Below are 70597 nucleotides of genomic sequence, written 5' to 3' on the forward strand. Positions count from 1 at the left end.
AATAGGATACAGGGTTGCTCTTGGTCACCTGTAAGAAGAGTGCTAGGAAATGGGGGCGGGAGTCAGAGAAACATTTAGGCAGACAGGGTCCAGAGGTAAGTTTCACTCTAGTCCCCAGGATCCACGTGCGCTCATTTACAGGCTACAGATGGGAGATACGAGGGAGGAGACAGGGGACCAAATGCCGACACGCCCGAAAGACCTTGAATGAGACACTAAAGATATTCCCTTAATGATTATAAAGAGGGTATGTACGAGAGATCCATGATCAGAGGGCGGCATCGTCAGGTGTGCATATTAGAAATATAACTGGTAATTATGCAAAGAATACAATAAAGTGAGGACAAACAATAGGCAGCAGCGGACTGGGGGAACCTGCGTGGGCCTGGTGAGCATAGATGGGAACCTGCGCGTACTCACCTCGAGGGATACAGGGAGGTGTGGGAATGCGGAGGTATTGTGTGCAGAACATTGGGAACGACAGCGTCATTGGAGTTTGAGAGGCGTGTGCACTTCAGCAGTCAGGAATGAGCCATAGGCGGGGACTCCACCCTGGAGTGAGGGACTGCACTGTGACCATGAGCAGTGTATCAGAATTAGCATCAATGAGTTAGATCCCCGACTTGAGGACAGAGTCAGTGAGCTACTGAGCTGCAGGAACCAGCTGGGCTCCAAGGCCGTTAGCTAACGTGGAGATGTGTGCCCTGCCAACATGAGGGGGCGCTGTGGGACATCACTGTGGTCTGTACACAGCTGCTCAGTGAGGACCTTTTACTCAAATCCCAGGGCGTGGAGGCTGGGCCCTGAGCTCATTGATGGGGACAGTAGCTGTGTCCTCTGTGGCCTGGCAGAGTTCCCTGAGCAGGAACCCTTGTGTGGTCTCAGCCAGTGTTGCCCCCCAGGGCTCTCCCAAGGGGTGAAGCCAAACTCCATCCTCCTCAGTCTTTGATGTGAGCTGAGCTCCAGCACCGGGGGCGAGGGAGGGGCGGGGCAGCCCCTGGATGGACCGCCATTTGCCTGGACGGCCCCTCCCCTGGCAGCGGCTGGGGAAGAAAAGGAAGCCAGGGGAGCAGAAGAGTTGGTCTGAGGTTAGGGAACCAATGAAGGGGTCACAGGGGAGTCCTCCCATCCCTTCCAGGGTCCTGAGCTGGGGGCTGCTTGAGGCACCCTGTGTCCCCAAGACAAGGCACTTCAGATGCTGGGTTAGGACACAGGTCTGGGAGGGACCCAGGCAAAGAGCTGCCTGGCACTGGGCCGGTACCTGAGCCCCAGCTGTGATGCAGGGAGCAGGGCATCAGCAATTGGGTGTTTGTGTGGATTGAGCATCTGCGGACAAGAAACCTCTTTGTGGGACATGAGAGGATGAAGGAGAGGCTCTGCCGTTGCTGAGAAAACAGCGAGTCTGCTCCGGAGAAGGTGGGTGAAGTAGGTCCATAGATAGGACTTTCCAACAGCTCATACCCCTGAGAATCCATAAGAAGTCATGTGAAGGGCGCTTCCTGAGTCCGCAAGAACTGGAGAGAGTCCTATTCACTCCTCATGCCCCATTGCCGCTTTTAATCAAACCCAAGTTCACAAGGGAGCCTTCATAATTTGGGACTGCAGACTCCCCAGTGTATACAGGAGGTGACTCCACCCACGATGGTCCTGCGAAAGCTCTTTCCAGGGGAGGAGCAGAGTCTCTGTGGGCTTCTCTGAGGCCGGAACAGACTCCCAGGCACAGCCCTTCCCTACGTGTGTGGCCTAGGACGGCCTGGTGGTCCTTCCTGAGCTCCGCCCAGCTCTCCAGAGTCAGGTCAGGCCGCACAGTCTCCTTGATCACGCGGGGCTCAGCCTGAGGGTGAACAAGGCTCCTTGTCACTGTCAGGGGAGCTGAATACAACCCAGTGACACAGGAACACCCAGTCCACGGAAAGTGCTAGAACATCTGTCTTCTATTCCCCCTCCCCCCGTAGAACCTCTCACTGATCTGTCCCTCCTGTGGCCAAGGCCAGCTCAGTTGTGGCTTCTGCTGTCACTGTGCCAGTGATTCTGTAGGAACTGATGGTTCTGAGTCATTCTAACTTCATGAAAGCAACAGAAATCACTCTTGTTCTTCCTGCTCTGCCAATGGAAAAAAAAATGTCTTTTTCACCAGTAGCTAAAACATCTCCTGTCATGCTGACTGGGAATGACACACAGAAGGCCTGCGTGTGTGAGCCAGGAGCTTCAGGTCCTGCTTGCCCAGTCCCCAGCTGGTCCTGTGAACCTGGCCTGGGCTGAGCTCATCATCCTTGAGCTCTGAAACCTTCACACAGCAGAATTCTCTCTCTCTCCTGAGATCAGATCCTTGAGAAATTTCCAGATTCCCAGGCACAGGCACAAACCCCTTCCCATTAAGGCCCTGGGTATTAGTCTCATAACCTTTATACAGCACCCAGTTTATTAACACAGATCTTAATTATTTAAAGTTGGTTTTTAAAGCATTTGAATTTATTGGCCTACAGAGTCTATGACCCAACCCTCAATAGCATCGATTGTCAAAATTACAGGGAAATTTTGAGAAAGCTCTGTTTTTTCTTTAAGGTCAAAATTGGAGGAGTTTTCAAAGACGTTGATTAGGATGCACTGAAGAGTGAGGCCATTATATTGAAAAGGGGAAAATAATATACACTCAAGATGTTTATAATAACAGCTTGGTTATCAAACTTTAGACTGAAAATTATCCTAAGATTAGACTAAACTATCTGAAATGTCTTCAATATACTCACAAAATTTCTGAAAAATCCCCCCTCACGAAGTCTGGGTCACAGGTGGTACCTTCACGATCACCTTCCCCTTCTGTGTCCAGGGATCTGGGATCAGAGGGAGCCTGGCTCAAAAAGTCAGATATCTGACCCTCAATCAATATAAAATAGACAAGTGTGAATTATTTATTCAGGTGATATATTAGTGAGGATTCCTGTTAACAGGTAAAGCTTGATCAAAAAGCGAATGCACAAACTACATGCTTACAGTCTGATGAAAAAGAGGAAAAGACATTGAAAGAATATGACTGTGCATTGCTGAAATAGTGATTAATTTCTAACAAAGGGGTAATCACATAAAAAATGAAACTGTCTCCTGTCAACAGGGGACACGCCTCCAACGGGGCAGTCACTGCTCTGGGCCTGATCCAGCTCCATGACCGATGACAGGAGTGAAAGCAGCTCAGTGCTGACCCCTGAACAGCCAAGGACTCACCCTGAGGAGTCTAAGAACAACATGAAAGTGTCCTGAGTGATGGGGAGGCCCCATAAAGGGGCGCCTGGCCTGTCCCTAAGGCAGAGGGGTCAATGAACAAAGTTGTGAGGAGGCAGGATCTGTTGCTGATGGGCCTCAGCCACCGAGTCACACAATGGTGTGTCTAGGTATGGACACCAGGGGGCGCTCAGGGACTGTCCCAGAAGGTCTAAGGTAATCAGGGCTGGGACCTATTACTTGGCACTGCCTGTGTCCTCTGCTCAGATGGGGACACAGCTGTGACCTTACCACTCCTGGGCCCCACACAGCCCCACTTTACCCCTCCGCCCTTTAAGTCCCCAGGCAGAGGCCCTACACGACTGAGGGCCCAGGGAGGGATCAGAAATCCGGGGACGTCATTTGCATGAGCGGACCCTCCCCCCTGCAGAGTATGAAGAGGGGAAGGGAGAGGCTTGGGGGAAGCTCTGCTTCAGCTGTGGGGCCACAGAAGGCAGGACTCAGCATGGCCTCTAGCATGGCCTGGTCCCCTCTCCTCCTCGCCCTCCTCGCTCACTGCACAGGTGACTGGAATAGGGGATGGGGGGAAGATTTTGGGGAGACCCATGGGGGTCTTCTTTCTGCTCCTGTCTCTAGACCCAGAATTAACCTCCCTGTGTGTCTTCCTCCTCCAGGATCCTGGGCGCAGTCTGTGCTGACTCAGCCGTCCTCAGCGTCTGGGAACCCAGGACAGACGGTCACCATCTCCTGCACTGGAAGCAGCTCCAACATCGGGGATGGTTACAGTGTGGGCTGGTACCAACAGGTCCCAGGAAGACCCCCTAAAACCGTCATCTATGGTACTAACAGCAGACCCTCCGGGGTCCCCGACCGATTCTCTGGCTCCACGTCTGGCAGCTCAGCCACCCTGACCATCTCTGGGCTCCAGGCTGAGGACGAGGCCGATTATTACTGTCAGTCCTATGACAAGAGTCTGAGTGGTCCCACAGTGCTGCAGGCCTGCGGGGAAGTGAGACAAAAACCTGCTGTCCCCTGCAGTGGGTTCCCCGGTGCAGTCCCCTCCCCTCTGCTAAGGCTGCTGCTTCCTTAGCTTGTTGGCCTGAAACTCAGGTCTGAGAAGCAGGTCAGGGAACTGTGAGTGCAACATCTGTCCACACCCTTTGGATTCTGCCCTTCAGATCTGCGTGTGGCAGCAACGCGTTGTGTAATTTTCTCCAACTGGGCAGACGTTCCTGATGTCAGGGGAGGCTGTCCTGGGAACAGAGTCCATGATGGCGCAGGAAGGACCAGGGACGCAGACCCAGCAGGGTCCGAGTCAGTGCACAGCAGGGAGGCCCACTGTGTGTGCTGCCACCAGCAGGCGCCCACACAGCCGCCACTCTCCGCATTGCTTGTGGCAGCTTCACCCTGCGTGGTCCGCGGCCCGTTCCCTGGAGCAGGTCTGGCAGCTCAGGCCCCTTGAGGCTCCCTGGGCTGAGAGCCCAGGACAAGGCTGCTCCTCACAGCCACTCCTGCGATGGCGGCCTCCGCGCTCACTCAGAGCTGCAGGCCTGTGGGGCCTGGACCAAGAGAGGCTGCTTCTCAGCTGTCGGGATGGGGATGTCCAGTCTCTGCCCCTGAGGTTCACCTGCGGCTGCTGCTTCTGCCGCCGCCACCGTGGGCCCGGTTGGCCCAGGGCGGCCCCCGGGGAATGGAGGTGCCTCCTCTGCCTGCTGTCCTCCCAGCACCTCGCAGCAGCCCCCTCCTGCGCAGCAGGTCTTGGACACAACAGAGAGTCCTGCTCCCCATCTGCTGGGGACACAGGGTGGCTTAGGGACACTGTACGGTCATTTTAGGTCTAAACTCTGACTGGGGGGTCCTACTCAGTCATTGATCATTGACGTCTTTCCTGGATGTCCCAGAGCTGCCACCCTCCCATTCGCCCGCACTGTGAGCGCTGTTCCTGCAGCCCAGGGGGAGAGCCTTCTGTCCCTGCTGCACCGGCACCACGGTGCCTTGGATGAGGCCTCCCTTTGGTGCTTAGGGATGAGCACATGTCTGTTCCCATCGATACTGGGGTCCAGCTAATGATGCCTTCTTGTTTAATTGCGTTGCCTAATTCTTGCTGAATTATGTTGCATAATAACGGAGTTTAAGTCACTTTGGCCAGTTCCTGATCTTTGTGGAATGTCCTCCCCTGCCTCAGTAGCTGATGTGCTGACTGTAGGGCTACGTCACATGTGAGAGCAGAGGGTGTGAATTACCAGAGTGTAAGTGTGCTGGTTTCTTTATATTTGTATATGTTTTCATTAGAAATTTATTTTAACATTTGGTTAAAGGCTTTTTCTGAATCTTTGAGGTCATATGATTTTACCCTTTGAACTATTAATATGACATATTATATAAAAGGTTTGGTCAATATGGAACCCAGGATGAATATCTGGAATAAATCACATGTGGTAATGGTGTATCTATGTACTAGCCTGATTTTGGAATCCAATCCCTTTGTTAATAATTTATTTAGATCATTTGGATTAATATTTCATGCTATTATTCGTAATTTTTTCTTTTCTGTATTTTATCAATCAGGTGTAGTTATCGCCATTACATCTGCTTTCTATAAGAATTAGGAAAGTTACCATTTCTTTAATGTTTGCAAAGATATATGTATGTACACAGCAAACACATTTGCAACATCCTGTCTCTGAAGGGTTTGGTGTTGGTTGCAAAGCTACCTGTATCCTATGTCTTTTTAGGTGGAGTAGTTCCATTATGATGTGTTCTATTTTTTCTAAGGAAATTGTTCTTTTTATTCAATTTCTTGACACTATTTTTTACCTTCCTAGGAAAGTATGCATCTAATCTATTTTTAATGGATTTTTTCATTTTCATGTTTTCCTCTTGTCATTTGTAATTTTCTATATTTTTGTTTGCCAGTTATAGTTACTATGCTTGACTGTCTCCTTCATTTATTTCAGCATTTATTATGATGGGGAGATGTTGTTTTTTATATGTCTTTCATTTTTTTTGTACATGGAAGAGAGGATTCTCAATTTCTCTTGATTCTTTTCCTCTTTACATTTGGTAAATAAACCACCATACTTATTTTAACCAATAAGTATGTAGAGATATAAAAAACCCACAAACTAATGAAATCTCAGTGTAGCACAAATCTGAGAGCATCTTCTTCGCTCACCCACATGCCAACCTGAAGGACAATGGCACCCAGAAGGCGTGTATAACGAAGTCTCGTGACTCAGAGGCTCCTCATGGGCCCCAAGGGAGACCCCGCCCACAGAGGGCCCGGGAGCGGCGGCCGCGGGGCAGCCTGGGCAACGCCATTCTGGGACAGGGAATAAAATACCAACATTGGGCCCCAACGATGGAAAATGAGAGGCCAAACATGAAGACACCACGTCTGTGTGGCTAGAAATGGGAAGCTTTTGTCATCCTTTAGTCCCCAGAGTCTACAGTCTCTGTACCTGCAGCAGATCCCATGCATGAGGTTAAAGCTCTGTCGCTGCACAGAGGTGCTTCCCTGCATGAAGGGGCTGACTGACTTCTAAGAAACGGTTGGTCCGTGAGAGATGGGGCATGGTGGCCCTGGACCCCAACAGAGTAACCTTGTTGTCACCACCTCTCTGACCCTGCTTGTCCTTTCCAGCTTCTGGGATGCAGCTGCCACAGGCCCAGTCCTGCCGAGTGCTGAGTCACCGACTCTGAAGCCTCTGCCCTAGAAGCCGGTGGATCCTTCCTCCTGAGCTCACCCTCCTCCACCAGAGCGCTCTGCCCTTGACACCTGCCTGGAGCCTGTATAGTACCCACAAAATGCTCACGGATGTGGCTGCCCTGCAGTCACCAAAGCCACAGAACTACCCCTTCCAGAGCCAACAGCGCTCATTAACCCCGCACACGGTGACTGCGCAGGTGAAGGGCCCCAGAGACCGCGGGCTCTGTCTCCTTGCACACCCCCAACCTGGAATCGTCAGCGCGGGAGCATCAGGACCAAGCTGTGTGGATTCTCTCTTGGAGGTGTTTATTAATGATGGCCTGTTTTACAGGATTTTTGTTTGTTTTGGTTTGTTTGCCTGTTCTATTTTGAAGGCAGCTTTCATCCAAAAGACATCTCAGTTATGGCATGGCTCTCTGAGAGCTGCCAGCCTTGCAGCTCCTCCCTAAAATAAAAATATTCAGAATCAGTCCTCTTTTTAAATTCTGCATCAGAACATGGCCTTCCAGGACTCAGTCTGGGTGATGGGCGAATTTGTGCTTTGCTACCACCCAGTGTCAAGCCTCCGAGGTCCATGCAGCGAAGAGGCAGGAGCACTTCCATCCTAACCTTCCGAGAGTGGAAGCTCCTTTTCCTGCTCAAGGTCCACATGAACCAGACAGACCTGCCACCTTGCTCCCAGCCCAGCCCCTGTGATCCACGTTTGTGTTTGTGGCTCTATGGTCACTTCTATTCCCATTCCCTGAGTTGGGGAGGCTCTTTCTGGTATTTGAAGGCTCAGGAAGTCCCTAACATGCTTCAGGCCAGGTCAACCGCCTCAGGTAACATCACCTGCTTGCAGCAGGGAACCGTCCAGGGGAAGATGATGGAGGGAGAAGGGAGCTGCCTGAGGTTGACAGAGGCCCCGAGGTGAACGTGGCTTAGGGAGTCCGTGGGTCGAGGCCGCAGGCCAGCATGGGAGCTCATCCTGGACAGGCCCAGCCTCCTCTGATCATCTTGCCGGATGAAATTCCTTCTCTTCGTACTGGGTGAGCTCAGACCCAGGGAGGCCCCACTGACCTGAAATCTGAAAGAGACAAATGGCTCTTGAGCTCGAGATGAGGTCTCAACAGCTGCCCCCACCCCCTGGGGCACATGTCTGTGGTTCAACCCAGCAGCTGTGGCCTCTAACACAAAATTCCTGAGCATTTCTTTCACCTAACTGGGCCAAGGGGCTTCTTCATATATCGATTAGGAGTGACATGGTTTCAACCTCTGCTCGTATGGTGATGCAGGAGTAAAGGAGGGGAATGTTGTTATCTCTGTAAATGAGAAAGACACTCTGTGTACTATCAATAGAACTGCAAACATTTAACTGTGAAAACATAATTCCACCAGGAAATGTGCACAAAATGCTCAAGCTGGCAACATGTTCTGAGCTGTATCAGCAAAAGCAAAAGCCATAGACGAAGCCATTGCACTCGATCAAGGTTTAAGTTGTGTGCTCCTGTACGGACGGTGTTAACAGGATGGCGCCTTAAGCCACAGGCAATTTGCAAGTTACATACCTGATTAAAAAATAAAACTTTAACAGAACGCATTTAGTGCTGAAAGATATATTTCAAAAGAAGCTCCACCAAACATCATATGAAGATGGCAAATGAGCACATGGAGAAATGCTCAGGCTCAGAAGGTGTCAGGGAGATGCCGGCAGAAGCCACAGTGAGACAGCGCTACACCCCCACGTGAGTGTCTGCAGTTCCCGTCGGTGACCGTGCGGAGCGCGGGCCAGGACGCGGCACAGTCATCGCTCCCGGGTCCTGCTGGTGGGAGTGAAAAGGATGAAGTCAGCTGAAAAAATGTTTGGTACTTCCTAAAATGTTAAACATATACCTCCTAGCATGTCCCACTACTGTATATCAAAGAGAAAGGTACACATACTGTATGTGCTCACAATGGGTCCACACAAATATTCAAGGCAGCTTTCTTCATAATCACTGCAAATTGAAAATGACCCCGATGTCTCTCAGTAGATGATTGTTTAAATGCAGTGCGCAATATCCACAGAGTGGGTACTGTTAGCAACTAAAAGTCATGGACATATGATGTAGTGTGGATTAAATTTTAAAATGACAAATGAAATATGAAGACAGTACATATTACTTTAATTTTATATAATGCCAAAAGATGAAATAGAATGTTTATGGGGAAAATGCAGATCACTGCTTGCCTGGGAACTGGAGAGAAGGGTAGAAAAAGAAAGGAATTTCGAAGACTATGGATACATTTTCGAGGTTGATTGATATATTCATTATCTTGATATTAGTGGGGATTTCTCAGGTTTATATAAATGCCAAATTTATCAAATGGTACACATTAAATATGTGCCGTCGGCTGCCTGTCAAATATACCTCCCTAAATGGTCATAAATATTTTACAATTATTCGTTAGAACAGAGAAAGTCCTTTGCAACCTGGACCCAAAAAGGCTTCCGTGTCCAGCCAATCCGTTGCCATCTGACACCGCAACGCTCACTCTGTCACCCTTGTCTCCACAACCTCACTGCACCATGTGTCAGAGTATGTGCCAACTCTGGTACTTCTTCGGACAAACCAGCCAATCTTCTCAAAACGCTTTCCTCTCCAGCAGGACCCACGGGGCCCTCTAAGCCCCGATCCCCAGGCCCCGCCCTGTGGCCCCTGTCGCGATGGCAGCTCAGGTTTTGCTTCCACAGCCCTCTGCACTCTCCCCTCCTGCAGCCCGGGCCATATTTGATGCTGGTCAAGATTTCAACGTCTCTTTCTCCTTGTACTGCAGGAAACCCGTCACTGGAAAGGGTGGCTTATTTGTATCACTGACTTGGGGTATAGCAGGCGGTGTGCCCATGGATATTCATGGACTGACGGTGACCAGTGTTTCCATCCACAGGTGAATTTGAAGCAGTGAGCAGTTGGGGTGCTCTGGGTCCACCAGGGCCAGACAGTGGGTGCTTCCGGCTGTGGCTTGGATCCTGTGGTTATCGATGTGGACCCTGTGGCTCTGTCCTTGTTGGGCTGGGCGGAGCCTCCTGCTCACTGGTCTGTGTAAGGTCCCAGCAGCTGCTTCCCTCCTAGAGCCTCCCAGGGGGCAAGCTCAGTCTCACGCCTCAGCTGCTCAGTGCAATCAACCAGGCTCAGCCTTGGCTGGCTCTCAGGGCAGAAAAGGTTCATCATCAGAGGAAACAAATAAGCGTGAACAGCTCCTCCTACCCCTAGGCAGCAGGGAAGATAAAAGAGGCCCAGCCCACCTCAGGCCTCATCTGCGGCCACAGGAAGCTGTCTGCACCGTGGCCTGGACCCCTCTCCTCCTCATGCTCCTCTCCCACTGCACAGGTAGGGCAAGTCTTCAGATCCAGGATCACCCACCAATCCTCTGTCAGCCCTCTGTGGCTTAGATTCCTAAGTGGCTTAAACTTCATGCTGACCCCAGCAGCTGTGAGTGTGTCGGCAGGTTCCCTCTCGCAGCCTGTGCTGACCCAGCCGCCCTCCCTCTCTGCATCTCCAGGAGCATCAGCCAGACTCACCTGCACCCTCAGCAGTGGGTTCAATGTTGGTGCCTTTAACCCACGACTAATTGATTTTATAGCCATAAGTGTGGACCTTTTGATCTTCTTCAGCCAGTTCCTCCCACACCAACGTCCTGCCTCTGGCAACTGCCAATCTCTTTTCTGTAACTATGACATTTTAATTTATTTCTTAGTTTGGCTTTTGCTTTGTCTCCTCAGATTTCACATAGAAGTGAGATCATATGATATCTGTTTTTCTCTCTAATTTATTTTATGAAGCATCACGTCCTCAAGGTCCATCCATGTTTCAATGAAAAGATTCCATTCCTTTTAATGGATGAACATTATTCAGTGTGTAATATTTATAAAACATTATATATTTCTCATAAATAACATTTTGTTTATCCATTCATCCATTTAAGAGTACTTTGTTCGTTTTTATGTCTTAGTTATTGTAATAATCCTGCCACGTGTAAGGGGGTTGCAGATATTTTTTCAAAGATAGTGTTTTTATTTTCTGCAGATAAATACCCAGAGTTGGTAGTGCTGGATCATAAGGTTGTGCTGATTTTGGAAATTAGACCCTGGATGTGTGAATAGAGACAGAGACCTGGGGAGCTACAGGAACCAGCAGGACTCTGCGGGCTTTGGTCCATGGGGAGGTGTGTGCTCTGGGGCCAGCAGGGGGCGCTGTGGGACCACCCTGGAGTTCCCACATAGCTGCTCAGTGAGGACCATTCAGGCAAAGGAGCTGGGCGGGGGAGGGGCGGTTGTGGAGAGATGTAGTTATGACTTCTGTTGCCTGTCAGAGTCCTCTGACAGGGACATTTGAGTTGTCTTAGCAGGTGCTTGTTCTAAGGGCTCTTTCACGGGGTAAAATCATTCTTTATCCATCTCAGTGTGGGAGTGAGCTGAGCTCCAGCACCAGGGCTCAGGGAGGGGCTGGGCAGCCCCTGGGTGGACCCACATTTGCATGGATGGCCCCTCCCCCGGCAGAGGGCGGGGAAGAAAAGGAGGCCTGGGCAGCCCAGCCCCACTGCGGGCTCAGGGGCTGCAGGCACCATGGCCTGGACTCCTCTCCTCCTCGTGCTCCTCTCTCACTGCACAGGTAGGGACAGGCCTCGGGGACCCTTACTCTCCTCTTGATCAGAATTCTTACAATGTACTATGTCTTGAGCAAGTGCCTAGTATGTCTGTGTCTGCAGGGTCCCTCTCACAGCTTGTGCTGACTCAGCCGCCCTCCGTCTCTGCATCTCCTGGAGCAACAGCCAGACTCACCTGCACCTTCAGCAGTGGCTTCAATGTTCGTGCCTTCCGAATACGCTGGTTCCAGCAGAAGCCAGGGAGCCCTCCCCGGTATCTGCTGAACTACAAGTCAGACTCAGACAACCACCAGGGCTCCGGGGTCCCCAGCCGCTTCTCTGGGTCCAAAGACGCCTCAGCCAATGCCGGGCTCCTGCTCGTCTCTGGGCTGCAGCCTGAGGACGAGGCCGACTATTACTGTGGGGCACCTTATGTCAGTGGGAGCAGCATCAGTTTCTCACAGTGGCTCAGATGACGAGGGAGTGAGAGAAAAACCCCTGGGCCCAAAGACCTTGGCTCTGAGTCCCTTCTATTGAGAACGCTCTGCAATGACACTTGTAGGGGAGACCCCTCTGTGGTTAGACCTGTCCTTGAAGGCAGGAAAGTAACATACTATGACGCCTGTCACCTGAGTCCACACAGGATGTCCTAGCAACACCCTCAGGTGAAGTATTAGGGCTCAAGTGCCCATTCCACTGGGCAAGAGTAATTAATCAAGAAGAAATACTACTGTGAGCGATGACCAATAATCACCTGGGCAATCATGTTCAGCATACATCTTATGCCATAAAGTCTGAATCTCGTGTTACACCGTAGTGATTAACATGAGAAGCCATTAACATACACCATAGTGATATGTTAATATTCACCTGGGCTATAGAGACAATGTTCTCTGTATGTGAGCCAACTGACAGAAAGACAGAAAATTTGGTCACAACTGCTGCAGACGCTCAGTGACAATGCCCCTCACACCATCCCTCCTCCGCTCTGCTCTGCTGCTGCGCCCCTCCCTCTGGCTCCTCAGGTCTTCACTCCATCTCCATGTGAGGGTTTCAGAAAAAACTCACAAGTTCTTGGTGTAGTTTCCATTCCTTAGCGCTTCTCCTGTAGGGAGATAAAATAGAAATTAGAGCAGCACTAAATCCCTTCATAGTTTCATTCTTACTCAAATCTCCAAGTTGTAGTTGTCCACCCCCTTCCTCCACCACCTGAGGGAATCTCTTTAATATGACAACACAATTACTAGGGGTTTTTTTTTCTAAAAATGTATCCATTCCAACTTGGAGCATTTGCATATAGAAGCTCTTGATATAAAGTTTCCTCTGTCTGAATTTCAGAGGCCCCGCATAAGACAAGTCTCGACGTCATAAACAGAGAGAGGAGTGGCTGCATGTTTCAACACATGCTGACTTTCTTCCTGCTCCCGAACATTTTGGTTTCTTAAGAGCATCAGGACACTAACTCATCCACTCACAACTTGTATTCAGACTGCTCATGAGGGGAGCCTCGGGCAGCTGTGACCAAGTTGTATGGTGGGTGTTCAATTGCAGCCACAGTGCCTTGAAGAAGAAAAAGGATAGAGATCAGAGGCTCTCAGGGAGGCAAGTCAGGGACCCATAGGCAGATGAGCAGTAAGATCAGCTGACCTGCTGCCTGAGGTGAAGGGAACCCAGAACGGGTGGGAGAGAGGCGGGGTCACACCTCACTGTGCTTCAAGACCACTCAGATCTGCAGTGACTGTAAGTTTTTTCCCAGCTTCAAATTGCATTGCAACTGCATCTGGGGACGAGACTGGCATAAGCAAGATCACAGTGGGAGAGTTTCTAGGTCTCGTCTCCTCCCAAACACAGCAATCTGAGCACCTGTCTGTGCAGGAAGATGCCTTCATAGTAGTGAGGGATTCCCGGAGAGTGAGGAGCACCAGGGTGGAGCACAGGTATAAGATGCGACACATTGAAGAGAGCAGGAAGGATAGTCTCACTTACACCTGTCAGCCTCTCCGAAGTCAAGGCAGCCCGGCTCTGAGAGAGACACTACCTTCGGGGTAGGTAGGGTGGCCTGAGCACCTGATGTCACTGTGGGCCCCAGCAGCAGGCCCACATGAACCCCGGGCCAATCCAGTGTTCCTGCCCTCCTGGCTCTACGCACCTGCCATGTACACAGAGTCCTGACCAGGCCCCCAGACGCAGGTTGCACGCGGGCCTCTGTACACCTTATGACTGGGCCCACACCAGGTCAGCGACACGGGAGCCAGGCCGCCACAACCTAGACTGCAGGCCTCTGCCCCTAGCTGGCCCCAGTGCCAGGCTGGCTTCACGGACCCAGGTGCTGGCGAGCTCCATCAGACCCAGGACCTCACCTGCCCCGATTAGCATGGGCCTTGGCTCCAACCGGGCTTCAGGCACCCAGCACAACACCTCACTCCAGCAACAAGCTGACCCTCATGGACAGCACTTCCCGACTGAAGGCCCGAGCAGGCAGGGCGCCGGGGCTTCCCCACTGCGACCCAGGTCCCTACGTTCTTCACCCTCCTCACTCACTGGACAGGGGTTTCCTTAGGGGGACGTGAAGGACATCAGGGGGGGACATTCGCACGGCTTGTTACCTCTGGCATCTGAGCACAAGCCATGCACTGTCCTACGGTTTCTACCATCTTCTCTCCTAATTCCAGGCTCCTGGGTCCATCTGTGCTAAATCTGTCATCGTGTGCAGTGTCTGGGGCTGTGTGTGCCTATGTGTATGTGTCTGCGTGTGTGAAATGAGTGACACAATGTGGGTTATGAAAATGTTCTGTGATTTCACACCAACTAGTACAGACACAGGGTGAATGTTTTGTTTTGCTGTTTTCATCCTTAGGAAATTTTCCTTCTGAATTGCTCTATCTGTTGTTGGAATGATTCCCATATTTCAATGGGGACACTGTTACTTTTTCCTCGAAACCTGCGGCTTTATTGAAACCACACCATGTAATTTTAGCTTCTTCGTTTAAAGAGAGTTGGCTCACGCGGCCTGCTCCTGAAGACAGGTTACAGGACTGGGTCAGTGGAGGACCCTTGTCTCTTCAAAGCCCCAGAGCCCTGCAACTTACTCATGCGCTGGATGCTGGAGGGTGGAGATCCGACGAGCACTCACAACGGGGGCAAGAGGGGATTTCCTGGGAGAAGCGAGGCAAAGTGTGAAAGGACAGGGTTAAGTCTGAGAACATCTAGGTCACGGGGCAGAGGGGTGAGACCTCACAAGCCTCTGGTTTTCCAGAGAAGAAGTGCAGGACCGAGCTGACCAAGGCCTCAAGGGAGCTGGCTGGTACAGGCCTTACCCTCCCTCACACAGTGGAGAAATTTTTTGTGTGAGGTTCAGGGTTCTGCCTCTTTTGGGCTCTCCCCCTTGGGACATCACAGTGACCTTGGGGCAATAGGAGGAAGCTGATTTGCATAAAGCACCAGCTCTTCCTAATGGGCCTGGGAGGCATAAAAAGACCCTAGGACTCCACACCCCAGCCCAGGAGGTGGAAAGCCCGCGTCCTGGGAACGTCCCCACCATGGCCTGGACGCTGCTTCTGCTCGGGCTCCTCGCTCATGGATTAGGTGAGGGCGAAGCACTCTGTATCTTTGGGGGCACATAGAAGCATTGTCCCATGGTGGCCATTTTCTCCCCTAATGATATGATCCTTTCTCCTGTTGGTTTAGGTGCAAATTCTCAGAATTTGGTGACCCAGGAGCCATCACTGTCAGTGTCTGCAGGAGGGACGGGCACATTCACCTGTGGCTCTAGCTCTGGATCAACCTCTACCAGTAACTACCCTGGTTGGTTTCAGCAGACCCCAGGCAAGGCTCCCCGCCTGCTCATCTACAGCACAAACAGCAGGCCCTCTGGGGTCCCTGAGCGCTTCTCCGGGTCCATCTCTGGGAACAGGGCCACCCTCACCATCTCGGGGGCCCAGCCTGAGGACGAGGCCGACTATTACTGTGCTCTGCATTTGGGTGGTAGTTTACATTCACACAGTGATGGGAACCCATGGGGGAGTTCAATCAAAACCTCTTCACGTGCTCAGAATAGCTCAGCTTTAGAGGCAGAAGAAAAGAGAGAAGGGTAGAAACAGCCAATGCCACCGGGAAGGAGCTTCATGGCCCTGTTCCCTGGACAGTGGTTCATCACCATGTGCTTCTTCCAGTCTTTCCCAGGGTGTGCCCATCTGTCCACTGTGACTCCTGAAAGCCTGGGCTTCCTCCCTCCCTCTCTGCCTATAATCAAGGGAGGAGGCATAGTTCCAAAATGTATCAAACCACAGCGAGATTCAGAGAGGCCGCTATTGCCTGGAAGACTTGTCTTACTCAAAAAGCATTAACAGCATGTCCTCACTCATTAAGATGATGATGAAGACCACCGTAATATTGAACATTTCTTCCTATGTCCATGCTGGACCTGTAGCACTTTCACTGTATTGCTCCCTATATCAGGTGCTTGTAGTCACTGTACAGTGAAGTTCATGAAGGAAAAGGGGCATTTGGGAAAATTTATTTCGTAATACTACCTGAGAGATGGCTAATGCTCCCTTGAGATTTATTTCTCACATCCTTCAGCTCTTCTGCCTTGGAGCGTTACTTAATTAACTGTGAGAGAGTGTTACCATTTTCCTAGTGTAAGTTAAAACTTCTCTAAACTTGGATATGAACTGTGTGGTAGATTTTAAAATAATTATTGGTTTTGGAAAGCATTTGCTCTCATAAAAATCGGACAGTTTTTATCTCTAACTTGGCTCACAGCACAACGCCTGGTCCACGGATGTTTGTGGACTGACAGTGACCAAGTCTCAGGCCAGTGTCCCCAGCATCATTTCCGTCCACAGATGAAGTTTGACCAATGGGTAGCAGGGGGCGCAGTGCGTTTGCCCAGGGTCGGACAGTGGGTGCCCTTTCCCTATAATCCCCCAAATTCCCCAAGGCTGGGGCTTCGGTGCATGTGTCTGCTGATGGAGGCTCGGCAGCTGTGTCCTCTCTGGGCTGGGTAGAGTCTCCCGCTTACGGGTCTGTGTAAGGTCCCAGGCACGGTGTCCTCTCTGGTCCCTCCAAGAGGACATACTGAGTCTCGTCCATCTTAACTGCAATTCCCAAAACTCACTCATAAATGGAGATTTCAAAGAGAGCTTGCCTGTGATTTGGAAGGACAAAGAAACAAAACTGGATTGAAGACCTGTCTCTTTTGAATAATGGCCGTGTTTCAATGCCACACCACGAATTGCTCAGTGTTGGTGCCATCACCTGTACAGGTGACATATGTTCCATCCATATCAGGTCTGAAGGACGAGCATGTGGATGAGGAAACCGGAGCACTGATCTGAGCAAGAGCAAACACAACAATGGTCAGTGCTGACCCTGCCCCAGGTCCCTTGAGCGTCCACTGAGCTCTCCTGTCACCTCAGTCAGGAGTGGATGGAGGGGAAGCGGAGCAGGCTCCAGTGGCTTCCTGTGGTCAGATGAGGGGCCTTGGGCCCAGTGGACAGTGCCTGGAGGAAGCCCCCTTGAAAGGAGCCAAAGCAGCGAGTGGGGATCTGGGCAGAGAGTGACCAGATCCCCAGGTTGCCCATTGTCTCTCAGAACATGCTGCCTGGGAAAAAAAGGGATGAAGAGCAGGAGAGTGTGCCTCCGTGAGAAAGAGGAAGGGTGTTCTATCTTCCTCATACCATGTCTTCAGTGTCCAGATTTCTGGCTCTGACTGGGTGTGTGGCTGTCGCATTGAATGAACTAGAACATTATGAAACCATGTCAGAGAGGTTCGTTTTGAGTTTCCTCTGTTTCTTAGTGGATTGGAAGAAGTAGAAGTTTAAAAAAGATTTCCAATATTGTCATTCATTGCTTTGGGATGAATTTTGTTGAAAGAGTTATCTAACACTTACTGAGAGACAGGTTCATGCAAAATGCGGCAGCACTAAGTAGCGACCGAAAGTCTGACCATCAGCTGTCCCTGTCAGTTTTGTGGTCCTGATTATTATCACATCCTTCATTTCACTGCATGGGAAATTTCAGTTAGGTAGAAAGACGAAACAAGTTACTCGGGGTTATCTTACCAGTTATTAGAAAACCGGCTCTTGACTTAACCTTTTACTGACGCCAAAGACCACGTTTCACAAGAACATAATAGCCTCTCATCAGTGTATCTGGAAAGTAAATCTGTGTGATAAATGACACAGTAAAATGTGCAAATGCCTCCTTGCCTGTCTCAGAGTTTACACTTAATCTACCCAGCTGGCCTCATGTATCGTGAGCTATGGACACCTGGCAATGCCCCTCTGCAGCTTCTGTGGAAGGTTCTGTTCTGTTCTAGTCAGCCCTGGGCCGTAGTCCGTAAAGACGCGGCTGCTGAGGAGGCAGGAGAGATGACCTGCCGGCACCTGAGATGGTCTTGGCCAGGCTTCCAAGTGTGGAGATGGAGGAAGGCATGAGTGTGACAAGTTCTTTAGCTATACACTCAGAAAACGGATTTTTATCCAGAAATTGTTTTAATAATATTTTTTAAAGAAGGCTCCGAATAAGGTTGAGAGAGCGAGTGGACTCAGACAGTAAGATTGTTCAAATTCTCTGAGCTTTCTTGCTGTGAATGATAATCCTTGGCCCAGGGACAGGGGACATCCTGGTGTCTTCTAGCTCTGCTGTGTCTGCTGTGGTGCCCCTCAGCGTCTGAACTCTTGTGAATCCAGTCTTTCACGCGCTGGCAGCTTTTAGGAGCTGACTCATAATCCATGAAGAGCAGACACCGTCCTTTGTCCTGTCCAATCTGATAATGTCCGTTCCCCACACAGTCTACCTGAAGTGGGGCTCATCATTTCCTAATACAGAGCGCTGAGAACAGGGATGAAGTTGAGTCTTTTCTGGGGGCTCCTGGAGTCTCTCTCACGTGGAGGGAGCCCTGCAAGGGACAGCAGGGGGTGCTGTAACACAGGCCCAGAAAGGGCCTGCTCTTCAGCTGTCTGTGGTCTGGCTCCGGAAGCCAGGTGCTCCCTGGGGACCCCTGAGAGTCCCGTCCCAGGCCTGTAACAGCCATCCCCCCTCACACGACCAACAGCCCACAGACAGACCGACTTACTGTTCCATATGGGGCTAGAGCAGTCAATGAGAGACAGATTTGCATGAGAAACCTCCCACCCATGGGGCTTGGGGAGGGATAAAAGAGATCATAGGTGCCCCTTGTAAGCAGAGAGACTCAGAAGATAGAGCCCTGTAGCTTCTCTGCCATGGCCTGGGCCGCGGTCTTCCTTGTCCTTCTCACTCACTACACAGGTGTCTGGGTCCTGAGAGTTTGGGAATGTGGTCCCAGGAGGACACGGGGGCCTGGGTCCTTTCCCTCGGGGTCCAGGCTGTGTTGTCAGAACCCCAGACTCACCATCCTGTGTCTTTCTTTCCTTTCTTCCAGGAGCCTGGGCCCAGTCTGGGCTGACGCAGGAAGCCTCAGTGTCGGGGTCTCTGGGTCAGACGGTCACCCTCACCTGCACTGGAAACAGCAACAATGTTGGACACCATGGTGCAAACTGGTACCAACATCTCCCTGGTGCTGTCCCCAGACAACTCATCTATGGCAGCAGCAGTCGACCCTCAGGGATCCCGGCGCGGTTCTCTGGCTCTCGTTCGGGCACCACGGCCTCCCTGACCATCTCCGGGCTGCAGCCCGAGGACGAGGCTGATTACTACTGTGCCACATGGGACAAAAGTCTCAGTGTTTGCACGGTGCTCCAGGGCTGTGGGGAAGTGGGACAAAAACCTCTTCTCTGCCTGCGTCCCCAGAGCGGCTGATGGTTCTCTGTAACAGTCTGTCTCCACCAGCAGCTGAGGGGCTGATGTTTCCGTCATCTTTTCTCCAGCATTTGAGAGTGAGATGCTGTTAGCGTGGCACATCATGTTATGGCATCCGCCACCAGGGTCGCTCCCATACTGTCTTTGCTCGTCCCCACCTACAGCAGAGCTGTGGCTCCTCCCTGAATTACTGCGAGAGAAATTGTCCCCCAGTACATTCAGGCTGTGCATGTAGAAAATCCCCTCACGCTGTAAGCCATGGTGTGATACCGAAATCAACGTTGCTGAAATTGAGGCTTCACCTTCGCTTTGGCTCCTGGGAGACATCTCTGAACCCCCAAAGGGTGTCCTACTTGAGAAGACTTGTGTGCCTGGCAATGTCAGGGTGGCCAGAGAGTAAAAAGTTGGCACAGGCTGAGGACTCTGTATCAAGTCCAAGCACATTCTAATAAAAAACAGACATTGGTTATAATAAAAAATTAAGCACAGTTAGCTAGTTATTAATAGTCATTTAATACCAATAGTAGGTCTGTGAAGGTTTTTATACTACTGTTCTTTGTGTATGCTTAAAATTTTAAATTTCCTTAAATGTCCCAAATAGTAAGGGTTTCTAACATCATCTTCTGCTTTGTGGCACTTTTGTATTTGCTGTGTCATTGATCCTGGAGAGAGTTTTTCTTTTGCAGTCACAAGCTCCTCAAAAACATAGGTGCTGTTACTAAAGGGAATGAGCAGCCGAGCCTAGTGTCTGGCGCGCAGACTTCTGGATCGTTATGTGTGAAGTCTCCCTGTAAATGTGACAGTAGAAAGGCAGGGCTGTGGCAGAGATGGAGCAGCTGCCTGTGGTCGGCAGGAGGTATCATGGGAGAGCGCTGGGCGGGCCCCAGGAGGTGTGCTCGCAGGTGGAGACTCCCCCAAGGACTGCAGGTCTGCACGGGCCGCAGAGGGGGTTGGACCAGAGCTGCTGGATGCAGACCCAGCAGCTGTGTCCTCTGGGTGGTGTCCTGTTGCATGGCCCCTCCTAGACCTGCTGCCCAGTAGGGGCATCAGAAACACAGAGGTGGCACTGATTGCCGCCAGCCTGGCTTAGCCACAGGACTCAGACCCCGAGAGTTCCTGGAGGACAAGCAAGGGCAGGGACACAGTTGGGTAAGTATCTCCTCCACTGCGAGGTCAAGGCAGTAGAGACCTGGTCGACGCAGCCCCAGGGACTGCGGCAGGGGGCTGTGTGCGTCCTGGCCCGGACGCCGCCCCTCCACGCGATCCCGTTTCGGGCACAGTTAGTTCCCAGCCCGAGCCAGCCTCCTCCGACCCAGGTCTCACAGGCAGCTTCGCTGTGCCCCTGCTCCATTACCCGCGAGGGCCCGCGCCTGCAGGTTCCCCCTCCCAGACTGCGCTGACTCGGCTAGGCTGCCCTCTCTTTCTGAATCCCGGGAACCTTCCGAGAGACGCTCCTGCACGCGGCGGAGTGACATCACCGCGGATGGACACAGGATATTCTGGTACCAGCAGAGACAGGAAGCCCTCACCAGTTTCTTTGGAATTATTACCCGGAATGGCACACTCACCAGGAATCCAGGATTGCAGCGGCTTCTGTGGGTCCAACACTTTCTAACCAATGAAGGGCTCCTGCTCCGTTGAGGGCTCTTTGTTCCTAGAGGATTACGACCAGGACCTTGGGTTTGGGATGGAGCAGGCGCTTTAAAAAAAAAAAAAAAAAAAAAAATCAATCAATTTCCCAAGCTCTCTCAGGCTTTTGATAGACCGTCCCCCCTTAGTTAGACTGATAGGTCTCTTCGGTCAAGCACCTACCCTGCATCCCCAACAATCCTGTGCCCCAGGAGGGCAGGGAGGAGCGGTAATCCACTTGGTGGAGAAATGCTGTGTCCCCTGGGGCACAAAGATGTAGCTTTCTGGGGAAGCAAACAGGCTCATGCTCTGCAATTTATTAAGCTCAATATCTAATTCCCTTTCCTTTCTTAATAATTAGTTAAATACCAACAGTATCACTTCCACTGATATAAAAAAAATATCCGTTTAGGAATGCTCCATCAGTATTTCATCAAATATGTATAAAGACTTTTTAAAATTCCATAAACCAACATGCTCCCAAACAGCTCACTTTTGATAGCGTTTACTTTACTCCCTGGCATGTCAACCTGAAGGTCCATGACTCATACGCCCCCATAACACAGTGTCCTGTTTCAGACACTCCATGTGGGACATTGTGTTACCTTACATGTGCTTTCTGCATTTTCCAAAGATTTCCATTTGTAAAGAATTCTCCTCCCACCCCTGCCTCACTTAGCAAGTGTCTCATCTAATAACACAGTGATTTGAAAAAAAATCTCAACTTCGCCTCACTGATTTCAAGGCTGGAGTATAGCAGACATTCCTCATAGGTGGAATGAGTATAATCTGGAAATCCATGTTGTACATATTTTAGAGAGTCTCATAATAAAATTTATCTTATGTTTGCAATAAGCCATCTTCCTGCTTAATTACAGAATATCAAACCACTCATGTTTTAACAGTGTTATGGAGATAAAAACCACATACAAGAATTCTCATCATCTCATGTCAATGATACACAATAGGACTCTTCCTGTTTAATCTTCTCTCTCTGGACCCTCATCCTACAGAGAATCCCGGAGGAGCCCCTGAGGGTCTTTTCTGTTCTTGTCCCTGGAATGTCCTTCTTCATCTGAGCAAGGCCAGCATCCACCATGGCGTTCCCGTGCGCCCTGCCCTTCCAAGCCTGTAAGAAGCGCTCAATACGTAACACAGTGTATTTCATTGTATTTTCTACTATATCCATACATTTGTACCATCATTATCACATAATGATAGTATATGTGATCGTTTGACTTAGGGAGTTTTTGCTGATTTGTTTTGTTTTGTTTGACTGTTTTATTTTAAAGACAGCTTCCATCCTGATGATGTCGCAGTTATTGCCATGGCTTGCTAATCATGCATTAGCTCTTTCTCTACAGTAAACATCTGCTAAATCACCTCTTTAAGTTTGGCGTTATAGAAGGACAACCAGGACCCAGTGGGTTGAGGGGTGAATTGAGGCCCGGCTGCGGCCGTCCAACGTTGTGCCTGCACAGTTGATGCAGTAAACAGGCGGGAGCACTTGCGGTCCTAACCTTCCAGTCTGGAAGTTCCTGCTCCTGCTCAGGATCCATGGATGCAGAGAGACCCACACCCTGCTTCCAGCCCAGCCCCTCCCGTCTGGGCCCTGCATGTGTTTGTGACTCTGCCGTCACTTTTGTCCCCAGTCCCTGAGTGGGGGAAGCCATTCTGGAATCTCAGGGTCCATGGAAGCGCCCAAACATGCTTCAGTCCAGGTCAACCCTCAGGGTAACATCACCTGCTCGCAGCAGGGACTGTCCAGGAGACGCGCAGGGAGAAAGGAGCTGCCTGAGGGTGGCGGCGGCGCCGCGGGGACATGACACAAGGAGTCCGTGGGTCCAGGCCTCAGAGCAGCAGGTGAGCACAGCCGGGCCAGCCTCTGACCGTCCAGAATAAAATTCATTCTCTTCCTACTTCTCCTGCTTTCGCCATTCCTCAAAGGAAATATAATTTTCACCGTAGAAGTGATTAAACGCAGAGCGAGTAAATCTTAACACAAATGAGATGCAAACATGAATATAGTTACGTGCCTTATGGTAGCTGATATAATATCTCAACATACGTCAGCGCTGATTGCGACTTAGGGAGCACTACAGTGTAAGAAAACAGTTTGTATTGAAGAGGCATGAGGGGGTGTGCGTGGCAGGCAGCTCTTCCACACACAGAGCAGCGAGACTCCAGGGACCCGTCAGAGAACCGTGCATCAGTCCTTGGGTGCACAGGGCCGAGCAGCGCACGTTCCTCCGTCATTCCTGGGTCAGAAGGAGACACAGGTCCCATTGCCTCACCTGGTGCAAGAACCAGGAGGGGTCAGCACAGCTGAGGTCCCGGGAGGAGGGAGGGTCGTCTGTCCTCCCCCCAAGGCCATGAGCGCTCCTTACAGGCTTGGAAGGGCCGGGCCCAGGGGGCGCCAGGGTGGATGCTGGCCCTGCTCTGATGAAGAAGGCCTTCCAGGGACAAAACCAGAAAAGATCCTTAAGGGTTTCTCCAGAATTTTCTCTAAGATGAGGGTACAGAGAGAGAAGATTAAACAGCAGGAGTCCTACTCATTGTCATTAACATGAGATGATGAGAGCAGGTGCTTCTTGGAAAACTGCATATAGTTTCTGTAGTTTCAAAATTAACCACAGTAAGTGTTTGTTAACTCACTGTTCCTATCTGTGATGATATTGCTTGTCCTGATAGTCAGAGCCGCTCGCATTTACCCGGACATGTGGCTTCGGTGTGATCTCAAGCGGAAGCCCACGTCTCCCAAACTTCAGAGGAGGAGTTGGCTCAGGCGCCTCGAAAGCACAGGAACCTGGGTGCTGACGAACAGGAGAGCGAGGAAAGCTGGGGATCTGAGGATGAGGGCTGGGCAGCAAGGTGGGAGCACAGGAGACAGGGATTTATTCAAACAGCAGCGAGAACTCGCTGATCATTTCAAGCAGGAGCAACCTGCCTGAGACCGACAAGAAAGATGGCTCGGGGTGCCTGAGAAGACAGCGCCTGAGGGAACTGGGTTTCCGGGCCATTGCCATTTACTGTAAGGCCACATGGGTCTACGGGTGTGGGGATCATTGGGCTATTTGCACACTTAGAACATGTTAGGATTTGGGCAGAGAAGGAAGTGACGTTGTCTGCATTCAACTGCCCAACGTGTAGCACATTTGCAAACCCAGTACAATCTCACAGTTCGTTCGTTACTAAACTAAGACAATGAATAAGGAAACACAGGAACATTTTGTTCGAATGATAAACAAATTTTAGGGCACCCAAGACAAAATTCTGACCAGAACATTGTGACACAAAGATGGAGAGCATAAGAATAAGTCAGTTTCTAAAACAAAGAAGCATTCTACATCCTTCACTGGTAACAGTGAAGCCCTCCAAAGCTGCTACCATTACCAATCACTAAATTCAATCAGATCTCTACAAACACTGCATGCATCACATGAATTAAAAAGTTTGCTGCATGGTTCTCCTTTGAGAGGACCACTGAGTATATTCCTGGAAACCCCTCTTCCTTTGTCACTTCCCCGAGCAGCCCCTCTGAGCCCTTCAAACCACATCAACTATCCCGTCATCTGTAATGTTGGACAGGAAGCTCACTGTGCATTTACTTTGAGATAACTTTACTGGAAATGACCAAATTAGTTTGTAATGTACCTACATGATTGCACCTCTCACAGCTGGGAACACTTGGGAGTGAGGTGCCACAGTAACCAGGACAGTGTATCAGAGTCACAGCATCTGGGAACCAGACCCTGGATGTGCGAATAGAGTCAGGCCTCTGCTGAGTTGCAGAATCCAGCTGGGCTCCTAGGGTTTGGTACAGGAAGACATATGTGCCTGTGACCGGCAGGGGGAGCTGTGGGACTACCCTGTGGTCTCCACACAGCCCCTCAGAGAGGAATGTTCACTCAAAGGAGCCTGGGCTTGGAGGCTGAGCTCTGTTCCCTGGGTGGAACTCATATCTGGGTTTGCAGTGGTCAGACCAATTCCCCTGAGCGTTAACCTTTGTGTTGTCTCAGCAGGTGCTTCTCCCCAGGCTCTCCCACTGCGGGGAAACCAGCCTCCTCCCCCCTCAGTCTGGGGTGTGAGCTGAGCTCCAGCAACAGGGCTCAGGGAGGGGCTGGGAAGTCCTCAAGTGACCCATATTTGCATGGACAGCCCCTCCCCGGGCAGAGGCTCAGGGAGAAAAGGAGGCCTGGGCAGCCCAGCCCCACTGCGGGCTCAGGGGCTGTGGGCACCATGGCCTGGACTCCTCTCCTCCTTGTGCTCCTCTCTCACTGCACAGGTAGGGACAGGCCTTGGGGACCCAGGGCATCCCCCAATGTCACCTCCCTCTTGCTCAGGATTCTTAGAATGGTAGAGTTTTTTGAGCAAGTACCCAGTATGTCTGTGTTTGCAGGTTCCCTCTCACAGCCTGTGCTGACCCAGCCGCCCTCCGTCTCTGCATCTCCTGGAGCAACAGCCAGACTCACCTGCACCCTCAGCAGTGACATCAGTGTTGGCAGCTACTACATATACTGGTACCAGCAGAAGCCAGGGAGCCCTCCGCGGTTTCTCCTGTGGTATAAATCAGACTCAGACAAGTACCAGGGCTCCGGGGTCCCCAGCCGCTTCTCTGGCTCCAAAGACGCCTCGGCCAACGCCGGGCTCCTGCTCATCTCTGGGCTGCAGCCTGAGGACGAGGCCGACTATTACTGTGCTATAGGTTATAGCAGTGCTTCTCACAGTGACACACTCAGATGGGGAAGTGGGGCAAAAACCTCAGCCTAGCAGTTTTGGTTCACGACAACTGGAAGTATTGAAGTAACTTGTATGTGTATAAATTTTACTTAGAATTACTTTCTGATACATTATCAGTTACTCTCACTTTTCTCTCCTAACGAGTCTGAAGTCTCAGGCAGCAGAAACAAAACGAAAACCATAGCATTTAGTACACAGACAAACACTGCCCATCATCCGTGTGCAATAAAACCAGAGCCCGTGGACCTGCCCTCTTTCCCTTGAGATGAGGCAACAGCCTTTCCTACCTTTGTCTTGGTCAGAGCTCAGGCCCATCCCAGGAGGGGGACAGTCTCTCCCAGCAGGGACTCTGTGCCTTGAAGGTCAGAGCAGAGACTGCCCCGTGGCTACGCGGCCCCCGATCTCCGAGCTGGCCCAGGAGCCCCGTGTTTCAGGGCCTGGAACCTCAGATGTGAGTGAGGACTCAGGCGCAGGAGGAACCCAGAGCAGAGCTAACCTGTGGGCCTTGCTGGGGACCTGAGACGCCAGCTGTGAAGTTGAGGGAAGGGGGTCCTCAAAGGGGAAAACTGGGGCGTGAGGTCCGCAAATCTCTCCTTGGGCCACAGGGTGGTGGGGAGGCTCCACAGTAGCTGGGAAAGTGTTGACTCTGCTGCAGGGGGCGTGGGTGACGTGGGGCCGTGGCTGAGATGCTCCTGCAGCTGCCACCACCCAGGCCCATGGGGACACTTGTGAGTGGGTTTTCCTGAGCCCACAGGCCCTGACCATGTCCCCTCTCTCTCAGATGCAACAGAAGGTTTCCGTCACCCCAGGGTATGGGAGGGGCTGTGGGCCATCAGGGGCAGGACATCCCCAGGGCGTTCCTGTGTCACTGCCCCTGGGAAGCTCTTGATGAGCCTGGGTCCATGACCCCTTCTCCTGCCCAGGGCGCAGCAGACCTTGGTCCTCAGGGCTCCCAGGCAGGTCTCTGACCTTGTGACCTCGGTCAGAGGTGACTGACCCCAGGGCTCAGCCTCTTCTCTGCCTGCCTTTTGGTGCTCACGACCTCCTTGCCCCTCTGGGTTGCAGATCAGTCAGGAGCCCGATTAGCACTGTCCTAGGAATCAATACATTCTAGTGCCTCCGTAAACTCCCATCGCATGCGGCAGGGAGGTGAACATCTGCCCCGCTCTCCCCGGTGACGTTTTGCTGCCCTGTCCCTGACTATGACCCACACCACCTCAGGTTTAACCTCTAATTGTCACCTATGCTGTTAAGCTGGGGGCCTGATGTCCCCGCTGGTCTGTCTACATGGGCTCAGCCTACGTATGTTCTTTTCTGACTGGTGTTCCTGATGCAAAGACAATCACCGTGTGACCATTTTCAAAAATATCCTCAGGGATGCTCGTTAGAATGAGAAGGAAATAGAATTCTAGGATCTGTGACCCGGTTTCCTTACAAACAACAGCTCCCAGGAAAGCATCCAGAGTCCCTGGGGTGAGAGGAAACACTGTCTTCCCAGTCAGTGCCGCACGGGAGGTAAAGCGTGCGCGTCATCGAAACTGGATTACGGCAGCTTCGGCTATTTTTACCTGGAAATGCATTATCTTGATTGAAATGACTGAGGTAATTCTCTTCAAAAGATAAAAATGTAGTTTATTTTAAACACATAATGATATTAATGTTGAATGAAAACAGAACTTATTGAAAACACGGCTTTTTTGTACCGTGTAATAAGGTCCAATGACATGAGAAGCCAGTTTTGTTTAGTCTCATGTATGTAAATACATATTTTAAGTACTTTATCAGTGTAGTTTCCAACCTCCAGACTCCTGTGACTTTTTGCTTATTTTTATCAAACTTTTCACTAGGAAGTACATATTCTATACCAAGTTTTTAATAAACTAGCGCAGAAAGGAATGCTTTCAAAAATGTTTCATGAGTCCCAGAATTTTCTGTTCACATAACCAGACAAAATAGTAAAAAATAAACTCTGGTGGTCCCATCTGTGACTGAGGCAGCCCAGCAGGGAGCTGATCTTCCACCTGGGACCCTCAGTGATGACTGAATGAGGGGGAACAAGACTGAGCTGGTCTGCGCCCCCTGCTGGTGCCCAAGGGATGAGTGTGAGAGGAGCCTTGACTCCCCCCGTTTCCAGCGCTAAGGAAGAGGTTGGAGGCAGGGGGTTGGACCCACAGTTGCCCTCTTCCTCCGTGGTGACAGTGAGGACAAAAGGTCCCCGTGGGGAGCTGAGTGTCCGCCCCCACTGAGCACCACACCTCCACTCAGCCCTGGGCCTCCCTCCCTGAGGTCAGCAGTGCCAGAGCCAGGCACTTCCCTCACATCCCCTGTGAAGGGAACCCGCTGGTGGCACTCACTGCCCCACGGTCCCCAGGAGAGTGTCAGCCGCACGGGGGGGGGGGGTGGAGTCAGGGTTTCACCTTTGAGGGGGCCAGTGGGAGCAGAACGTACACCCCAGACCTGCTGCTGCAGCCGCACGGGAGGGCGGCCTGATCACGGGAAGAGTCAATGGGACCCCGGGGCTCCTGACGTGAGCTCCCCATGTCCTGGGTCCTGTAAAAATACGCCATTGTATAATGAATAAAGCAGAAAAATCAAAGCTTGAATGAGAAATGAGAATCTATTAATGCTAACACTGAGGTGACTCGGATGAGGAAAAATGTGACAGATATTATTTTGTCAATGATCCTAATATCCACTTGAAGAACAACTGTGAGTGCTCCTGGTACAAATGGGAAAAGAGAGAAACTATGAATTTTAAGTGGAGTCGTCAAAACAAACCAAATGGAAGTTTTCTTGTCCAACTGAAAAACACAGCAAGTGAAATTGAAAAAGAACACTTCCTGCAGGGAGTCAGAAGAAAGTCTGCTTTCTTTCTCTCGCCCCTCCCTCTCTCCTTTCCCTTCCCTTCCCCTTCCTTCCTTCCTTCCTTCCTTCCTTCCTTCCTTCCTTCCTTCCTTCCTTCCTTCCTTCCCTCCCTCCCTCCCTCCCTCCCTCCCTCCCTCCCTCCCTCCCTCCCTCCCTCCCTCCTTCCTTCCTTCCTTCCTTCCTTCCTTCCTTCCTTCCTTCCTTCCTTCCTTCCTTCCTTCCTTCCTTCCTTCCTTCCTCCCCCCTTTCCCTGCCTCCCTCTGTCTCTATCCTGAGCCACCATTCCTCCTGCAGTTCCCACCGCCATGAATTTTCCCCAGAGGACGTCACCAGGGGGCGCTGTGGATCCTCTCAGAGCTGCAAGGCTGAAACCAACTCCAATGGTTCTCACTGACTGGACCCTGTGCTCACATTCATGGCCTGAGTGAGAGGAGACAGGCAGCAGGTGCTTCCTCTCAAGGGATAGACTGAAATCTCAAACCGCTGCATTGTCCTCAGAGGAAAGCTAAGAAATGTGTGAGGACCCAGGACTGGGAGGTGCTATAGGGTCCTATTTGCATAATGCCTCACCAACACATCCTTTACCCAGGGAGCTGAGGCCAGGGGCTCTTGGAAAGGCTCCACCATGACCTGGATGCCTCTCGCCCTCCTTCTCCTCCTCCTCACTCTCTGCCCAGGTCCATGGACCCTCCGGAGACCAGCCTTTGGAAGGATCCCTCTGCCTTTCTCTTCATTCTTAAAATATGTTTCTTTTTACTTCGGGGTCCATATCAGGCTGTGGTGACTCAGGAGCCCTCACTGACAGTGTCCCGAGGAGGCACAGTCACTCTCACCTGTGGCTCCAGCACTGGAGCCCTCACCAGCAGTAACTGTCCACACTGGTTCCAGCAGAAGCCTGGCCAAGCCCCCAAGACACTGATTTACGATACAAACAATAAACACTCCTGCCCCTCAGCCCGGTTCTCAGGCTCCATCCACGGGGGCAATGCTGTCCTGACCCTTGGGGGCCGCAGCCTGAGGCCGAGGCCAGTACTACTGTGCCCTGTGGTACAGCACCCATTTCCACAGTGACAGGTGTGTCTAGGGTAGGGAGACAAAAACACAGGGCTCTGCTTCTGATGTCCCCTGTCTCCTGCTCACAGAGGCTGCGTCTAATGAGTGTGGGCTCAGGTTTGTCTCCGTGGCTCCAGGGGAGGCAAGCCAATCAATATTTCTAAGCTGTGACATGTTTTAACCCAGCTTTTTATAAAGACAAAGTCATCTTTAAAACAAGAGCAAATATAATCAAGCATTTCACAGGTGAGAGACAAGAGCAGCAGAAGGAGAAGTTATACCCACATGGACAAACGCGCGCGCACACACAGTCAAGGCTGAGTAGAGCTTGGCCAGCATTGAACAACCAAGGCAAAACTTCATAATTTGATGCAAAGAAGCAATAGACGCAGAGCCGCTGAAAACTGGACCCGGAGCCGCCGTCCCTGGGGAGTTTCCTTGCATGTCTTCCCTGTCCAACCTCTGTAATGTTTGAGGGCAAAAACCCTAAAAACCTTTGACTGAGTCAGAGCAACTGCATATTCCAAACAACTGTTGCAAAACTAACACGAGAGCAGACACCCTGACTACAGGACTAGAAATTCAAGACAGTCTTTAGAACCGACTCCAACATGTGTAGGTAAAGAATAACTCCACTTATTTTCACCTGTAGGAATTCCTTTGTGGGCTTCGTATCACCCAAGTGGAACTGGTTCCCTTCTGGTCATGAAATTACTTTCCTCCCCTTTCTCGGAAAGCCCATTGACTTCTCCCCATAACTGGACGCAGTTTGGCTCTCTGCATGAATCTGTGCCCCGGGCTTGCAATTGTTTCGATCTGAGATAAATGCTTGCTGCCTCTCACTTTGGTTTCGTTTTCAGGTTAACGTGGGTGATGTTATGCAGGTGTGATTTGTAAAGATATATGCGAGAGGGGAACTGAGTAGGAATATAATAAACACATAGCCCTATGCTGAGAAGGCCATGGGTTTGGGCATGGGGGCATATGGAACTGGAGTGTGTCCTACTCTCTCCTCCTGTCCCATGGTGGCTTTTCACCAAACTCGAGTTCACAGGGGCGTCTTTGGATATCAGGAACCACAGAATCCCCGGTGTGTTTCCAAGGTCACTCCACACCTGACGCACCTGGCGACACTAGCATGTGACTGCGTTAGCATTCAAGAGTCTCGAAGCCGATAGCTCTCAAGAGACAATTAATATCTTAGTTCCCAACTCCATGGAGAAACCTGCTCATTCCCTGTACTGGGTAGGGAGATCCCGAAGACCCAGAGCCAAATCAGGTTGCATCCAGCACTGAGAGGCTGTGGTTCAGGGGCTGCTGGTCCCTGGATAAGAGACCAGCAGGGGGCACTGTGGGGCTCACGCTGCCAGGACAGAGTTAGAAAAAGGCCAAAATGGGAGATACTCGACTGCTTTTTGCACACTTGGACCAAGACTATCCCTGTGAATGTGTGGTTTTCTTATACCCCTGATTATTTATTCAAGCAGAATCCAGTGTCTCCCACTCATATCAGGGAACACAGTCTAGAGCATGTAGCCCATTGCGTCAATGCATGCACCCAAAGACCGCCCTTGGAAACAACACGTCATCTGATGGTCTGTCCCTCAGCACACAGTCCCTGATGCCAGAGGCAGGCTGCCCAGGGAGAGTCCATGACAGGTCAGGGCAGCTCCGGGGACACATGCGGAGTTCAGCTGTGCCTGACTCCCGGTGGCTGACTATTCCTGGGTCCGTGTAAATGCAGCATAAACTAAACTCCCCCTGTGTGCTGGGCTGAGTTCAGAGCGAGGAACATGAGAGGATGTGAAAGGGGAGATAAAGAATCTGGTTAAGTTTCTGAGTTCCCGCTGCTGCTCAACGGATGGATCAGAGGCGGTGAGAGGCAGCTCAGTGACCAGGAGCAGGTGGCGGGTTTGCAAAAAGACGAGCCTGGTGCTGGATCGAGATGTCGCAGGTGACATAGAGAAGAAAGGTCCGATTTTGCAGGGTTCAGAGGGAGGAAGTCAAGGATGGGATGTGGGGAGGGACTTGGTCCTTGACAACCGGGGGGCAGGAGGTAGCCGCACCTCCTGGGTGAAGGTCACAGGCAAGTGTGTGTGGTCGAGGCCCCAGGGTCATCCCTGCGATGGAACCTTTGACCACGGTTCCCCTGCTGGTTCTGTGGTGACTCAGGGAGGTGTGGTCTCCAGACGACAAGAGGGGATCGCTAGGTTGCCCACTTTTGTCTGAGGCGTATTGACGCCAGACTCACCGGGCTGATTCCCCTATGGGAGCGAAACCCCTTCATTACCAGGCATCTGCCCCACAGCGAGGCTGCCAAGAGAGAGCGACTCAGCCTCTCCTACCCGTGGACCCGGAACCCTGGCTTCCAGGAGATCACTCCCTATGTGGCCCTGACTCCTTCATTGTGTCCAGGCAGGGGACGGTCGGACCGATCTGGGGACCATGGTGCCTGTCCCTGGAGTTGGAACTCGAGCCAGTCACATGGTGACCTCATGGCTGGGGGACTTGAGTCCACAAAAAAGAGAACAAAGACAGACGGTTTCCCTCATGGCCCACCATGGGCATCGCTCTGCCTCTACCCTCTTCATGGGTCATGTGGACACTGGAAACTGATCCTGGAAACAGCTGGCTGGTTCCAGTCTCACAAGTGACCTGCTCTGACCCCTGACCTTTTTCACGCTGCGAATGTTCAGTTCCGAGGAAGGCCTCACCCCCTCCCGTCCCTGAGGAGTGGGCAGAAATTCCGTGTTCTTAGAAACGGGGGAGGCAGCAGAAATTCCGAAGCATGGCCTGCTTTTCCCAGAGGCCCTGATATGGGCGAAGCAGGTTTACAGGCAGCAATGGGGACCCTCCTGCCATTCCCTGGTGTCCTCTACTGAGCCTGCTTCTTCCTTAGCGAGGACAGTCCCAGAGGACCAGCGCAAAGACCACTAGCCCCACACTGCATGGTGCATCCCCTTTAGCTTCTATGCCCAGAACTGCTTCCCCAGGTCACCTGGAAGTCATGTCTGAAGATCCCCACTCACTAGGGTCTTCTCACAGGTGGTAGCTTCACCACCACCTTCCAATCTGTGTCCAGGGGTCTGGGATCGTGTGGGCCTGACTCAAAAAGTCAGATATCCACTCTCATTCAATATAAAAGAGACAAGTGTGAATTATTCATTCCATTAGATATTAGCGAGGATACCAGTTAACAGGAAAAGCTTGACCAAAAAGCATATGCACAGGCAATATGCTGACAGTCTGCTGAAAAAGAGAAAAGGCCTTTGAAAGAATATTTTTGTTCATTGCTGAAATAGTGATTAATTTCTAACGGGAAGATTCACATTAAAGAAATGAAACTGTGCCGTATAAATACGGGACAGGTTTCCATGAGACAGTCACTGCTCTGGACCTCTTCCGGCTCCATAAAAGATTACAGGAGAGGAAGCAGCACAGTACTGACCATAGAACGGCCAAGGGACACGGGGACCGACTCATCCTGAAGAGTGTGAGTTGAACATGAAAGTGTCCTGAGTGATGGGGAGGCCTCATAAGGGGGCACCTGGCCTGTCCCTAAGGCAGGGGGGTCCGTGGGCTGCAGGATCTGTCTCTGATGGGCCTCAGCCACCAGGTCACAATGGTATGTCTACATCTGCACACCAGGGGCGCTCAAGGACTGTTCCAGAAGGACTGGGGTAATCATGACTGGACCTATAACTTGGGGCATTGCTTGTGTCCTCTGCTGAGGGCACACAGCTGTGACTTTGCCACTCCCTGGGCTCCACGCAGACCTACTGTACCCACCCCCACTGAAATCCTCAGACACAGGTACCTGACCCAGGGACCAGAGAGGACTCAGTATTCTGGGGACCTCATTTGCATGAGCGGACCCTCCCCCCTGCAGAGTATGAAGAGGGGAAGGGAGAGGCTTGGGGGAAGCTCTGCTTCAGCTGTGGGGCCACAGAAGGCAGGACTCAGCATGGCCTCCAGCATGGCCTTCAGCATGGCCTGGTCCCCTCTCCTCCTCGCCCTCCTCGCTCACTGCACAGGTGACTGGATAAGGGGATGGGGAGGGGGGACTTTGGGGAGACACATGGGGGTCTTCTTTCTGCTCCTGTCTCTAGACCCAGAATTAACCTCCCTGTGTGTCTTCCTCCTCCAGGATCCTGGGCCCAGTCTGTGCTGACTCAGCCGTCCTCAGCGTCTGGGAACCCAGGACAGACGGTCACCATCTCCTGCACTGGAAGCAGCTCCAACATCGGGGGTAACTATGTGTACTGGTACCAACAGCTCCCAGGAAGAGCCCCTAGAACTGTCATCTATAGAAACAGCCAACGACCCTCCGGGGTCCCCGACCGATTCTCTGGCTCCAAGTCTGGCAGCTCAGCCACCCTGACCATCTCTGGGCTCCAGGCAGAGGACGAGGCCGATTATTACTGCGGAGCTATGGGACGACAGTCTGAGTGCTCCCACAGTGCTGCAGGCCTGTGGGGAAGTGAGACAAAAACCTGGTGTCCCCTGCAGTGGGTTCCCCGGTGCAGTCCCCTCCCCTCTGCTAAGGCTGTGGCTTCCTTAGCTTGTTGGCCTGAAACTGAGGTCTGAGAAGCAGGTCAGGGAACTGTGAGTGGAACATCTGTCCACACCCTTTGGATTCTGCCCTTCAGATCTGCGTGTGGCAGCAACGCGTTGTGTAATTTTCTCCACCTGGGCAGACGTTCCTGATGTGAGGGGAGGCTGTCCTGGGAACAGAGTCCATGATGGCGCAGGAAGGACCAGGGACACAGACCCAGCAGGGTCCGAGTCAGTGCACAGCAGGGAGGCCCACTGTGTGTGCTGCCACCAGCAGGCGCCCACACAGCCGCCACTCTCCGCATCGCTTGTGGCAGCTCTCACCCTGCGTGGTCCGCGGCCCGTTCCCTGGAGCAGGTCTGGCAGCTCAGGCCCCTTGAGGCTCACTGGGCTGAGAGCCCAGGACAAGGCTGCTCCTCACAGCCACTCCTGCGACGGCGGCCTCCGCGCTCACGCAGAGCTGCAGGCCTGTGGGGCCTGGACCAGGAGAGGCTGCTTCTCAGCTGTCGGAACTGGGAAGTCCAGCCTCTGTGCTGAAGCTGGCCTGCCGCTGCTGCTTCTGCCGCCGCCACCGTGGGCCCGGTTGGCCCAGGGCGGCCCCCGGGGAATGGACGTGCCTCCTCTGCCTGCTGTCCTCCCAGCACCTCGCAGCAGCCCCCTCCTGCGCAGCAGGTCTCAGGCACAGCGGAGGGTCCTGGTGCCCATCGCCTGGGGACACAGGGTGCCTTTGGGACACTGTAAGGTCATTTCAGATATAAACTGACTGCGGAACCCTGTGTCTCTATCATTGATCCCTGATGTCTTTCCTGGATGGTCCAGAGCTGCCTCCCTCCCATGAGCCCTCACTGAGCGCTGTTCCTGCAGCCCACGGGGACAGTCTCCTGTCCCTGCTATACCAGCACCGCAGCTTCTTCTGTGTGACCTCCTTTTGGGGCCTGGAAATCACCTCTTGAATGTTTCCATCAGTAATAACATCCCACCATTTATATTGTCCTTTTAATTGCATTGTGTAATACTTGCTGAATTGTGTTGCCTGATAATGGAGTTTAAGTCACTTTGGCCAGTTCCTGATCTTTGTGGGATGTCCTGCCCCTGCCTCGGTAGCTGACGTGCTGACTGCAGGGCTACGTCACATGTGAGAGCAGAGGGTGTGAATTACCAGAGTGTAAGTGTGCTGGTTTCTTTATATTTGCATATGTTTTCATTAGAAACTAATTTAAACTTTGGTCAATGACTTTTTCTGAATTAATTGAGGTCATATGATTTTATCGTTTGATCTATTAGTACGATGTATTATTTAAAGAGTTGTTCGCTATTGAACACAAGCTGTATATCTGGAATCGTTCAGATGTGGTAACTTTGCATCTATTTACTATGCTAATTTTGGAATTCCTGCATTCATATTTTATTTAGAACATTTGGATTAACATATCATGTTATCATGTGTAATTTTTCCATTTCTGTATTTTATCCGTCAAGTGTAGTTGACACTGTTACACCTGCTTTCTATAAAAAGTAGTAAAGTTTCCATTTCTTCCATGTTTGACCAAATCTATGTAGCAAACACGTGTGACACGTCCAGTCTCTGAAGGCTTTAGTGGTGGTTGCAAAACTGACTTTTTCTTATACCTATTTATTTATATATTTGTGGAATAAGTCCATGATAACCTGGTCTATTTTTCCTATGGAAATTGTTCCTTTTATTCAATTTCTTGGAACCCTCTTTGATCTTCTAAGAAAATATGCATCGTATCTATTTTTATGGATGTTTTCCACATATCATTTTTAAATTGGTCTATTTGCACATTATCAATTTTCACTCAGAATTTAGTCAGTGATTGTTGCATTTTTGCTAGTTACACGTGAATTCAATGTACCGATCAGAGTTGCCGTTTTTCGTATATCTCCTTCATATTTTTTTGTATTTTTTCGGAGGTGGAGATGCTGTTTCTTATGTTTTTTCCACTTCCTTGTACATGGAAGAGAGAACTCTCAATTCCTCGCTCTTGACTCTTTTTTTTCTTTACTATTTGTAAATATTCCACCAGTATTTTAGCAAATATGTATGGAGAGATTTTAAAAACCCACGAACTAATGGAATCTCACTGTCTCCCATTCTGAGAGCATTTTCTTCATTCACCCACATGCCAACCTGAAGGACAATGGCACCCAGACGACCCGTATAATGAAGCCTCAGAGGCTCCACCTGGGCCCGGAGGGAGACCCCGCCTGCAGAGGGCCCGGAGTGGAGGCAGCAGGGCAGCCTGGGCAACGCCGTTCTGGGACAGGGAGTAAAATACCAACATTAGGCCCCAACGATGGAACACGAGAGGCCAAACATGAAGAAACTACATCTGTGTGGGTAGAAATGGGGAGCTTCTGTCATCCTTTGGTCCCCAGAGTCCCATAGTCTCCGTACCTGCAGCAGTTCCCCTGAGGTTAAACCTCTGTCCCTGCAGGGAGGTGCTTCCCTGCGTGAAGGGGCTGACTGACTTCTAAGAAACGGTTGTTCCGTGGGAGATGGGACTTGGTGGTCTGGGCGCCCAGCACAGTGATCTCGTTGTCACCACCTCCCTGACCCTGCTTGTCCTTCTCCATTCTCTGCGACACAGCTGCCCCAGGCCCCGTCCTGCCGAGTGCTGAGTCACAGACTCTAAAGTCTCAGCCCTAGAAGCCGGTGGATCCTTCCCCCTGAGCTCACCCTCGTCTCCCAGAGCGCCCCACCTTGACGCCTGCCTGGCGCCTATATATTACCCTCAAAATGCTCACGGATACGTCCGCCCTGCAGTCACCAAAGCCGCAGAACTACCCCTTCCAGAGCCAAGAGCCTTCATGAACCCCGCACACGGTGACTGCCCAGGTGAAGGGCCCCACTGACCGCGGGCTCTGTCTCCTCACACATCCCCAACCTGGAATCGTCAGCGCTGGAGCATCGGGACCAAGCTGCACGGTATTGGCATTCGGAGGAGTCAGGGTTTTGCTCAAGCAGCAACGAGAAATCGCTGATCTTTTCAAGCAGGAGCGAATTGCCAGAGAGAAATGCAAAAGACGCCTCGTGGTGCCTGGGAAGAGAGCGCCTTAGGGAACTGGGTGTCCGGGTCAGTCATTCACTGAAAGGCCACATGGGTCGAGATGTGTGGGGACCGTGGCACCATTTGCACAGTTAAAGCAGAGTTGCATACGGGGCACGGAGGGAAGTCATGTTTTCTGCATTCAACTGCCGAGACAGCACATCCGCCAACACGTCACCATCTCATATTCAGCCTGTTTCTAGAGTAAGACAATGCGTAAGGAAGTGCAGGATAATATTGTTAAATGTAAACAACTTTTAAGGCACCTAAAACCAAAGCTTGACAAGAAACATGGGACACAGATGAAGTGAATGCCGAACATCCGACTGCTAAGTCCATTTCTAAAACGAAGACGCAGCCTACCTTGTCCACTGGTAAATGGGAAGCCACAGAGCCATTACTTTTACCAATTACACACCAAATCAAATCAGATCCCGATAAAAACTGTACATACATCACATGAATTAAACAGTTTGCTGCATTGTTCTCCTTTGAAGAGGCCCCTGAGTGTATCCTGGAAAACCCACGTCCTATGTCGTTTCCCCGAGCAGCCCCTGTGGGCCCTTCCAAGCTGATCAACGGTCCATTGTCTGTCACTTTGGACAAGAAGATCTCTGTGCATTTCCTTTGCAACATCTTCCTTGGAGTGAAAGCAATGTCTCATTCACATACATGTTCCCACGTCACACAGAACGGGACCCCTGGGAGGGAGATGCTACAGCAACTAGAACGGTGTCTCAAAATCCCAGTATCTGGAAACCAGACCATGGACGTGACCCTAGAGCCAGTGACCTGCTCAGCTGCAGAAACCAGCTGGGCTGTCAGGACTGTGTTCCTGGGTGACATGTGCGCCTTGCGGCCAGCAGGTGGCGATGTGTGACTGCACTGTGGTCCCCACTCTCATTGACCTTTGAGAGAGGAGTGCTCAGTGAGGACTCCTCATGCTCAGGAGGCTGGGCCCTGTGCTCTTTGATGGGGACTCAGCAGCTGTGTCTCCTCTCCAGTCTTGCGTATTCTCCTGACCAATGACCTTTGCGTGGCCCCAGCAGGTGCTTCCTCCTTTGTCTCTCTGGAAGGGTGAGGATAACCGCCATCCTCCTCAGCGTGGGGTGTGAGCAGAGCCCTGGCAGCGGGGCCGAGGGAGGGGCTGGTCAGTCCCTGGATGGACCCACATTTGCATGGACGGCCCCTCCCCTGGCAGAGGGTGGGGAAGAAAAGGAGGCCTGGGCAGCCCAGCCCCACTGTGGGCTCAGGGGCTGCGGGCACCATGGCCTGGACTCCTCTCCTGCTCGTGCTCCTCTCTCACTGCACAGGTACGGACAGGCCTTGGGGACCCAGGGCATCCCCAGTGTCACCTCCATCTTGCTCAGAATTCTTACAGCTGGACTGTGTCTGGGGCATGTACCCATCATGTCTGTGTCTGCAGGTTCCCTCTCGCAGTCTGTGGTGACCCAGCCGCCCTCTGTCTCTGCATCTCCTGGAGGAACAGCCAGACTCACCTGCACCCTCAGCAGTGACATCAGTGTTGGTGGTAAAAGCATATACTGGTACCAGCAGAAGACAGGGAGCCCTCCGCGGTTTCTCCTGAGATTTAAATCAGACTCAGACAAGTACCAGGGCTCCGGGGTCCCCAGCCGCTTCTCTGGGTCCAAAGACGCCTCGGCCAATGCAGGGCTCCTGACCATCTCTGGGCTGCAGCCTGAGGACGAGGCCGACTATTACTGTGCAGTCTGGCACAATAGTGCTTCTCACAGTGACACACTCAGATGGGGAAGTGGGGCAAAAACCTCAGCCTAACAGTTTTGGTTCACGACAACTGGAAGTATTGAAATAACGTGGATGTGTATGAATTTTACTTGGAATTACTTTCTGATACATTACCAGTTACTCTCACTTTTCTCTCCTAACGAGTCTGAAGTCTCAGGCAGCAGAAACAAAACGAAAACCATAGCATTTAGTACACAGACAAACGCTGCCCATCATCCGTGTGTAATAAAACCAGAGCCCGTGGACCTGCCCTCTTTCCCTTGAGATGAGGCAACAGCCTTTCCTACCTTTGTCTTGGTCAGAGCTCAGGCCCATCCCAGCAGGGGGACAGTCTCTCCCAGCAGGGACACTGCGCCTTGAAGGTCAGAGCAGAGACTGCCCCGTGGCTACGCGGCCCCCGATCTCCGAGCTGGCCCAGGAGCCCCGTGTTTCAGGGCCCGGAACCTCAGATGTGAGTGAGGACTCAGGCGCAGGAGGAACCCAGAGCAGAGCTAACCGGTGGGCCGTGCTGGGGACCTGAGACGCCAGCTGTGAACTTGAGGGAAGGGGGTCCTCAAAGGGGAAAACTGGGGCGTGTGGTCCGCAAATCTCTCCTTGGGCCACAGGGTGGTGGGGAGGCTCCACAGTAGCTGGAAAAGTGTTGACTCTGCTGCAGGGGGCGTGGGTGAAGTGGGGCCGTGGCTGAGATGCTCCTCCAGCTGCCACCTCCCAGGCCCATGGGGACACTTGTGAGCGGGTTTACGGAGCCCAGAGGCACTAACTGTGTCCCCTCTCCTCTCAGATGCAACAGAAGGTTTCCATCACCCCAGGGTGTGGGTGGGGCTGTGAGCCATCAGGGGCAGGACACTCTGAGGGTGTTCCTGTGTCAGTGCCCAGGCTCCAGGCTCCATGGACCGAGGCTCATCAAAGGCTTCCCAGGGACAGTGACACAGGAACGCCGTAAGGAGGTCCTGCCCCTGGAAAGCCCTTGATGAGCCTGGATCCATGACCCCTTCTCGTGCCCAGGAAGCAGCAATCCTTGGTCCTCAGGGCTCCCAGGCAGGTCTCTGACCTTGTGACCTCGGTCAGAGGTGACTGACCCCAGGGCTCAGCCTCTTCTCTGCCTGCCTTTTGGTGCTCACGACCTCCTTGCCCCTCTGGGTTGCAGATCAGTCAGGAGCCCGATTATCACTGTCCTAGGAATCAATACATCGAAAGCCTCCGTAAACTCCCATCACATGCGGCAGGGAGGTGAACATCTGCCACGCTCTCCCCGGTGACGCTTCGCTGCCCTGTCCCTGACTATGACCCACACCACCTCAGGTTTAACCTCTAATTGTCACCTGTGCTGTGACGCAGGGGGCCTCATGTCTCAGCTGGTCTGTCTACATGGGGTCAACCTACATATGTTCTTATCTGACTGGTGTTCCTGATGCAGAGACAATCACCATGTGACCATTTTCAAAAATGTCCTCAGAGATGCTCGTTAGAATGACAAGGAAATAGAATTCTAGGACCTGCAATCCCCGGGCTTGCAATTTCTTTGATCTCCGATAAATGCTTGCTGCCTCTCACTTTGGCTTTCATTTTCAGGTTAACGTGGGTGATGTTATGCAGGTGTGATTTGTAAAGATATATGCGAGAGGGGAACTTAGCAGAAGTATAGTAAACACATAGCCCTATGCTGAGAAGGCCATGGGTTTGGGCATGGGGGCGTATGGAACTGGAGTGTGTCCTACTCTCTCCTCCTGTCCCATGGTGGCTTTTCACCAAACTCGAGTTCACAGTGGCGTCTTTGGAATATCAGGAACCACCGGCTCCGCAGTGTATTCACGACGTGACTCCACCCACCATGGTCCCGTGAAAGCTCTTTCCAGGGGAGGAGCAGAGTCTCTGTGGGCTTCTCTGAGGCCGGAACAGACTCCCAGGCAGAGCCCTTCCCTACGTGTGTGGCCTAGGACGGCCTGGTGGTCCTTCCTGAGCTCCGCCCAGCTCTCCAGAGTCAGGTCAATCCACAGAGTCTCCTTGGTCACGCGGGGCTCAGCCTGAGGGGAATGAGGCTCCTTGTCACTGTCAGGGGAGCTGAATACAACCCAGTGACACAGGAACATCCAGTCCATGAAAAGTGCTAGAACATCTGTCCTGTATTTCCCCTCCCCCCATAGAACCTCTCACTCATCTGCCCCTCCTGTGGCCAAGGCCAGCTCATTGTGGCTTCTGCTGTCACTGTGCCAGTGATTCTGTAGGAACTGATGGTTCTGATCAATTCTAACTTTAGGAAAGGAACAACAATTACCCATGCTCTTCCTGCTCTTCCAATGAAAAGAACATTTCTTTGTCACCAGAAGAAAACGTCTCCCCTGTCGTGCTGACTGGGAATGACAGAGAGAAGCCCCGCGTGTGTGAGCCAGGAGCTTCAAGGGCCCCGCGGCCCAGTCCCCAGCTGGTCCCGTGAGCCTGGCCCAGGCTGAGCTGATGATTCCTTGAGCTCCGACACCTTCACACAGCAGAATTCTCTCTCTCCCCCGAGACCACGTCCTTGAGAAACTTGTGGATTCCACGTCCAGGAGGGAACCCGGTCCCTTTCAGCCCTGAGTCTTAGGCTTATTACCTTTATGTAGCACCTGGTAAATAACACAAACCCTCACTATACAAAGGTTATCCAAAGCGTTTGCGTTTATGAGCTTCTCAGCCTACGAGCCAACCTTCAGTGCCAGCAATATTCAAGATCAGAGGCAGCAAGAGGCTGGCCAGTGACCAGGAGCAGGTGGCAGGTTTGCAAAAAGAGGAGCCTGGTGCTGGACTGAGATGTGGCAGGCGACATAGAGAAGGTCCGATTTTGCAGGGTTCAGAGGGAGGAAGTCAAGGATGGGATGTGGGGAGGGACTTGGTCCTTGACGACTCGGGGGGAGGGAGTAGCTGCACCTCCTGGGTGAAGGTCACAGGCAAGTGTGTGTCACTGGGGCCCCAGGGTCATCCCTGCGATGGGTCCTTTGACCACGGTTCCTCTGCTGGGTCTGTGGTGACTCAGGGAGCTGTGTTCTCCAGACAACAAGAGGGGATCGCTTGCTTGGGCACTTTTGTCTGAGGCATATTGAACCAGGCGTCGCCAGGCTGAATCCCCTCCGGGAGCGAAATTCCTGTCATTACCAGGCATCTGCCCCACAGCGAGGCTGCCAAGAGAGAGCGACTCAGCCTCTCCTACCCGTGGACCCGGAACCCTGGCCTCCACGAGATCACTCCCTACGTGGCCCTGACTCCTTCATTGTGTCCAGGCAGGGGACGGTCGGACCGATCTGGGGACCATGGTGCCTGTCCTTGAGTTAGAACTGGGGAGTCACATGGCAACCTCATGGCTGGGGGATGGGGGTCCACAGAAAAGAGAACAAAGGCAGACGGTTTCGCCCACGGTCACCATGGGCACCGCTCTGCCTCTGCCCTCGTCATGGGTCATGTGGACACTGGAAACTGATCCGGGAAACAGCAAGCTGGGTCCAGTCTCACAAGTGACCTGCTCTGACCCTGACCTTTTTAACGCAGTGAAAGTTCAGTCACGAGGAAAGCCTCACCCCCTCCCGTCCCTGAGGAGTGGGCTGACATTCCGTGTTCTTGGAAAGCGGGGAGGCGGCAGAAATTCCGAAGCATGGCCTACTCTTCCCAGAGGGTCTGAGGTGGGCGAAGCAGGTTTACAGGCATCTTGGGGACCCTCCTGCCGTTCCCTGGTCGCCTACTCCGCCTCTACTCAGGTGGGGACAGTCCCAGAGGACCAGCGCAAAGACCTCTCACCCCACACTCCATGATGCATCCCCTTCTGGTTTTTTTCCCAAAGCTGCCTCCCCAGGTCGCCTTGAAGTCATGTCTGAAGATCCCCACAGAGAAGGTCTTGGTCACAGGTGGTACCATCACCGTCACCTTCCCCTTCTGTGTCCAGGGATCTGGGACCAGAGGGAGCCAGACTCAAAAAGTCAGATATCCACTCTCACTCAATATAAAATAGACAAGTGTGAATTATTCATTCCATCATATGTTAATGAGGATACCGGTTAACAGGTGAAGCTTGATTAAAGCTTAGGCACAAACAACGCGTTTACAGGCTTCTGAAAAGAAGGAAAGGACATTGAAAGAATATTTTGTGCATTGTAGAAATATTGATTATCTTCTAAGAGGGGAGGAATCACACTAAAGAAATAAAACCGTGTTCTGCCAATAGGGGACATGCCTCCACGGGACAGTCACTGCTCTGGGCCTGATCCGGCTCCATGACCGATGACAGGAGTGGAAGCAGCTCAGTGCTGACCCCTGAACAGTCAAGGTCACGGGGACGGACATACCCTGAGGGTCTGAATAGAACACGAAAGTGTCCTGGGGTGATGGGGAGGCCCCATAAGGGGCACCAGGACTGTCCCTAATGCAGAGGGTTAGAGGGGCAGCAGGACCTGTCTGATGGGCCTCAGCCACCATGTCACAAGAAGATGTGCGTAGGCCTGAGCACTAGGGGGCGCTCAGGGACTGTTCCTGAAGGTCCTGGGTAATCAGGGCTGGGACCTATTACTTGGCACTGCCTGTGCCCTCTGCTAAGGGGACACAGCTGTGATATTACCACTCCCGGGGCCACACACCGCCTCGCTCTACCCATCCCCCCTCTAAGTCCTCAGGCAGAGGTACCTGGCCGAGGGCCCAGAGAAGGATCAGAAATCAGTGGGACCTCATTTGCTTGAGAGGACCCGCCCTGTCCCAGACTATGACAATGGGGAGGGAGATGTTTGGGGGAAGATCACACTGCATGATCCATCCCCTTTAGCTTCTATGTCCAGAACTGCCCCCCCAGGTCGCCTGGAAGTCATGTCTGAAGATCCCCACTCACAAGGGCCTTCTCACAGGTGGTACTTTCACCTTCACTTTCCCCTTCTGTGTCCAGGGATCTGGGATCAGTGTGGGCCTCACTCAAAAAGTCAGATATCCACTCTCATTCAATATAAAACAGACAAGTGTGAATTATTCATTCCATTATATGTTAATGAGGTTGCCAGTTAACAGGAAAAGCTTGACCAAAAAGCATATGCACAAGCAACATGCTGACTGTCTGCTGAAGAGGAGGAAAGGCCATTGAAAGAATATATTTGTGCATTGCTGAAATAGTGATTAATTTCTAACAGGGCAAGAATCACATTAAAGAAATGAAACTGTGCCGTATAAATAGGGGACATGCTTCCATGGGACGGTCACTGCTCTGGACCTCTTCGGACTCCATAAAAGATTACAGGAGAGGAAGCAGCACAGTACTGACCACTGAACGGCCAAGGGACACGGGGACCGACTCACCCGGAAGAGTGTGAGTTGAACATGAAAGTGTCCTGAGTGATGGGGAGGCCCCATAAACGGACACCTGGACTGTCCCTAAGGCAGGGGGTCCGTGGTCAGGCAGGATCTGTCTCTGATGGGCCTCCGCCACCATGTCACAATGGTGTGTCTAGGTCTGGACACCAGGGGGCGCTCAGGGACTGTCCTAGAAGGTCCGGGCTAATCAGGGCTGGGACCTATTACTTGGCACTGCCTGTGTCCTCTGCTCAGAGCACAGCTGTCACCTTGCCACTCCCTGGGCTCCACACAGACCTACTGTCCCCATCCCCCCTGAAATCCTCAGACACAGGTACCTGACTCAGGGACCAGGGAGGGATCAAAAATTGAGGGACCTCATTTGCATGAGCGGACCCTCCCCTTCGCAGAGTATGAAGAGGGGAAGGGAGAGGCTTGGGGGAAGCTCTGCTTCAGCTGTGGGGCCACAGAAGGCAGGACTCAGCATGGCCTCCAGCATGGCCTGGTCCCTTCTCCTCCTCGCCCTCTTCGCTCACTGCACAGGTGACTGCATAAAGGGACCGGGGAGAGACTTTGGGGAGACACCTGGGGGTCTTCTTTCTGCTCTTCTCTCTAGACCCAGAATTAACCTCCCTGTGTGTCTTCCTCCTCCAGGATCCTGGGCCCAGTCGGTGCTGACTCAGCCGTCCTCAGCGTCTGGGAGCCCAGGACAGAGGGTCACCATCTCCTGCACTGGAAGCAGCTCCAACATCGGGGGTAACAATGTGGACTGGTTCCAACAGGTCCCAGGAAGAACCCCTAAAACCATCATCTCTGATAACAGCAAACGACCCTCCGGGGTCCCCGACCGATTCTCTGGCTCCAAGTCTGGCAGCTCAGCCACCCTGACCATCTCTGGGCTCCAGGCTGAGGACGAGGCCGATTATTACTGCTCAGCATGGGACGGCAGTCTGAAAGCTCCCACAGTGCTGCAGGCCTGTGGGGAAGTGAGACAAAAACCTGCTGTCCCTGCAGTGGGTTCCCCGGTGCAGTCCCCTCCCCTCTGCTAAGGCTGCTGCTTCCTTAGCTTGTTGGCCTGAAACTGAGGTCTGAGAAGCAGGTCAGGGAACTGTGAGTGGAACATCTGTCCACACCCTTTGGATTCTGCCCTTCAGGCCTGCGTGTGGCAGCAACGCGTTGTGTAATATTCTCCACCTGGGCAGACATTCCTGATGTGAGGGGAGGCTGTCCTGGGAACAGAGTCCGTGATGGCGCAGGAAGAACCAGGGACACAGACCCAGCAGGGTCCGAGTCAGTGCACAGCAGGGAGGCCCACTGTGTGTGCTGCCACCAGCAGGTGCCCACACAGCCGCCACTCTCCGCATCGCTTGTGGCAGCTGTCACCCTGCGTGGTCCGCGGCCCGTTCCCTGGAGCAGGTCTGGCAGCTCAGGCCCCTTGAGCCTCACTGGGCTGAGAGCCCAGGACAAGGCTGCTCCTCACAGCCACTCCTGTGACGGTGGCCTCCGCGCTCACTCAGAGCTGCAGGCCTGCGCGGCCTGGCCCAGGAGAGGCTGCTTCTCAGCTGTCGGGACGGGGACGTCCAGCCTCTGTGCTGAAGCTGGCCTGTGGCTGCTGCTTCTGCCGCCGCCATCGTGGGCCCGGTTGGCCCAGGGCGGCCCCCGGGGAATGCACGTGCCTCCTCTGCCTGCTGTCCTCCCAGCACCTCGCAGCAGCCCCCTCCTGCGCAGCAGGTCTCAGGCACAGCGTAGAGTCCTGCTCCCCATCACCTGGTGACACAGGGTGGCTTTGGGACACAGGATGGTCACATCAGATTTAACTCTCAGTGGGGAACCTTTGTCTGTTTCATTCATCACTGACGTCTTTCCGGGATGTTCCAGAGCAGGCACCCTCCCATTAGCCCTCACTGTGAGCACTGGTCCTGCAGCCCACGGGGACAGTTTTCTGTCCCTGCTGCACCAGCACCGCAGCGCCTTGGGTAGGCCTCCCTTGGGGCCTGGGATGACCACTTGTTTGTACCCGTTAATGCTGAGAACTAACCACTGATTTCTTCTTGTTTAACTGCATTGCCTAATACTGCCATATGAGGTTGGGTGACAATGGAGTTTAAGTCACTTTGGCCAGTTCCTGATCTTTGTGGGAATGTCCTCCCCCTGCCTCGGTAGCTGACGTGCTGACTGTAGGCCTATGTCGTATGTGTGAGCAGAGGGTCTGAATTACCATAGGGTAAGTGTGCTAGCTTCTTTATATTTGTATATGTTTTTTAGAGATTTATTTAAGCTTTGGTCAAAAGCTTTTTCTGAACTTATTGAGATTATAAGCGTTTATCCTTTCATCTATTAATATGATGTACTATATTAACGAGTTGATCAATATGGAACCCAAGCTGGATATCTAGGATAAGTAAAACGTGGTAATGTGTATCTCATTACTAGCCCGATATTGGAATCTGTTGATATTGTATTGAGAACATTTGGATTAATATTTTGTTATTTTTTGTAATTTTTCCTTTCCTGTACTTTATCTGTCAGATGTAGTTATCACCGTTACACCTGCTTTCTATAAGAATTAGGAAAGCTTTCATTTCTTCCATGTTTGCAAAAATATATACATTGCAAGCACATTTTCAATATCCAGTATCTGAAGGGTTTAGTGGTGGTTGCAAAACTAACTGTATCTATGTTATTTTGTGTGTGTATGGAATAGTCCTCTTATACTATGTTGTAGTTTTTTAAAGGAAATTATTCTTTTATCCAATTTCCTGAGACCATTTTTTACCTTCCTAGGAAAATATGCACCTAATCTATTTTTAATGGATTTGATTTTCATGCTTTCCTCATGTCATTTTTAATTTTCTATATTTCTGATGTGCCAGTTAGAGTTACTATGTTTGAATGTGTCCTTCATTTATTTTTGCACTTATGATGGGGAGATGTTGTTTCTTCCATGTCTGTGTCATTTTCCTGTGCACAGAAGAGAGAACTTCTGATTTCTCACTCTTGATTCTTTTTCTCCTTACATTTGGTAAATAGTCCACCAGCATTTTAACCAATAAGTATGAAGAGATTTTAAAAACCCACCAACTAACAGAATCTCTCTGTTGCCCATATCTGAGAGCACCTTCTTCACTCACCCACATGCCAACCTGAAGGACAATGGCACCCAGAAGGCGCATATAATGAAGTCTCGTGACTCAGAGGCTCCACCTGGGCCCCGAGGGAGACCCCGCCCACAGAGGGCCCGGGAGCGGCAGCCTGGGCAACGGCATTCTGGGACAGGGAATAAAATACCAACACTGGGCCCCAACGATGGAACACGAGAGGCCAAACATGAAGACACTACATCTGTGTGGGTAGAAATGGGAAGATTCTGTCTCCCTTTAGTCCCCAGAGTCCCATAGTCTCCGTACCTGCAGCAGTTCCATGAGGTGAAACCTCTGTCTGGTGCCCCCAGCACGAAGGGGCTGACTGACTTCTAAGAAACAGTGGGTCTGTGAGAGATGGGACTTGGGTGTCCAGGACCCCAGCAGAGTGATCTTGTCACCACCTCCCTGACCCTACTTGTCCTTTTCTGACTCTGGGACGCAGCTGTCACAGGCCCCGTCCTGCCGAGCGCTGCGGCACCGACCCTGAAGTCTGTGCCCTAGAAGCCAGTGGGTCCTCCCCATGAGCTCACCCTCGGTCCGAGGACACGCCACCTTGACGCCTGCCCGGGGTCTGTATGTTACCCACAAGATGCTCACGGATGCGGCCACTGTGCACTCACCAAAGCCGCAGAGCTACCCCGTCCAGAGCCAACAGTCCTCATGAACCCCGCACACGGTGACTGCGCAGGTGAAGGGCCCCAGAGTCCGCGGGCTCTGTCTACTCGCACACCCCCAACCTGGAATCGTCAGCGCGGGAGCATCAGGACCAAGCTGCATGGCATTCTCTCTCGGAGGTGTTTCCTAAATGATGACTTAGAGTGTGTGGTGGGGTGGTCGTTTATTTATTTGTTTTACTTGCCTGTGTTAGTTTGAAGGCAGCATTAGTCTAAACGACGTCTCAGTTATTGCAGTGGCTGTCTTTAGAGCTGCCAGTCTTGCTGAGCAGCTACTTCTCTAAAAAGAAAAACCTGCACGATCGGCTCTTTGAGTTTCGCATCTCAGAAGGACAGCGGGGACTCAGCGGAGTCATGGGTGAACTGGGGCCCTGCTGCCATCCAGCGTCGCGCCTGCGAGGTGTGTGCAGTAAAGAGTCGGTGGCACTTCCAAGCTGACCCTTCTAGTCTGGAAGCTGCTGCTCATCCTCTAGGGGCCTGTGAACCAGAAAGACCCACCACGCTGCTCCCAGCCCAGCCCCTCCTTGTCCTGGCCTGGCCTGTGTTTGTGACTCTGCTGGCACTTCTGACCCTAGTCCCCGAGTGGGGGGAGCCCTTTCTGGAATCTGAGGGTTCATCAGTCCTTGCGGGCTGAGGGCCGAGCAGCTCACATTCCACCGTCATTCCTGGGTCAGAGGGGACACAGGTTCCTGTTGTCTCACCTGGTTCCGGATCAGCACACGGAGGCCTCAGGAGGAGGGAAGGTCATCTGCCCTCACCCAAGGTCATGAGCACTCCTTACAGGTGGGGAGGGCATGGAGATGGGACGCCATGATGGATGCTGGCCTTGCTCTGATGAAGAAGGACATTTCTGGGACAAGAACAGAAAAGATCCTCAAGGGCTCCTCCGGATTTTGTTTGGAGGAGGGTACAGAGAGAGAAGATTAAATAGGAGGAGTCCAATTGTTTGTCATTGACATGAGATGATGCGAGCAGGCACTTCTTTGAAATAGTGCGTATAGTTTATATAATTTCAAAATTGCACACAATAAGTAATTTTTTAACTCACTCTTCCTATCTGGAATGATATTGTTTATTCTGATATTCAGAGCTGCTCGCATTTGCCAGGACATGTGGTATCGCTGTGATCTCAAGGTGAAGCCCACGTCTCCCGAACATCAGAGGAGGAGTTGGCTCAGGCGCCACGCACACACAGGTATCAGGGTGCAGAATAAGGACCTCTCCAAGGCGTTCCTGTGTCACTGCCCCTGGGAAGCTCTTCATTAGTCTTGGCCCTCGACCCCTTTTCCTGCACAGCAAACCTTGGTCCTCAGGGCTCCCAGGCAGGTCTCGGACCTTGTGACCCACGGGGGAGGTCACTGGCCCTCAGGGCTTCAGCCTCTCCTCTGGCTCCTTGTTAGTGCTCACCCCCTGCCTGGCCACCTCTGGCCTCCAACCCCATCGGGAGGCGCATTATCACTCTCACACATCTGAGGACAACCCGGTGCCGCTAAGGGCTCCCATGTCCCGGGCATTGGCGTCAACGTGGGCCAAGCTCTCCCCGGTGACCCATCACTGCCCTGTCCCTATTGTGAGCCACACCTGCTCAGGTTTAACTTCTAATTGTCACTTGTGCTGTGACACAGGGGGCCTTGGTCTCACCTGGGTCTCTCCACAAGGGGTCAACCTAAACAGGTTCTTTTGTTGCGGGTCTTCCTGATGCAAAGACAATCGCCATGTGATCTGTTTCAAAAATATCCTCAGAAATGATTGTTAGAATGACAGGAAAATAGAGTTCCAGGATCTGTGACCTGGTTTCTCAGGGTCTTTGGCTCCCAGGAAAGCCCCAAGAGACCACGGAGTGATGGAAAACACCGTATTCCCCGCCAGTGCCGCACAGGAGACCGTTTGCCCGATAACTGAGAGTGGATTAGGTCGGCTTCTGCTATTTTCCTCTCGAAATGCATTATCCTTACAAAAATCACTGAAGTCATTTTTTTCAAAGATAAAAATGCAGTTTATTTTCAACACACAATGATATTAATATTGAATGAAATTATAACCTACTGAAAACTGGGCTTTTTGGTACAGTGTAATTAGGTCCAGTGAAATAAGAAGTCAGTTTTCTTAATCTCATGTATGTAAATACATATTTTAATTACATATTTTAATTATCAGTGTCGTTTCCAACCTCCAGACTCAGGTGAGTAGTTTTTTTTGTTTTTGCTTACTTTTGTCAAACATTTAACTGAGAAAGAAATATTCGACATGAAGGTTTTTAATAAAATAGAGAAGAAAGGAATGATTTCACACATAGTTCATGAGGCCCCACATTCTTTGTTCATATGAGCAGACCAAAAAGTGGGAAGGAAACACCATGGTCCCGGCGGTGATTGTGGCAGCCCAGAGGGGAGCTGGTCTTCAACTCTGGACCCTTAGTAGTGGATGAATGCAGAGCAAGGCCTGGCTAGCCTGCGCCCCCTGCTGGGGACCAAGGGATGAGTGCCAAGGAGCCTTGACCCCCCTCTGTGTTACCAGCACTGAAGAAGGGGTGGGAGGCAGGGGGTTGGACCCACAGTTGCCCTCCTCCTCCGTGGTGACAGTGAGGACAAAAGGTCCCCGTGGGGAGCTGAGTGTCCGCTCCCCCTGAGCACAACACCTGCACTCAGCCCTGGGCCTCCCTCCCTGAGGTCACTGGCGCCAGAGCCAGGCACTTCCCTCACATCCCGTGTGTGGGACCCGCTGGTGGCACTCATGCCTCACTGTCCCCAGGAGGGTGTCAACCGCACGGGGGGTGGAGTCATGGTTTCACCTTTGAGGGGGCCAGGCGGAGCAGTACGTACCCCCCAGACCTGCTGCTGCAGCCGCACGGGAGGGCAACATAGAGAAGAAAGGACTGATTTGGCAGGTGTCAGAGGGAGGAAGTCAAGGATGGGATGTGGGGAGGGACTTGGTCCTTGGCGACTGGGGGACAGGAGGTAGCTGCACCTCCTGGGTGAAGGTCACAGGCAAGTGTGTGTGGTTGGGGCCCCAGGGTCATCCCTGCGATGGATCCTTTGACCACGGTTCCCCTGCTGGTTCTGTGCTGACCCAGGAAGGTGTGTTCTGCAGACAAGGGCGGATCGCTAGGCCGGGCAATTTTGTCTGAGGCGTATTGACCCAGGCCTCACCAGGCTGATTTCCCTCTGGGAATTACCAGGCATCTGCCCCACAGCGAGGCTGCCAAGAGAGAGCGACTCAGCCTCTCCTACCCGTGGACCCGGAACCCTGGCCTCCACGAGATCACTCCCTACGTGGCCCTGACTCCTTCATTGTGTCCAAGCAGGGGACGGTCGGACCGATCGATCTGGGGACCATGGTGCCTGTCCCTGGAGTTGGAACTGGGGCCAGTCACATGGTGACCTCATGGCTGGGGAATTGGGGTCCACAGAAAAGAGAACAAAGCCAGACTGTTTCCCTCATGACCCACCACATGCATCGCTCTGCCTCTGCCCTCGTCATGGGTCATGTCGACATTGGAAACTGATCTGGGAAACAGCAAGCTGGTTCCAGTCTCACAGGTGACCTGCTCCGACCCCTGACCTTTTTCACGCTGCGAAAGTTCAGTACTGAGGAGGGCCTCACCCCCTCCCGTCCCTGAGGAGTGGGCAGAAATTCCGTGTTCTTAGAAAGGGGGGAGGCGGCAGAAATACCGAAGCATGGCCTGCTTTTCCCAGAGGGCCTGATATGGGCGAAGCAGGTTTACAGGCAGCAATGGGGACCCTCCTGCCATTCCCTGGTGGCCTCTACTGAGCGTGATTCTTCCTTAGTCAGGACAGCCCCAGAGGACCAGCGCAAAGACCACTAGCCCCACACTGCATGGTGCATCCCCTTTAGCTTCTATGCCCAGAACTGCTTCCCCAGGTCACCTGGAAGTCATGTCTGAAGATCCCCACTCACTAGGGCCTTTTCACAAGTGGTATCTTCACCATCACCTTCCCCTTCTGTGTCCAGGGATCTGGGATCGTGTGGGTCTGACTCAAAAAGTCAGATATCCACTCTCATTCAATATAAAAGAGACAAGTGTGAATTAATCATTCCATTAGATATTAGCGAGGATACCAGTTAACAGGAAAAGCTTGACCAAAAAGCATATGCACAGGCAATATGCTGACAGTCTGCTGAAAAAGAGAAAAGGCCTTTGAAAGAATATTTTTGTTCATTGCTGAAATAGTGATTAATTTCTAACGGGAAGATTCACATTAAAGAAATGAAACTGTGCCGTGTAAATACGGGACCTGTTTCCATGAGACGGTCACTGCTCTGGACCTCTTCCGGCTCCATAAAAGATTACAGGAGGGGAAGCAGCACAGGACTGACCCCTGAACGGCCAAGGGACACGGGGACCGACTCACCCTGAAGAGAATTGAACATAAAAGTGTCCTGAGTGATGGGGAGGCCCCATAAGGGGGCACCTGGCCTGTCCCTAAGGCAGGGGGGTCCGTGGGCTGCAGGATCTGTCTCTGATGGGCCTCAGCCACCAAGTCACAATGGTGTGTCTAGGTCTGCGCACCAGGGGGCGCTCAAGGACTGTTCCAGAAGGACTGGGGTAATCATGACTGGACCTATAACTTGGGGCATTGCTTGTGTCCTCTGCTGAGGGCACACAGCTGTGACTTGCCACTCCCTGGGCTCCACACAGACCTACTGTACCCTTCCCCCCCTGAAATCCTCAGACACAGGTACCTGACCCAGGGACCAGACAGGAGTCAGATATCTGGGGACCTCATTTGCATGAGTGGACCCTCCCCCTCGCAGAGTATGAAGAGGGGAAGGGAGAGGCTTGGGGGAAGCTCTGCTTCAGCTGTGGGGCCACAGAAGGCAGGACTCAGCATGGCCTCCAGCATGGCCTGGTCCCCTCTTCTTCTTGCCCTCCTCGCTCACTGCACGGGTGACTGGATAAGGGGATGGGGAGCGGGGACTTTGGGGAGACATATGGGGGTCTTCTTTCTGCTCCTGTCTCTAGACCCAGAATTAACCTCCCTGTGTGTCTTCCTCCTCCAGGATCCTGGGCCCAGTCTGTGCTGACTCAGCCGTCCTCAGCGTCTGGGAACCCAGGACAGACGGTCACCATCTCCTGCACTGGAAGCAGCTCCAACATCGGGGGTAACAGTGTGTACTGGTTCCAACAGGTCCCAGGAAGACCCCCTAAAACCGTCATCTATGGTACTAACAGCAGACCCTCCGGGGTCCCCGACCGATTCTCTGGCTCCAAGTCTGGCAGCTCAGCCACCCTGACCATCTCTGGGCTCCAGGCAGAGGACGAGGCCGATTATTACTGCGGGAGCTATGACGGCAGTCTGAGTGGTCCCACAGTGCTGCAGGCCTGTGGGGAAGTGAGACAAAAACCTGCTGTCCCCTACAGTGGGGTTCCCCGGTACAGTCCCCTCCCCTCTGCTAAGGCTGCTGCTTCCTTAGCTTGTTGGCCTGAAACTGAGGTCTGAGAAGCAGGTCAGGGAACTGTGAGTGCAACATCTGTCCACACCCTTTGGATTCTGCCCTTCCGGTCTGTATGTGTCAGCAACACATTGTGTAATTTTCTCCAACTGGGAAGACGTTCCTGATGTGAGGGGAGGCTGTCCTGGGAACAGAGTCCATGATGGCGCAGGAAGGACCAGGGACACAGACCCATTATGGTCCGAGTCAGTGCACAGCAGGGAGGCCCACTGTGTGTGCTGCCACCAGCAGGCGCCCACACAGCCGCCACTCTCCACATCGCTTGTGGCAGCTCTCACCCTGCGTGGTCCGCGGCCCGTTCCCTGGAGCAGGTCTGGCAGCTCAGGCCCCTTGAGCCTCACTGGGCTGAGAGCCCAGGACAAGGCTGCTCCTCACAGCCACTCCTGCGATGGCGGCCTCCGCGCTCACTCAGAGCTGCAGGCCTGTGGGGCCTGGACCAGGAGAGGCTGCTTCTCAGCTGTCGGGACGGGGACGTCCAGCCTCTGTGCTGAAGCTGGCCTGTGGCTGCTGCTTCTGCCGCCGCCACCGTGGGCCCGGTTGGCCCAGGGCAGCCCCCGGGGAATGCAGGTGCCTCCTCTGCCTGCTGTCCTCCCAGCACCTCGCAGCAGCCCCCTCCTGCGCAGCAGGTCTCAGGCGCAGCGGAGGGTCCTGGTGCCCATCGCCTGGGGACACAGGGTGCCTTTGGGACACTGTAAGGTCATTTCAGATAATAAACTGACTGCGGAACCCTGTGTCTCTATCATTGATCCCTGATGTCTTTCCTGGATGGTCCAGAGCTGCCTTCCTCCCATTAGTCCTCACTGAGCGCTGTTCCTGCAGCCCACGGGGACGTCTTCCGTCCCTGCTGCACTGGCACCGCAGCATCTTCTGTGTGGCCTCCTTGGGGCCTGGAAATCACCACTTGAATGTTTCCATCAATAATAACATCCCGCCATTTATATTGTCCTTTTAATTGCATTGTCTAATACTTGCTGAGTTGTGTTGCCTGATAATGGAGTTTAAGTCACTTTGGGCAGTTCCTGATCTTTGTGGGATGTCCTGCCCCTGCCTCGGTAGCTGACGTGCTGACTGTAGGGCTACGTCACATGTGAGAGCAGAGGGTGTGAATTACCAGAGTGTAAGTGTGCTGGTTTCTTTATATTTGCATATGTTTTCATTAGAAACTAATTTAAACTTTGGTCAATGACTTTTTCCTGAATTAATGGAGGTCATATGATTTTATCGTTTGATCTATTAGTACGATGTATTATTTAAAGAGTTGTTCGCTATGGAACACAAGCTGTATATCTGGAATCGTTCAGATGTGGTAATTTTGCATCTATTTACTATGTTAATTTTGGAATTCCTGCATTCATATTTTATTTAGAACATTTGGATTAACATATCATGTTATCATGTGTAATTTTTCCATTTCTGTATTTTATCCGTCAGGTGTAGTTGACACTGTTACACTTGCTTTCTATAAAAAGTAGTAACGTTTCCATTTCTTCCATGTTTGACCAAATCTATGTAGCAAACACGTGTGACACGTCCAGTCTCTGAAGGCTTTAGTGGTGGTTGCAAAACTGACTTTTTCTTATACCTATTTATTTATATATTTGTGGAATAAGTCCATGATAACCTGGTCTATTTTTCCTATGGAAATTGTTCCTTTTATTCAATTTCTTGGAACCCTCTTTGATCTTCTAAGAAAATATGCATCGTATCTATTTTTATGGATGTTTTCCACATATCATTTTTAAATTGGTCTATTTGCACATTATCAATTTTCACTCAGAATTTAGTCAGTGATTGTTGCATTTTTGCTAGTTACACGTGAATTCAATGTGCCGATCAGAGTTGCTGTTTTTCGTATATCTCCTTCATATTTTTTGTATTTTTTCGGAGGTGGAGATGCTGTTTCTTATGTTTTTTCCACTTCCTTGTACATGGAAGAGAGAACTCTCAATTCCTCGCTCTTGACTCTTTTTTTTCTATGCTATTTGTAAATATTCCACCAGTATTTTAGCTAATATGTACGGAGAGATTTTAAAAACCCACGAACTAATGGAATCTCACTGTCTCCCATTCTGAGAGCATTTTCTTCATTCACCCACATGCCAACCTGAAGGACAATGGCACCCAGACGACCCGTATAATGAAGCCTCAGAGGCTCCACCTGGGCCCGGAGAGAGACCCCGCCCGCAGAGGGCCCGGGAGTGGAGGCCGCGGGGCAGCCTGGGCAACGCCATTCTGGGACAGGGAGTAAAATACCAACATTGGGCCCCAACGATGGAACACGAGAGGCCAAACATGAAGAAACTACATCTGTGTGGGTAGAAATGGGGAGCTTCTGTCATCCTTTGGTCCCCAGAGTCCCATAGTCTCCGTACCTGCAGCAGTTCCCACGAGGTTCAACCTCTGTCCCTGCAGGGAGGTGCTTCCCTGCGTGAAGGGGCTGACCGACTTCTAAGAAACGGTTGTTCCGTGGGAGATGGGACTTGGTGGTCTGGGCGCCCAGCACAGTGATCTGGTTGTCACCACCTCCCTGACCCTGCTTGTACTTTCCTGTCTCTGGGACGCAGCTGCCACTGGCCCCGTCCTGCCGAGTGCTGAGTCACCGGCTCTGTAAGCCTCTGCCCTAGAAGGCGGTGGATCCTTCCCCCTGAGCTCACCCTCGTCTCCCAGAGCGCCCCACCTTGACGCCTGCCTGGGGCCTATATATTACCCACAAAATGCTCATGGATGCGGCCGCCCTGCACTCACCAAAGCCGCAGAACTACACCCTCCACAGCCAACAGCCTTCATGAACCCCGCACACGGTGACTGCCCAGGTGAAGGGCCCCACTGACCGCGGGCTGTGTCTCCTCACACATCCCCAACCTGGAATCGTCAGCGCTGGAGCATCAGGACCAAGCTGCACGGTATTGGCATTCGGAGGAGTCAGGGTTTTGCTCAAGCAGCAACGAGAAATCGCTGATCTTTTCAAGCAGGAGCGAATTGCCAGAGAGAAATGCAAAAGACGCCTCGTGGTGCCTGGGAAGAGAGCGCCTTAGGGAACTGGGTGTCCGGGTCAGTCATTCACTGAAAGGCCACATGGGTCGAGATGTGTGGGGACCGTGGCACCATTTGCACAGTTAAAGCAGAGTTGCATACGGGGCACAGAGGGAAGTCATGTTTTCTGCATGCAACTGCCGAGACAGTCAGCACATCCGCCAACACATCACCATCTCATATTCAGCCTGTTTCTAGAGTAAGACAATGCGTAAGGAAGTGCAGGATAATATTGTTAAATGTAAACAACTTTTAAGGCACCTAAAACCAAAGCTTGACAAGAAACATGGGACACAGATGAAGTGAATGCCGAACATCCGACTGCTAAGTCCATTTCTAAAACAAATACGCAACCTACCTTGTCCACTGGTAAATGGGAAGCCACAGAGCCATTACTTTTACCAATTACACACCAAATCAAATCAGATCCCGATAAAAACCGTACACACATCACATAAATTAAGTTTGCTGCGTGTTCTCCATTGAAGATGCCCCCGAATGTATTCTGGAAAACCCACGTCCTATGTCGTTTCCCCGAGCAGCCCTCTGGGCCATTCCAACCTGATCAATACTCCATTGTCTATCACTTTGGACAAGAAGCTCTCTGTGCATTTCCTTTGCAACATCTCCCTTGGAGTGAAAGCAATGTCTCATTTACATACATGTTCCCACGTCACACAGAACGGGACCCCTGGGAGGGAGATGCTACAGCAACTAGAACGGTGTCTCAAAATCCCAGTATCTGGAAACCAGACCATGGACGTGACCCTAGAGCCAGTGACCTGCTCAGCTGCAGAAACCAGCTGGGCTGTCAGGACTGTGTTCCTGGGTGACCTGTGCGCCTTGCGGCCAGCAGGTGGCGATGTGTCACTGCACTGTGGTCCCCACTCTCACCTTTGAGAGAGGAGTGCTCAGTGAGGACTCCTCATGCTCAGGAGGCTGGGCCCTGTGCTCTTTGATGGGGACTCAGCAGCTGTGTCTCCTCTCCAGTCTTGCGTATTCTCCTGACCAATGACCTTTGCGTGGCCCCAGCAGGTGCTTCCTCCGTTGTCTCTCTGGAAGGGTGAGGATAACCGCCATCCTCCTCAGTGTGGGGTGTGAGCAGAGCCCTGGCAGCAGGGCCGAGGGAGGGGCTGGTCAGCCCCTGGATGGACAGACATTTGCATGGACGGCCCCTCCCCAGGCAGAGGGTGGGGAAGAAAAGGAGGCCTGGGCAGCCCGGCCCCACTGCGGGCTCAGGGGCTGCGGGCACCATGGCCTGGACTCCTCTCCTCCTCGTGCTCCTCTCTCAGTGCACAGGTAGGGACAGGCCTTGGGGACCCAGGGCATCCCCAGTGTCACCTCCATCTTGCTCAGAATTCTTACAGCTGGACTGTGTCTGGGGCATGTACCCATCATGTCTGTGTCTGCAGGTTCCCTCTCGCAGTCTGTGGTGACCCAGCCGCCCTCTGTCTCTGCATCTCCTGGAGGAACAGCCAGACTCACCTGCACCCTCAGCAGTGACATCAGTGTTGGTGGTAAAAGCATATACTGGTACCAGCAGAAGGCGGGGAGCCCTCCGCGGTATCTGCTGTACTACGACTCAGACTCAAACAAGCACCAGGGCTCCGGGGTCCCCAGCCGCTTCTCTGGGTCCAAAGACGCCTCGGCCAATGCAGGGCTCCTGACCATCTCTGGGCTGCAGCCTGAGGACGAGGCCGACTATTACTGTGCTATCTACCATAGCAGTGCTTCTCACAGTGACACACCCAGATGGGGAAGTGGGGCAAAAACCTCAAACTGCCATGCTTTTTGTTTATGATATTTGAACATTTTAAATAATTTGTATATATGCTAATTTTATTTGGAAGTACTTTTTGATCTATGATGGGTCTACTCTGAATTTTCTATGTCTCTGATGACTCAGGAAAACAGCAAAAAAAAAACCCCAGCTACTAAATACTTATGATGACACAAAAACATTGCCTGTTTTCTATGTGTAATAAAAGAGAGCCTGTGAAAATGCCCTCTTTCCACTGAAAGAAGCTATGAGTTTTTCTATCTTGTTCCTCGGTCAGAGCACAGGGACCAGCAGAGACGGTCCCATCCCCACCGGGCCCCGAGCTCGGGGCCGGCCGAGGAGCCCCGTGTGCCAGGGCCTGAGACCCAGATGGAGACGCTGGGTGAAGACGCAGGCCAGGGGGACTCGCAGGAGCAGAGCTCACCTGGGAACCTTGCTGGGTGCAAAGTTGTCAGTTGCGAAGCTGAGGCGCCAGGGGATCCTCAACCAGGGGATGTGGAGCCTGAGGTCAGGAAATCTGTGTTTGAGTCCCACAGTTGTAGAGGGTGCTCCACGGTGGCTGGTAACATGCGGAGCCTGCACCCCGGAATGTGGGTGACGTGGGTCCATGGATCAGGCGCTCTCACAGCTGCTACCACTCAGGACCGTGGGGACGTTGGTGTGGTCACCAAACGTCTGTATCAACACCGCTTCTAGCAGAAGGCTGCACAAGCCCTCAGGACACTGATTTACAACAGAGGCAGTAACCACTCCTGGACCCCCGTTTGCGCCTCACGATCCATCCCTGGGGTCAAAGCAGCCCCGACCCTCCCGGGGGCCGAGCCGCAGGACGACGCTGAGGCCTGTAGCCGGCTGCTCTAGGTGGTGCTCAGTGCCGCCTGAGGCCCAGATGGGAACCGGGACATAAGCCTCTGCCTCACAGAGCGTGTGTGGGAACAAACATGATCACTTGACATGGGGCCCCATGCCTAGACACCGGAGCTCCAGCTCAGCGTGAATGCTGACGACTCGTAGAGACAAGGTGAGGACAGCGTCTCAGTTAAACCTCATGGCTGTTTGAGTCCAAATGTGGAGAAAATTTGTGAATAACTAGGAACACGTTTGTGTAGAAAAAGTCGAATCCCATGACTTTATAGTCCGGGAAGAACAGTCACTGCTGAATGGGAACTAAGGACCGAAGTCACACACGTTTCCTTCAAAGGCAAGGAACCCTGTTTTACACCTTTGTGAAGACTCTTTTATCATGAATCATTTTATTGCAATGCAATAGTATGTGTTGCATTCAGAAACATTTATTAAAGGACGAAGTTTTGGGGAGAATCCTTCTTCCCAGATGTCGGCAGTTAAATTGCGTACTAAAACAAATGCGTTAAGACCCTGACACCTAGTACTTCAGGGTGTGGTTTTATTTAAACATATTCCTTGAGCAAAGGTGAGTCCGTATTACATTCAGGTAGCCCACTGACCTATGACCAGTGTCCATTAAGAAGACGGTCCCCCAAAAAGTCACCATGTAAAGGTGGAGGCAGAGATTGGAGGTGCGCGGCCAAGGCCAAGGAACCCCGGGCATCTCAGGGAAACCTGCGTTACCAACGCGGGGCAAGGGAGGACCCCCGCCGGTGTCAGAGGGGACACGGTCCTGCCATGAACGCGGTGCACCTGCAGCCTCCAGAGCTGCTGATGGAACGCGTGCTGGCGTTGCTGTTGCCTGCAGCTCTGGAGCAGTTCCTGCAGGTGGACATTCCTCAGGTACTGGAGCGACCCCCACATCTGCCCTGGCTTCTGCCCCTGCACCTGGCACCGCAGGATGTGCCGGCGCTGAAGCTGGAGCCAACTCTGCCTCCTGCCTGACGCTAGAGCTGTGAGAGGAGGCAGAAAGGTCAGCTGTGTGCCTCCCAAAGACACACCACAGCCCGAGCCTTCCAAGAAGCTTGGCCCAACAGCCAGCACAGAATGTCTTCCCGGCCTGTGGCCCTCCCGATGGGCGGACTGAAGCCAGAGTTCGCTCCTGATTTAACGCCAGCCTCCAGGTCTACTCTGGGTGTGTCCAGACGCGGCCCCTCCCCGCAGGCTCCCACGCCCCGCACTTCCCACTGACCTCGCACGGCCAGTCTCTGCCTCCGAAAGCTCCAGGTTTGGAAACCGAGCCCAGGGAAGTTGAGCACAGGGCTCCAGGTCGGGGCTCTAGATTCTGAACAGTATGGAGACCGCAGAAGGGACCCTGTGGAGGGGTCTGGGCAGCAACTGCACTGAAGGCCTTCCCCACCCATATGGGCTTTTTTTGTTTGTTTTAACGGAGACACCAGCCCACAGTGGCCGCACTTCCCCCGCCCTTCTGCCGGGCTTCCTAGTGCTGAGGTCCAGGTGCCTTCATTAGGCGAGACGGAGCGGGGTCCCCATCGATCCCCTCCTCGCCATATGCCCAGTGCAGCTCTGCAATGCCAGCGATAGGCAACGGAACCGGAGGTGTGGGAGGCCTCCTGAGGCCTCCATGGGGCTCCTTCTACCCATTTAACTCTCCTCTCCCACCTCAGGCCAGGCGCTGGTCCCCTCAGCCTGCTTTTTCTGGCGGTGGGTGTGGGCCCGGCCACGTGAACCCCTCACCCTCCACACTGAAAGAGGGAGGGGACATAGGGCTGCCCAGGGGGAATCGGAGTGGCGGCCTAGCCGGTCCTGGACCGCCCTGGGCTTCTCTGGGTCACCCGTGGGTCCCTCTGGGAAAGGGTCGGAGGTGTCTGGGGTGAGGGCTGACCCCACATCTGTAAGTCCAAGGTCGCTGTCATTGCGTGATTTCCTGAGGCAAGTGCCTCACGCTCTGTGAACAAAACAAGGTAACACGTTATCTGTGGAGTGTCTCCAACTAAATGAACTGAATAGAAGCTTCTCTCGAATGTGGCTGCCTGGACACCAGGGTCCAAGTTCTGTTTTGCTCCACCACCAGGAAGAGAGGTCCCTGCCTGGGTGCCCTACGTGGGTTTTGTCCTCCGACTAGAGCTCCCCAAGGGCCCCTCTGCCTGCTGACTGCTCACCGCGCACCCCTCCCCATACCCAGCCCCCGCGACTGTCCACAGGCCCACCCCTGCCCCGGGGTCGCCGGCTGACGTCATCTTCGTCCTCCTCACCAGCGTGGGACCCTAAACACGTTGTCCTTCTCAAGGCTCCCTAGTCTCCCAGTCTGACCACTGGGGCTTTCTAGCACTTTAGCACCTCCTTCTTCAGTGTCCCCTGGTGTGTGGCGCTAGAAACCCTTGTGGTGCCTGTAACCACGGGGCTGGGGTCCAGTGGGCTCATGCGCAGGCTGCGCACCGGGAGTGTCACACGCAGGGCGGGCAGAGCTCAGAACTCAGTTCACATTCCTTGGGTCTGGTCTGGGACGCAGGAGAACTCGCTGCTCCTCCTGCCTGTGTCCAAGCGCCTGAGAGGGCCGAAGAGGCTCGACACTCCAGCCTCGTCCCTCGGGCCTGCAACCTCCCGGGGCTCCTCATAGGGACAGGATCAGCCCGAGTGCCTCATGGGCCTATGTACCGGGCAGCCCCAGGGTGCCCCCAGTGTCCCCACTCCTGTTCTCACATGCCACGTGATCCCCCGCCTTGAGGCTGGATGGACTTGGTGCCTCCATCCAATGAGAAGGACAAAGTGATGAGAGGTCACTCACGTGCAGTTACGAGAAGCCTGACTCCACTGGTTTTCTCTCTGCAGGGCTCATTCTCTGCCTACGCCTCTCCTTTTGTATGTCTCTCTCTGCATTTCTCTTTATCTCTCTTTATGTCATCCCCCCCCTCTCTCTGTCTCATAATGTACTGGAGAAGTCAGGTCAGATACAATGACCTGCGCTACCAGGCCCCAGTGCCAAGAGCCCACAGAGGGTCCAGGCCCACAGACAGAAAAGACCTGACAGCCTCGGTCTCATGTGAACCCTGCCAATACCCCATGGTTGATACACAGACAGACCCCTCCCGGGCAGAGGCCAACCTGGACCCACACCCGCTTCCCAGGGCATCTCGATGCCGAGTCTCCCGGAGAAGATTCCGGTCACAGCCACTGTGAGACTCTCGGTGCCTCGCCTTGGAAGTGCGCAGTTGGGCAATGCTGTCGCACAGCGGAGACGACTCACACAGCCCTTCAGGCCTGGCCTGCCCTTGCCTCCTCCTTCGTCCCCCTCTGCGCCCAGCTCTCTCTCCAGCCACTGGCTGAATTCCCTCTGCCTCTGAGTCTCTGAATTGAGTTTCCCCGGGCGCACTGGTCGCAGGTGTGTGCAGGGCTGGCTCCGCCTGTCCTTCTGCTCACAGCACAAGTGCCACCAAGGAGACAGTGCGGACCCCACCTCCAGTCCGGCCCTCCCTCTAGGACGGGCTTCCTTTCCTTCCCTCCAGCGGGACTCTTCTTTCCCACACCGATGTGCCTTCCTGTTCTTTTCCCCCCGCTCACCTGCATCATTATTACGTTACTCCTGAGAGTTTCTGTTACATATTCAATCCAACCAATGTTCCAAGAAGCAGACTCTATGGAACTGCAATTCACACAATGAGAAACTCTGAGAAGCGGATTTCCAATCTCCAGTCATTACTATGAACGCTGATTTGACGTCGAACCACAGCCAGAAGGTGGCAGGAATTTCCACAAACATGTGTTCTGAGGATACATTTTGAACCTCACAGGAACATTTAGGTTTTTAACCAGCTTTCTAGATCATTTTAATTTACTAGTGTTTACAAGTGCTATAGTTACCTATTCTCTCAATTTCTAAATTTCACTTAGAAGCGCAATCATATGGCATTTGTCATCCTCTGTCAGACTTATGTCACTTAGCTTATTTCCCAAAGTTCTATCGTTTTTAGAAATGGATAACATTCATGTATATTTATAGATATGTATTCATCCGCAGAGGGACATTTAGGTTGTTTCCATATTTTGCCTGCTCTAAATACTACTGCCACGGACACGGCGGGGGCTTGGGTCTGTTTGCCTTAGCGTTTTCCTCTGCGTCGGCTTAATACCCACAATAGAATGGCTGTATCACATATTAGGTTCATCTTTTGGAATCAGACCACGGATCGGTGACTAGAAGCAGTGTCATGAGAAGCACACACCATCAGGCCCCTAGTGCTTTGGGCCCTGAGGACATGTGTGCCCTAGGACCAGCAGGTGGCGCTGTAGGACGGTCCTGAGTCACCTGCACAGCTGCTCACTGAGGACCATTGACTCAGTGGAGCCTGGGTCTGAGGCCCTGCTAGTGCTTCCTGATGAGGATCAGCAGCTGTTCCCACTCTGAGCTTGTAGAGTCCCCTGAGCCCACCTTTGAAGGGTCCAGTGGGTGCTTCCCCCCAGGGCTCTCCGAAGGGGTGAGGCAGAACCCCACCTTCCTCATTCAGGACTGTGAGCTGAGCTCCAGCACCAGGGCTCAGGGAGGGGCTGGGCAGCATCTCGATGGGCATAGATTTGCATGGACGGCCCCTCCCCTGGCAGAGGGTGGGGAAGAAAAGGAGGCCTGGGCAGCCCTGCCCCACTGCGGGCTCTGGGGCTGCGGGCACCATGGCCTGGACTCCTCTCCTCCTCGTGCTCCTCTCTCACTGCACAGGTAGGGACAGGCCCGGGGACCCTGGGCATCCCCCAATGTCACCTCCCTCTTGCTCAGGATTCTTAGAATGGTAGAGTTTTTTGAGCAAGTGCGCAGTATGTCTGTGTTTGCAGGCTCCCTCTCACAGCCTGTGCTGACCCAGCCGCCCTCTGTCTCTGCATCTCCTGGAGCAACAGCCAGACTCACCTGCACCCTCAGCAGTGACATCAGTGTTGGCAGCTACTACATGTACTGGTACCAGCAGAAGGCAGGGAGCCCTCCGCGGTTTCTCCTGAGACTTAAATCAGACTCAGACAAGTACCAGGGCTCCGGGGTCCCCAGCCGCTTCTCTGGGTCCAAAGACGCCTCGGCCAATGCGGGGCTCCTGACCATCTCTGGGCTGCAGCCTGAGGACGAGGCCGACTATTACTGTGCTATCTACCATAGCGGTGCTTCTCACAGTGACACACTCAGATGGGGAAGTGGGGCGAAAACCTCAGCCTAACACTTTTGGTTCACGACCACTGGAAGTATTGAAATAACTTGGATGTGTATGAATTTTACTTGGAATTACTTTCTGATACATTATCAGTTACTCTCACTTTTCTCTCCTAACGAGTCTGAAGTCTCAGGCAGCAGAAACAAAACGAAAACCATAGCATTTAGTACACAGACAAACGCTGCCCATCCTGCCCCATCATCCGTGTGCAATAAAACCAGAGCCCGTGGACCTGCCCTCTTTCCCTTGAGATGAGGCAACGGCCTTTCCTACCTTTGTCTTGGTCAGAGCCCAGGCCCATCCCAGCAGGGGGACAGTCTCTCCCAGCAGGGACTCTGTGCGTGGAGCATCAGAGCAGAGACTGCTCCGTAGCTACGAGGGCCCTGATCTCCGAAGTGGCCCAGGAGGCCCGTGTCCCAGGGCCCGGAACCTCAGATGTGAGTGAGGACTCAGGCGCAGGAGGAACCCAGAGCAGAGCTAACCTGTGGGCCGTGCTGGGGACCTGAGACGCCAGCTGTGAAGTTGAGGGAAGGGGGTGCTCAAAGGGGAAAACTGGGGCGTGAGGTCAGCAAATCTCTCCTTCGGCCACAGGGTGGTGGGGAGGCTCCACAGTAGCTGCAAAGTGTTGACTCTGCTGCAGGGGGCGTGGGTGACGTGGGGCCGTGGCTGAGATGCTCCTCCAGCTGCCACCACCCAGGCCCATGGGGACACTTGTGAGCGGGTTTACGGAGCCCAGAGGCACTAACTGTGTCCCCTCTCCTCTCAGATGCAACAGAAGGTTTCCATCACCCCAGGGTGTGGGTGGGGCTGTGGGCCATCAGGGGCAGGACACTCTGAGGGTGTTCCTGTGTCACTGCCCAGGCTCCAGGCCCCATGGACCCAGGCTCATCAAAGGCTTCCCAGGGACAGTGACACAGGAACGCCGTAAGGAGGTCCTGCCCCTGGAAAGCCCTTGATGAGCCTGGATCCATGACCCCTTCTCGTGCCCAGGAAGCAGCAATCCTTGGTCCTCAGGGCTCCCAGGCAGGTCTCTGACCTTGTGACCTCGGTCAGAGGTGACTGACCCCAGGGCTCAGCCTCTTCTCTGCCTGCCTTTTGGTGCTCACGACCTCCTTGCCCCTCTGGGTTGCAGATCAGTCAGGAGCCCGATTAGCACTGTCCTAGGAATCAATACGTCGAATGCCTCCGTAAACTCCCATCACATGCGGCAGGGCGGTGAACATCTGCCCCGCTCTCCCCGGTGACCCTTCGCTGCCCTGTCCCTGACTATGACCCACACCACCTCAGGTTTAACCTCTAATTGTCACCTGTGCTGTTACGCAGGGGGCCTCATGTCCACGCTGGTCTGTCTACATGGGGTCAACCTACATATGTTCTTATCTGACTGGTGTTCCTGATGCAAAGACAATCACCATGTGACCATTTTCAAAAATGTCCTCAGAGATGCTCCTTAGAATGACAAGGAAATAGAATTCTAGGACCTGTAATCCCCGCGCTTGCAATTTCTTTGATCTCAGATAAATGCTTGCTGCCTCTCACTTTGGCTTTCATTTTCAGGTTAACGTGGGTGATGTTATGCAGGTGTGATTTGTAAAGATATATGCGAGAGGGGAACTTAGCAGAAGTATAGTAAACACATAGCCCTATGCTGAGAAGGCCATGGGTTTGGGCATGGGGGCGTATGGAACTGGAGTGTGTCCTACTCTCTCCTCCTGTCCCATTGTGGCTTTTCACCAAACCTGAGTTCACAGGGGAGTCTTTGGAATATCAGGAACCACCGGCTCCGCAGTGTATTCACGAGGTGACTCCACCCACCATGGTCCCGTGAAAGCTCTTTCCAGGGGAGGAGCAGAGTCTCTGTGGGCTTCTCTGAGGCCGGAACAGACTCCCAGGCAGAGCCCTTCCCTACGTGTGTGGCCTAGGACGGCCTGGTGGTCCTTCCTGAGCTCCGCCCAGCTCTCCAGAGTCAGGTCAGGCCGCACAGTCTCCTTGGTCATACGGGGCTCAGCCTGAGGGTGAACAAGGCTCCTTGTCACTGTCAGGGGAGCTGAATACAACCCAGTGACCCAGGAACACCCAGTCCATCGAAAGTGCTAGAACATCTGTCTTCTATTTCCCCTCCTCCCGTAAAACCTCTCACTCATCTGCCCCTCCTGTGCCAAGGCCAGCTCAGTTGTGGCTTCTGCTGTCACTGTGCCAGTGATTCTGTAGGAACTGATGGATCTGATCAATTCTAACTTTAGGAAAGGAACAAAAATTACCCATGCTCTTCCTGCTCTTCCAATGAAAAGAACATTTCTTTGTCACCAGAAGAAAACGTCTCCCCTGTCGTGCTGACTGGGAATGACAGAGAGAAGCCCCGCGTGTGTGAGCCAGGAGCTTCAAGGGCCCCGCGGCCCAGTCCCCAGCTGGTCCCGTGAGCCTGGCCCAGGCTGAGCTGATGATTCCTTGAGCTCCGACACCTTCACACAGCAGAATTCTCTCTCTCCCCCGAGACCACGTCCTTGAGAAACTTGTGGAGTCCCATGTCGAGGAGGGAACCCGGTCCCTTTCAGCCCTGAGTCTTAGGCTTATTACCTTTATGTAGCACCTGGTAAATAACTCAAACCCTCATTATACAAAGGTTATCAAAAGCGTTTGAATTTATGAGCTTCTCAGCCTATGAGCCAACCTTCAGTGCCATCAATATTCAAGATCAGAGGCAGCAAGAGGCTGGTCAGTGACCAGGAGCAGGTGGCAGGTTTGCAAAAAGAAGAGCCTGGTGCTGGACCGAGATGTCGCAGGCGACATAGAGAAGGTCCGATTTTGCAGGGTTCAGAGGGAGGAAGTCAAGGATGGGATGTGGGGAGGGACTTGGTCCTTGACGACTCGGGGGGAGGGAGTAGCTGCACCTCCTGGGTGAAGGTCACAGGCAAGTGTGTGTCACTGGGGCCCCAGGGTCATCCCTGCGATGGGTCCTTTGACCACGGTTCCTCTGCTGGTTCTGTGGTGACTCAGGGAGCTCTGTTCTCCAGACAACAAGAGGGGATCGCTAGCTTGGGCACTTTTGTCTGAGGCGTATTGAACCAGGCCTCGCCAGGCTGAATCCCCTCTGGGAGCGAAATTCCTGTCAGTACCAGGCATCTGCCCCACAGCGAGGCTGCCAAGAGAGAGCGACTCAGCCTCTCCTACCCGTGGACCCGGAACCCTGGCCTCCACGAGATCACTCCCTACGTGGCCCTGACTCCTTCATTGTGTCCAGGCAGGGGACGGTCGGACCGATCTGGGGACCATGGTGCCTGTCCCTGGAGTTGGAACTGGGGCCAGTCACATGGCAACCTCATGGCTGGGGGATTGGGGTCCACAGAAAAGAGAACAAAGGCAGACGGTTTCGCCCATGGTCAGCATGGGCACCGCTCTGCCTCTGCCCTCGTCATGGGTCATGTGGACACTGGAAACTGATCCGGGAAACAGCAAGCTGGGTCCAGTCTCACAAGTGACCTGCTCTGACCCCTGACCTTTTTAACGCAGTGAAAGTTCAGTCCCGAGGAAAGCCTCACCCCCTCCCGTCCCTGAGGAGTGGGCTGACATTCCGTGTTCTTGGAAAGCGGGGAGGCGGCAGAAATTCCGAAGCATGGCCTGCTCTTCCCAGAGGGCCTGATATGGGCGAATCAGGTTTACAGGCATCTTGGGGATCCTCCTGCTGTTCCCTGGTTGCCTACTCCGCCTCTACTCAGGTGGGGACAGTCCCAGAGGACCAGCGCAAAGACCTCTCACCCCACACTCCATGATGCATCCCCTTCTGGTTTTTTTCCCAAAGCTGCCTCCCCAGGTCGCCTTGAAGTCATGTCTGAAGATCCCCACAGAGAAGGTCTGGGTCACAGGTGGTACCATCACCGTCACCTTCCCCTTCTGTGTCCAGGGATCTGGGACCAGAGGGAGCCAGACTCAAAAAGTCAGATATCCACTCTCACTCAACATAAAATAGACAAGTGTGAATTATTCATTCCATCATATGTTAATGAGGATACCGGTTAACAGGTGAAGCTTGATTAAAGCTTAGGCACAAACGACGTGTTTACAGGCTTCTGAAAAGGAGGAAAGGACATTGAAAGAATATTTTTGTGCATTGTAGAAATATTGATTAACTTCTAAGAGGGGAGGAATCACACTAAAGAAATAAAACCGTGTCCTGCCAATAGGGGACATGCCTCCACGGGACAGTCACTGCTCTGGGCCTGATCCGGCTCCATGACCGATGACAGGAGTGGAAGCAGCTCAGTGCTGACCCCTGAACAGCCCCCTGAACGGGGACGGACTCACCCTGAGGAGTCTGAATAGAACACGAAAGTGTCCTGGGGTGATGGGGAGGCCCCATAAGGGGCACCAGGACTGTCCCTAATGCAGAGGGTTAGAGGGGCAGCAGGACCTGTCTGATGGGCCTCAGCCACCATGTCACAAGAAGATGTGCGCAGGCCTGAGCACGAGGGGGCGCTCAGGGACTGTTCCTGAAGGTCCTGGGTAATCAGGGCTGGGACCTATTACTTGGCACTGCCTGTGTCCTCTGCTAAGGGGACACAGCTGTGATATTACCACTCCCGGGGCCACACACCGCCTCGCTCTACCCATCCCCCCTTGAAGTCCTCAGGCAGAGGTACCTGGCCGAGGGCCCAGAGAAGGATCAGAAATCAGTGGGACCTCATTTGCATGAGAGGACCCTCCCCTTCCCAGACTATGACAAGGGGAAGGGAGATGTTTGGGGGAAGCTCACACTGCATGATCCATCCCCTTTAGCTTCTATGTCCAGAACTGCCCCCCCAGGTCACCTTGAAGTCATATCTGAAGATCCCTAAACACAAAGGCCTTTTCACAGGTGGTACTTTCACCTTCACTTTCCCCTTCTGTGTCCAGGGATCTGGGATCAGTGTGGGCCTCACTCAAAAAGTCAGATATCCACTCTCATTCAATATAAAACAGACAAGTGTGAATTATTCATTCCATTATATGTTAATGAGGATGCCAGTTAACAGGAAAAGCTTGACCAAAAAGCATATGCACAAGCAACATGCTGACTGTCTGCTGAAGAGGAGGAAAGGCCATTGAAAGAATATATTTGTGCATTGCTGAAATAGTGATTAATTTCTAACAGGGCAAGAATCACATTAAAGAAATGAAACTGTGCCGTATAAATAGGGGACATGCTTCCATGGGACGGTCACTGCTCTGGACCTCTTCGGACTCCATAAAAGATTACAGGAGAGGAAGCAGCACAGTCTGACCACTGAACAGCCAAGGGACACGGGGACCGACTCACCCGGAAGAGTGTGAGTTGAACATGAAAGTGTCCTGAGTGATGGGGAGGCCCCATAAACGGACACCTGGACTGTCCCTAAGGCAGGGGGTCCTGGTCAGGCAGGATCTGTCTCTGAAGGGCCTCCGCCACCATGTCACAATGGTGTGTTTAGGTCTGGACACCAGGGGCGCTCAGGGACTGTCCTAGAAGGTCCGGGCTAATCAGGGCTGGGACCTATTACTTGGCACTGCCTGTGTCCTCTGCTCAGAGCACAGCTGTCACCTTGCCACTCCCTGGGTTGAGGACGAGGCCGATTATTGCTGTACAGTCTGGTACAATGATGCTTCTCACAGTGACACTCACAGAGGGGAAAGTGGGACAGAAACCTCAGCCTGAGTTTGGTCCATGAGAATTCAACGTTATAAAATAACTTGTATGTATGCAAACTGCTTTTGGAAGTACCTGTTGTTTCATTTTGAGAGTACTGTCAGCATTCTATTCTATGTTTCTTAAGTCTCAGAAAAACAAACCAAACAAATACCAATTACTCATTATGACACAGAAACTCTTTTATTCATGTACAATAAAACCAGAAACTTGGAGCTTCCTTTTTTCCCTTCAAAGGAAGTAACATATATTGTGGGCTTTTAACTTGGTCAGAGCCCAGGACCATCCCACAGGGGGACATTTCTCACCACACGGACTCTGTGCTTTGAGGGTCAGAGCAGAGCCTGTCCCAGGCTCCTGAGCTCTGGGCGGCCCAGGAGCACCGTGTTCAGGGGCTAGAAATTCAGATGTGAGACGCTGGGTGAAGACTCAGGCGCAGGAGGAACCCAGGAGCAGAGCTAACCTGTGGGCCTTGCTGGGGACTT

At 52.6% G+C, this 70597-nt stretch overlaps 7 gene segments (V, D, J or C); all 7 read left to right on the forward strand.

Moving 5' to 3' along the window:
* Positions 1-3689: 3689 nt before the first annotated feature.
* Positions 3690-4681, forward strand: LOC129087227 (immunoglobulin lambda variable 1-40-like). The segment is given in 4 exon segments: positions 3690-3782; positions 3894-4228; positions 4446-4533; positions 4620-4681. Coding segments are annotated over 4 exon segments (543 nt in total).
* A 6832-nt stretch (positions 4682-11513) lies between these two features.
* Positions 11514-12009, forward strand: LOC129087228 (probable non-functional immunoglobulin lambda variable 5-48). The segment is given in 2 exon segments: positions 11514-11559; positions 11657-12009. Coding segments are annotated over 2 exon segments (399 nt in total).
* A 21544-nt stretch (positions 12010-33553) lies between these two features.
* Positions 33554-34539, forward strand: LOC129087229 (immunoglobulin lambda variable 1-47-like). The segment is given in 3 exon segments: positions 33554-33639; positions 33753-34085; positions 34477-34539. Coding segments are annotated over 3 exon segments (466 nt in total).
* Positions 34540-38479: 3940 nt separating this feature from the next.
* LOC129087230 (immunoglobulin lambda variable 5-45-like) lies at positions 38480-39027 on the forward strand. The segment is given in 2 exon segments: positions 38480-38543; positions 38657-39027. Coding segments are annotated over 2 exon segments (417 nt in total).
* Positions 39028-44742: 5715 nt separating this feature from the next.
* LOC129087231 (probable non-functional immunoglobulin lambda variable 1-50) lies at positions 44743-45341 on the forward strand. The segment is given in 2 exon segments: positions 44743-44835; positions 44947-45341. Coding segments are annotated over 2 exon segments (453 nt in total).
* Positions 45342-52925: 7584 nt separating this feature from the next.
* Positions 52926-53918, forward strand: LOC129087232 (immunoglobulin lambda variable 1-40-like). The segment is given in 3 exon segments: positions 52926-53018; positions 53132-53463; positions 53856-53918. Coding segments are annotated over 3 exon segments (453 nt in total).
* A 10011-nt stretch (positions 53919-63929) lies between these two features.
* LOC129087233 (immunoglobulin lambda variable 5-39-like) lies at positions 63930-64459 on the forward strand. The segment is given in 2 exon segments: positions 63930-63975; positions 64089-64459. Coding segments are annotated over 2 exon segments (417 nt in total).
* The last annotated feature ends 6138 nt before the right edge of the window (positions 64460-70597 follow it).

This window comes from Pteronotus mesoamericanus, unplaced genomic scaffold (assembly GCF_021234165.1).
Source record: "Pteronotus mesoamericanus isolate MK-2021 breed Mesoamerican mustached bat unplaced genomic scaffold, CSHL_Meso_final scaffold_507, whole genome shotgun sequence".
NCBI lineage: Eukaryota > Metazoa > Chordata > Mammalia > Chiroptera > Mormoopidae > Pteronotus > Pteronotus mesoamericanus.